Raw genomic sequence first — 61,029 nt, 5'->3', positions numbered from 1 at the left:
GGACCCGTGCTGTTCAATATCTTCATCAATGATGTAGATATTGGGATAGAGAGTACGCTTATTTAGTTTGCAGATGACACCAAACTGGGTGGGGTTGCGACTTCTTTGGAGGATAGGGACATAATTCAAAATGACCTTAGCAAGTTAGAGAAATGGTCAGAGGTAAACAGGATGAGGTTTAATCAAGAGAAATGCAAAGTGCTCCACTTAGGAAGGAACAATCAGTTCCATACATACAAGATGGGAAGCGACTGTCTAGGAAGGAGCATGGCGGAAAGGGATCTAGGGGTCATAGTGGAACACAAGTTGAATATGAGTCAACAGTGTGATGCTGTTGCAAAAAAAGCAAATATGATTCTAGGTTGTATCAACAGGTGTGTTGTAAGCAAAACTCGTGAAGTCATTCTGCCGCTCTACTCTGCACTAGTTAGGCCTCAGCTGGAGTACTGTGTCCAGTTCTGGGTGCCACATTTCAAGAAAGATGTGGAGAAATTGGAAAGGGTACAGAGAAGAGCGACAAGAATGATTAAAGGTCTAGAGAACATGACCTATGAAGCCAGGCTTCATGAACTGGGCTTGTTTAGTTTGGAAAAAAGAAGATTAAGGGGGGACATGATAGAGGTTTTCAAATATCTAAAAGGGTGTCACAAGGAGGAAGGAGAAAATTTGTTCCTCTTGGTTTCTGAGGACAGGACAAGGAGTAATGGGCTTAAAGTGCAGCAGGGGAGGTTTAGATTAGACATTAGGAAAAAATTCCTAACTGTCAGGGTGGTCAAATATTGGAATCAATTGCCAAGGGAGGTGGTGGAATCTCCCTCTCTGGAGATATTTAAGAACAGGTTAGATAGACATCTGTCAGGGATGGTGTAGACGGAGCTTGGTCCTGCCTTGAGGGCGGGGGGCTGGACTCGATGACCTCTTAAGGTCCCTTCCAGTCCTATTATTCTATGATTCTATGATCACACACGTACCTGAGTAGCACACATAGAATCAGTAGAGCATAAGCTTTCATTTGACACCTCACATGGCCCCCTTTGTACAGACTTCGGGGCAAACACTCCCCATGGGTGCAACAGTGATCTGTCTGCTCACTTTAAAATCCAATTAAATGACACCCCCCCATCCAGTTCTCATTGGCCCCTGATTCCCCCTGTTGCTTAGTTCCCCCTGCCCCTCGATTCCCCCTGCTCCAGGTTTTCCCTGCTGCCCAGTTCCCCTTGTTCCCCAATTCTCCCTGTTCCCCTTTCCCCCATCCCATAATCCCCCCTGCTGCCCAGTTCCTCCTGTCCCCTGATTCTTCCAGTCTCTCATTTCCCACCATCCCCTGGTTCCCCCCGACACCCAGTTTCCCCCGACACCCGGGTCCCCCCATCTGCTGGTTGTATCTGCAAGCCAAGGTGCTCTCTTTAACCTGAGGTTAACCAGTTACCCATTCACATCCCTGTTGCGATCAAACCCATAATGTGACACTGAACAATGAATGAAACCGACGCCATCTCTTCTCTGTGTAAATCTCCCCGGGAACTGCTGAGGAGAAAGAGCTCTCATCCCTCACACAGCTACATTTGCATAGGGAACTTACCCACAATTCCTCTCGTGCCTCGTAGAGGTCACCCTAAGTACCAAGGACTTGGATTTTGGAGGGCAGTGAGCTCCTCCGAGAGGCTTCTCAGGAGGAAAGAGGTTCCTTGTGTAACCCTTCTGCCAGGTAGCACCAGGAGCAACCAGGGCCCGGTTTGATATCTAGGGGTGGGTCTCCATCCATCACAGAACTGGCTAGAGCCCCCACCCAGTAACCTGGGAAATTCACAGAGCACCTCTGGGAGGCAACGCTTCCCCGCTCGCAAGCACAGTCTGGCTCTGTCTACACTGGTGGGTTCTTGCGCGAGAACCTGCAGAGCGTCCACATGGCCCGCCTGCTCTTGCGCAAGAAGATTTACAGTACGGTGTCGGAAGACAGGGCTTGTTGCGCAAGAGCTACGCTCTTTTCTAACAAGTGTAAGCCCTCTCGCACAAGAGGGCAGTATGGACACGTGGCAGGGGTTCCTTGTGCAAGAACCCCTATGGCTAAAATGGCCATCAGAGCTTTCTTGCGCAAGAGAGCGTCCACACTGCCATGGATGCTCTTGTGCAAAAGCACATGGCCGTGTGGACGTGTTCTTGCACAAGCGTTCTTGCACAAAAGCCCCTCCAGTGTAGACACAGCCTCAGAGACCTATAGATTAAGCTGGGGTGGGAGGTGAGTCAGCAGGCTGCATGTACTCCAGGTATGAGTTATAAGACTGGTCCAACCCATTTCTCCCCACTGTTGCAATGATAGAGTTAAGGAAAGGCTCCATAAGGCGTCTCTTCTGTATGTAAATGTATTCCAGAGGATGCTGGAATGTCTTGTGCCTGGTCTGTGCTCTGGCCAAGAGCTGAGATCACAGAAATCGTTAGGTGTGGCCCAATGTCAAATACACTATGGCTACGTCTACCCTGCAGGCTTCTTGCACAAGAACGGCCGTTCGTCTGCAAAAACTTGCAGGGCATCCACACTGCACGTGTGTTCTTGCACAAGTAAATTTACAGTAAAGTGTAGGAAAACAGGGTTTCTTGTGCAAGAGTTATTCCTCTCCCCATGAGGACTAAGCCCTCTTGTGCAAGAGCTCTTCCACAAGAAGGCAGTGCGGACAGGCAATGGGTTTCTTGCACAAGGAAGACCTATGGCTAAAATGTCCATCAGAGCTTTCTTGTGCAAGAGAGTGTCCACACTGCCATGGACACTCTTCCACAAAAGCACATGGCAGTGTGGACACGCTCTTGCACAAGAATTTTTGCACAAGAACTCTTGCACGAAGCAGTTCTTGTGCAAGAAGCCTGCCGTGTAGACATAGCCTGAAGGAACAGCTTCTGTCCATCCAAGTGTATTGGGTCTCTCCTTTTAACTGAATTAAAAACAGTCTGACTTTTCTGCATTGTGCATTCTCACAATAACTGTAAGCAATGGTGGTCATATCTGCATTTACTGTTAACACAGTTTGCGACCCCCACAATATGGAGGAGTAACGGTAGTTTGAATTAGGATCTTTAATTCGAACTACCTACTCCGTGCCACGTATAGCCGTGGGCACGGAGTTCGGACTAAGGGGAATTTTAAAATGGCGGCGCCCAGGAACATGCAAATGAAGCCCAGGATATTTAACTCCGCTTGCAACTCCACTTGCCCTAATTACCCTACCTAGCTCGAACTAACGTGCTAGTGTAGACGTACTCTGAGGCTCCGGTTAACTCAGCCTAAGGCTTTGGGAACTCGGAGTTTCTCTTGTCTGTATTTCTGTAGCAGCCACAGAACTGTGGTATTTGAGTGGCATTGTCATGTGGAGTTTTAATCATTCGTTTTAGCTTTGTATGATGTAATATGCCTTGGTGGACCCTGCCGGCCACCTAGCACAAAAATCCATTGGTAGAGACGCATCAGATGCGTTATCTGTGTCTGTCACTGACGTTAAGGCAGGAACAGACCAGAAGAGCCCGTGGTAGGCACTGTGCTCATCCTTTTGTCCTTAGAACATAAGATTTAATTATGTTTGGATTAGCTTTTTAGGGTGGAAAACTTCTATAATAATTAGCTCCTAATCCTAGAATGTTCTGTGCGGACTTTATGAAAGAAACGATGTAATCCTCGTTTGTGCGAGCGAGGAATGCACGCATGGGGAAAGATAAGAGCAGAGGCCATTACAGCGTCCAGATGGCAAAGGAGGGGCCGGAAACTCAGGGTCAACAAGAGACTATCAAATGCACCCGTTGTACCTAATGAGTAACAAGGGGCAGATTGATGACCCTGAAGCGCCCCCGGAGTTTTAAAATAACAAAATCGCTTAGAGACCCGAATGTGCCAACACCCAGAAAAGGTCATCAAAATGCTAATGCAGCCATGATTCTGGGATGCATGAGCAGGAGTGTTGTAAACAAGAGCCGAGACGTCGTTCTTCCGCTCTACTCTGCGCTGATTACGCCTCAGTCAGGAGTAGTGTGTCGAGTTCTGGGCCCCACATTTCAGGAACGCTGTGGAGAAATTGGAGAAGATCCAGAGCAGAGCAACAAAAACAATGAAAGGTCTAGAAAACAGGAGCTAAAGGAATTGGGCTGGTTTAATTTTGAAAAGAGACAACTGAGAGGGGACATGAGAGCAGTTTTCAAGTATCTAAAAGGGTGTTTCAAGGAGGAGGAGGGAAAATTGTTCTCCTTGGCCTCTGAGGACAGGACAAGAAGCAATGGGCTTAAACTGCAGCAGGAGAGGTTTAGGTTGGACATTAGGAAAAACTTCCTACCTGTCAGGGTGGTGAAACACTGGAATACACAGCAGGTTAGACAGGCATCTATCAGGGATGATCTAGACAGTGCTGGGTCCTGCCATGAGGGCAGGGGACTGGGCTCGATGACCTCTCGAGGTCCTGTCCAGTTCTAGGATTCCATGACAATGAAGGGACTCTTGAAATAACCCTTTGTTGCAAGGAAATTAATTACAATAGAGTTCAGCAAAACGTAGAGACCAGCATAAGAAAAGTCAGTACGGGACTTGGCCGACAGAACCTGGCTCCTCTGCTTGGGCCCAATCTACGCAGCTATTAGTATCATCCGAGTAGCACCCTGGTAACTATAACGGTGGCTGCAGGACATTCACATGGCTGTGTGGATACATTCAGATGCTGCTTTTTATGTTGTATTCTCAAACGGGGGTATTGTCTTTCTTACCCGAAAAAACCTCCCATGTGTCTCTTCTCACTCTGACACTGTGGGGACTGACCGGTTTCGATTGATTTCATTCTCTCTTTTGTGTCCCTGTAGAAGTGTGCAGATAATGGATGTGGACCCTAAGGTAGCCAAGTGACGTTGCAGAGAGTAAGTTGGACTTGTTACGGTTATTTCTGATGTTTCTTTCTCGTAAGATCTGTGTAAAGTTGGTACTTAAGTAAGTTGGTTGCGTTTGTTCTGTCTGGGACTAATATCTGTGGGGGATCGACCCTGTGCAATACTTGGGGGAGCAGCTGGGAGCAAAGCTCCGGCCAGCAGCAGGACCCACCAGTACTGACTGGAGGGGAGAGACAAAGACATCTGACAACTGGCCCGTTTTTTAGCGCAGGGACACAGCCGGGAAGGCTGAAAGGCAGGACAGTCCCTTTAAAAGTGGGACATCGAGTCACTGTTGGCAAACTTGACTTCGTTAGTCACATCCTCATTGGTCCGTGTCCGTCGGCTTGCAAAGCAGTAACCAGTCACCGTGCCACCCACTGGGAACTGGATAAAAGCGGCTGGACACCCACAGACCGGCCCAAGACGGGATAACAAGGCTGTAGCGGTTGAAGCTCCTGGAAGAGAACTGGAGTTTCTACCTGTCTCCCAAAGCCGGTGACGGCAGGTGCCCAGGTGAGCTGGTGAGTCCCTCTTCCCTTCTGCCCCAGCTGATCAGTGGACTTTTATACCTGCCTTTGCCTCCTGCCAGGCGAGGCCATGGCCCCTCTGACTTAAAGCCCTTCCAGAGACACTCCCTCGATACAGCGAGGGTGCGATTCACCCCAGTGCCATTGGCAAAAGAGCCAGGCTCCGGCGGAGTCCTCAGACGAGGGTGGGAGTGGGGCTGGAAGGGTGATCGGGCATCCGCCCCAGGGAATTTCCCTGGAAATGAGCTTTGCTGGGCGGCTCCCCCTGTTGTCTAGGAAGGGTTGTGAATCCAGCGCTGCTGACTCTCCGGTCTTTGGCCCGGCAGAAGCCAAGGGAGAAGTTGGCCGCGTGAGCACTTCTCTCCAGCTGGGTGTTCACCGAGTGGACCCTGTCAGGGTCTGGCTGAAACCCCATTTCATCAAGCCTCAGGCAGTGCCGCTTAACCCTGCCGCTTAGGCCCGTGGAAACGGGGAATGTGAGCGTGTAGTCAAGTAGATGAACCGATCAGACTGGGTTTATTGGTTAATCCTATTGGCTACTCACGTTCCGCTGTCCCTGTTTCAGAGGGCAAAGGGGGGTGACGGGAGCCGGTGTCCATGGGGAACTGGCTTTTAAGCTGCCTCCCCATGAGCATTGGATCTCCTGGAGTTCTCTGAGCCCCCTCCCGCTGTCCCTGCACTGGTCCCTCTGGTAGACAGGGTGCAGCGTGGAGGGTGAGGGGAGTCGGTGGGAGCCAATACACCGGGGGAGCTGGCTTTTAAGCAGACTTTCTGGGCAGACCTGCTCCGCAGAGCCGTCTACACCCCCCTCTTCCCTCTGCCTCCCACAAAAGCAGAGGGGGGCAGGCAGGAGCCAGTGCTCGGGGGGAGCCAGCTCCCCACAGGTGGCGGGGGCTCCCCGGGAGTGGGGCCAGAAACACACTGCCTGCAGCCATCGAATCATCGTGGAATCACTACGTTTTGATACAGTCACACAATGATTAAATTAATCTACGTCAAACCTCCCTGGTGGAAACTCATCAGCAGACATGGTCACACACAGTGAGATGGAGCAGTGGGCAGAGGAGGGGGATAGATTGTCAGGCACCCTGGTTCCAGCCACAGGTTTGCCCCACACCCGCTTCAGGATCTTAGACAACTGGCTGCTCCCTGTGTCTCAGTTTCCTTCTTGGAAAAATCAGGCCCAGCCGTGGGTGGGAGGTGCCATCTGAACCGTGCCATGACCGTAGCTGATTCTGCTCTCCTGTGTTGGCAGTGCGAGGATGGCGCTTCTCTGGTGCCTGTGGATGGCGATTGGGATCCTCGCAGAGCCTGGGGTCTCTCAGGACTGCACCCCAACGCCAGGGGGTAAGGAGCTGGCACAGTGACGTGCCCTGTTACGTTACACCCCAGTCCCTGCTGCCCGCAAGGCCCTGAGACCCAGTGTGAACCTGGCTCTCACGCGGTGCCTAGTTCTAATGCCATTTAGGACGAAAACCATCCTGAGGCCCTGGCGATGGGCTCATCCCACCTCCCCTCTTCTCGCCCTCTGATTCCAGCTCAGAACCTGGCGATGGAAAGTCCGGCCACTCAGTCGTCCACGTACTGGGACGACGCTGGGGAAGCCGTGCCTGCAAGGGCCGTGGACGGAAAACGTAATGGGTATCATGATCAGGGCTCCTGCAGCCACACCGGGCTTGAAAGAGATCCGTGGTGGACTGTGGACTTGGGCAGCCGGCATTTTGTCTCCATGGTGATTGTGAAGAACAGGGAAGAGGAGTGTTGTTGGAGGAGACTGAAGGGGGCCCAGATCTACGTGGGAGACTCCCAGAATTACCATGAACTCAACAACGCCATGTGAGTTACTTCTCCATTGTCTGCAGTGAGCTGAGTCCTCCAAGCTCAGGCACGGGGGGTCGGGTCTCTTAGGCAGCCAGGCGGCCTGATACCTCTAAGCTGCCTGAGGCGGAGAGTGCTTTGCAGGTGGGGCAGAGGCCTAGCCACAGCTGGGCCAGGGTGGGTGCAGCCCCACCCGCTTGGCTTCCCAGCCCAGGCAACTCTCAGCTGTAGGGTAAACAGAGTGGCACTGTCTTTCCCGAGTTGCTGGAGGTGCAGGACTCCCGTTCTGTCCCAGGGCTCATCCCCTCTTTGCCCCACCTCCACGGCCACTTTCCATTCCTGGCCCCCTGCTTCCTGCCCAGTTTTGCCTCTTTCGCTAGATGTGCCCTTCCCCCCACCTCTTTCTGCCCCCGCTGCTCCTCATAGGGAGCAGGTGACTGGCTATAGGGGAGGTTAGCCACTGGTTCCTCCACTTCTGTCCCAGGACCTAGCCCTCCTCTTCCATTCCCTCCTAGGGTATGTCTGCACTAGCCCCCTAGTTCGAACGAGGGTGGCTAATGTAGGCATTTGAACTTGAAAAAGAAGCCCGGGATTGAAATATCCCAGGCTTTATTTGCATGTTCCCAGGTGCCGCCATTTTTAAATGCCCCATTGTTCGAACTCCCTGCCCGTGGCTACACGCGGCACAGCCTAGGTAGTTCAAATGAAAGCTCCTAATTCGAACTGCCATTATTCCTCCTGCAATGAGGAGACTGGCGCACCCCCACTGCGTCTGCTGGTCCCAGCGGCCTGAGCGCCCCCGCTCCGAGAGCCCTGGACAGGCATCTCCTCCAGCCTCGCCAAGTCCCATATGGCAGGTCATCTGGGGGCACCAGCCCCAGCCTGAGCCATGAAGGGCGGGAAGGGTTGGGAGCTCAGGCCCTCCTGGGGACAGAGCACGGACAGGGCAACGCCAGGCTGACTCAGTCCCCCCCCCCCGATAATACTCACTCCCCACCATCTTCCCGCTGCCCTCCAGCACCCCCTGCATGCTGCAGAAGAGCTGAGAGTGGAGGGCGAGGTGGGTGGGTGGGATACAGCTGGCTGGGGAGGCGGCTGGGGGTGCTGAGCACCCACTGTATTTTCATCCTCTTGTGCCTGCTGAGCGACAAGGGGCAGGTGGAGGTGGGTAGGGCAGCTGGGCCCCTCCCTCCTGTCTCCTTCCCGTGCCTCCCAGCAGTTCCTGCCTACCTAAAGGTCAGGCTTCACCCATATTTCCCTTCCTAACTACACCATGGCAGTGGTGGCCTGGGCCAGAAGGGAATTGCATGGCAGTGAGCACAGCAACTTCTGCCAGGCCATGCACGCTGGAGCCGTTGCTCTCCAGCCCCTGGTGTGAGCATGGGAACCTCGCGCAGTGATTCTGTGCTGAGCCCGCAATCTCTGCAAGCTCCAGCGTGTCTGTTCGACAGGTGTCTGGCCTTGACCCAAGGGCTCCAGGGGCTGGAAAATCCATCATCTCCCCCGGTAATTAGTGTTGGGGGAAACAGCCTGATAGCAATGTGAGCCTGGGTAGTTCTTGGAGTGCCTGCTCATGCGTGTTCCAGTTGAGTTCTGTACGCACCGTACACACGGCTGCCGGAAGTTTTCATAGAATCATAGAATCATAGGACTGGAAGGGACCTTGAGAGGTCATCGAGTCCAGCCCCCCGCCCTCAAGGCAGGACCAAGCTCCGTCTACACCATCCCTGACAGATGTCTATCTAACCTGTTCTTAAATATCTCCAGAGAGGGAGATTCCACCACCTCCCTTGGCAATTGATTCCAATATTTGACCACCCTGACAGTTAGGAATTTTTTCCCAATGTCCAATCTAAACCTCCCCTGCTGCACTTTAAGCCCATTACTCCTTGTCCTGTCCTCAGAAACCAAGAGGAACAAATTTTCGCCTTCCTCCTTGTGACACCCTTTTAGATATTTGAAAACCGCTATCATGTCCCCCCTTAATCTTCTTTTTTCCAAACTAAACAAGCCCAGTTCATGAAGCCTGGCTTCATAGGTCATGTTCTCTAAACCTTTAATCATTCTTGTCGCTCTTCTCTGTACCCTTTCCAATTTCTCCACATCTTTCTTGAAATGTGGCGCCCAGAACTGGACACAGTACTCCAGCTGAGGCCTAACTAGTGCAGAGTAGAGCGGCAGAATGACTTCACGAGTTTTGCTTACAACACACCTGTTGATACAACCTAGAATCATATTTGCTTTTTTTGCAACAGCATCACACTGTTGACTCATATTCAACTTGTGGTCCACTATGACCCCTAGATCCCTTTCCGCCATGCTCCTTCCTAGACAGTCGCTTCCCATCTTGTATGTATGGAACTGATTGTTCCTTCCTAAGTGGAGCACTTTGCATTTCTCTTGATTAAACCTCATCCTGTTTACCTCTGACCATTTCTCTAACTTGCTAAGGTCATTTTGAATTATGTCCCTATCCTCCAAAGAAGTCGCAACCCCACCCAGTTTGGTATCATCTGCAAACTTAATAAGCGTACTCTCTATCCCAATATCTACATCATTGATGAAGATATTGAACAGTACGGGTCCCAAAACAGACCCTTGCGGAACTCCACTTGTTATCCCTTTCCAGCAGGATTTAGAACCGTTAACAACAACTCTCTGACTACGGTTATCCAGCCAATTATGCACCCACCTTATCGTGGCCCTATCTAAGTTATATTTGCCTAGTTTATCAATAAGAATATCATGCGAGACCGTATCAAATGCCTTACTAAAGTCTAGGTATATGACATCCACCGCTTCTCCCTTATCCACAAGGCTCGTTATCCTATCAAAGAAAGCTATCAGATTAGTTTCGCATGTCTTGTTCTTCACAAACCCATGCTGGCTATTCCCTATCACTTTATTACCTTCCAAGTGTTTGCATATGATTTCCTTAATTACCTGCTCCTTTATCTTCCCTGGGACAGACGTTAAACTGACCGGTCTGTAGTTTCCTGGGTTGTTCTTATTCCCCTTTTTATAGATGGGCACAATATTTGCCCTTTTCCAGTCTTCTGGAATCTCCCCTGTCTGCCATGATTTTTCAAAGATCATAGCTAAAGGCTCAGATACCTCCTCTATCAGCTCCTTAAGTATCCTGGGATGCATTTCATCAGGACCTGGTGACTTGCTGACATTTAACTTTCCTAAGTGATTTTTAACTTGTTCTTTTTGTATCCTATCTTCTAAACGTACCCTCTCTCTGCTTGTATTCACTACGTTAGGCACACCTCCAGACTTCTCGGTGAAGACCGAAACAAAGAAGTCATTGAGCATCTCCGCCATTTCCAAGTTTCCTGTTACTGCTTCTCCCTCCTCACTAAGCGGTGGGCCTACCCTGTCCTTGGTCTTCCTCTTGCTTTTAATGTATTTATAAAAGGTCTTCTTGTTTCCCTTTATGCCTGTAGCTAGTTTGATCTCATTTTGTGCCTTTGCCTTTCTAATCTTGCCCCTGCATTCCCGTGTTGCTTGCCTATATTCATCCTTTGTTAGTTGTCCTAGTTTCCATTTTTTATGAGACTCCTTTTTTATTTTGAGATCATGCAAGATCTCCTTGTTAAGCCAAGCTGGTCTTTTGCCATATTTTCTATCTTTCCTACACAGCGGAATTGTTTGCTTTTGGGCCCTTAACAACGTCCCTTTGAAATACTTCCAACTCTCCTCAGTTGTTTTTCCCTTCAGTCTTGCTTCCCATGGGACCTTACCTACAAGTTCTCTGAGCTTATCAAAATCTGCCTTCCTGAAATCCATTACCTCAATTGTGCTGGTCTCCCTTCTACCTTTCCTTAAGATCATGAACTCTATTATTTCATGATCACTGTCCCCTATACTGTCTTCCACTTTCAAGTTCTCAACTAGTTCCTCCCTATTTGTTAAAACCAAATCCAGAACAGCTTCTCCTTTGGTAGCTTTTTCAACCTTCTGAAACAGAAAGTTGTCTCCAATGCAGTCCAGAAACTTATTGGATAGCCTGTGCCCCGCTGTGTTAGTTTCCCAACATATGTCTGGATAGTTGAAGTCCCCCATCACCACCAAATCTTGGGCTTTGGATAGTTTTGTTAATTGTTTAAAAAAGGCCTCATCCACCTCTTCCACTGGCTAAGTGGCCTGTAGTAGACTCCTAGCATGATATCACCCTCATTTTTACCCCTTTTAGCTTAACCCAGAGACTCTCTACACAGCTATCTCCTACGTTCATCTCCACTTCAGTCAAAGTGTGTACATTTTTAATATACAAGGCAACCCCTCCTCCCTTTTTTCCCTGTCTCTCCTTCCTGAGCAAGCCGTACCCTTCCATACCAACATTCCAATCGTGCGTCCCATCCCACCAGGTTTCTGTAATACCAATGATATCATAGTTGTATTTATTGGTTAGCAATTCCAGTTCTTCCTGCTTATTACCCATACTTCTTGTATTTGTATATACCCATACTTCTTGCATTTGTGACCCCTTGGGCTGGCTGTGGAGCTCCTGGGAACGGTGCCGGTGCTGCACACTGTGTGTGACCCGGCCGACCCAAGCACCCCTCAGTTCCTTCCTACCGCCATCGATGGCTGTTGGAGCTCGTGGCTCTCTTGCTTTGCAAGTCCCTCGTATCCCTCATGCAACCAGCTCTGTGCTGGCTGTCCGGTTAGATTAATAGTTGTTCACTTAGGGGGGGGTTAGCAGCTGGAGGTGAAGGGGATTTCCCCTTCCAGCCCATGTTCTCTTCGGGGCCCAGGACAGGTCAAGGTTCCAGGACTTCAAGGTCCCAGGGTGCGGAGGGAGTTGTCAGATGTCAGTGCAGAGCTGTTGGTTCTGTTCAATGTCTCCATCAATAATTTAGATATTGGCACAGAGAGGACGCTTATTAAGTTTGCAAATGATCCCAAGCTGGGAGGGGTGGCAGGTGCTTTGGGGGCGAGGGTCAGAATTCAAAATGTTCTGGACAAACTAGAGCAATAGCTGGAGGGAAACAGGATAAAGTTTAATAAGGACCAATGCAAAGTGCTCCACTTAGGAAGGACCAATCCGTGTCACACATACAGAACGGGAAGCGACTGTCTAGGAAGGAGTCCGGCAGAAAGGGACCTAGGGGTCAGAGTGGACCACAAATTGATGAGTCAACAGTGTGACACTTGCAAAAAAAAGCAAACCTGATTCTGGGAGGCATTAACAGGAGCATTGTGAGCAAGACCCGAGGAGTCATTCTTCCGCTCTACTCTGTGCTGATTAGGCCTCAAGTGGAGTAGTGGGTCCAGTTCTGGGCATCACATTTCAAGAAAGAAATGGAGAAATTGGAGAGGGTCCAGAGAAGAGCTATGAGAATGATGAAGGGTCTAGAGAACATGAGCTATGAGGGAAGACTGAAAGAACTGGGCTTGTTTAGTCTGGACAGGAGAAGACTGAAAGGAGACGTAGAATTCCAGGGCGGGCAGAGCCCTCAGGAGGCATCGAGTCCAGCCCCCTGCCCAGAGCAGGACCAACCCCAAGTAAATCAGCCCAGCCAGGGCTTTGTCAAGCCGAGACTTAAACACCTTGGCTACGTCTACACTGGCCCCTTTTCCGGAAGGGGCATGTTAATTTCACCTATCGTAGTAGGGAAATCCGCGGGGGATTTAAATATCCCCCGCGGCATTTAAATAAAAATGTCCGCCGCTTTTTTCCGGCTTTTAAAAAAGCCGGAAAAGAGCGTCTACACTGGCCCCGATCCTCCGGAAAAAGCGCCCTTTTCCGGAGGCTCTTATTCCTACTTCGAAGTAGGAATAAGAGCCTCCGGAAAAGGGCGCTTTTTCCGGAGGATCGGGGCCAGTGTAGACGCTCTTTTCCGGCTTTTTTAAAAGCCGGAAAAAAGCGGCGGACATTTTTATTTAAATGCCGCGGGGGATATTTAAATCCCCCGCGGATTTCCCTACTACGATAGGTGAAATTAACATGCCCCTTCCGGAAAAGGGGCCAGTGTAGACGAGCCCCTTGGCTGTGTCTACATTGGGCTACTTATTCCGGAAAATCATGCGCTTTTCCGGAATAAGCTGCGAGCTGTCTACACTGGCCCTTGAATTTCCGGAAAAGCAACGACGCTCTACTGTACAAAATCAGCCGCTATTCTGGAAAAACTATTCTGCTCCCACTCGGGCATAAGTCTTTATTCTGGAACACTGTTCCGGAAAAGGGCCAGTGTAGACAGCCCAGTAGTCTTTTCCAGAAAAAAGCCCCAATCGTGAAAATGGCGATCTGGGCTCTTTTCCGGAAAAGCGTGTCTACATTGGCCACAGACGCTTTTCCGGAAAAAGGGCTTTTCCGGAAAAGCAGCCTGCCAATGTAGACGCTCCTTTCCCGGAAAAACTGAAAACGGAATAGTATTCCGTTTTAAGCATTTCCGGAAATTCATGCCAGTGTAGACACAGCCCTCTAGTGATGGAGACTCCACCCCCTCCCTAGGGACCCATCCCAGGGCTTCACCACCCGCCTAGGGAAAGAGTTTGTCCTAATCTCCAACCTAGACCTCCCCCACTGCACCTTGAGCCCATTGCTCCTTGTTCTGCCATCGGCCCCCACTGAGAACAGCCTCTCTCCAGCCTCTCTGGAACCCCCCTGCAGGGAGTTGCAGGCTGCTCTCAAATCCCCCCTCACTCTTCCCTTCTGCAGACTCAACAAACCCAACTCCCTCAGCCTCTCCTCGTAGGCCATGTGCCCCAGCCCTCTAACCCAGTGGTCCCCAACCTTTTTAACCACAAGACCACTTTTTCAATTTAAGTGCAATGTAAGATCTATCTCCAACCCAGATAACCTGGCCCCACTTCCTTCCCTTCTCCCTCCTCCTCACTCGCTTTCCCCAGGCGGAGGTAGGGGGTTGGGGTGGCATCTCTCGTTTGGGGCAAAGGGATTTGGAGTGTGAGTGGTGCTCTGGGCTGAGCCCGGGGGCAGGATTGGGGTCCAGGAGGCATTTCATGGGGCAACGTCTGGGAAGGAGTTTGGGCGCAGGGGGAGTCACTTCTGGGGCCGGAAGTTGGGTGCAGGAAGAGGTTTTCATCATCCTTCTCCTCCTGACTACACCCGCCCAGGTCCTTCCGCCTGTGCCTGAGGCAGCTTGTCGTTTCGGCTGCTGCCCATTAGAGCCTATTCCATTTTCCACATTTAAAGTGCGGGGTGGGAAGCAGGACACGGTGCTCCAGCTGAGCCCTCTAGTGGGTCAGTCACTGCCCACGTCTTACACACAATCCCGTCCTGACGACATCCCCGAGTGACACTCGCCCCGACCTGCTGATGGGCGGGGCCCAGGAAGGCAACTGCCCCAGGGCCTAGCGATAGAAAAGGGTTGGTCCATCGCTGTCACTGCTGTGGTACCATGAGACTGGGCCAGATACTCCCTTAAGTGCCGCAGGGTCATTTAACCAGGCGTTGTGGGTTTGGATGTTTCCATCTTGTTTTGGCTTCTTGGCGTCTGCACTTTCCTTTAGCTGCGGGACCATCACCGACCCCACTGCCGGATCCCTCAGCACCATCTGCTGCAACAGGCTGGAGGGCCGCTACGTCACCATCGTCATCCCGGGCAGGCGGGAGTTTCTCTCCCTGTGTGAGGTCGAGGTTCTCTCTCAGGGCTGTACCCCACCACTAGGGGGTAAGGAGCTGGCACAATGTGACTGGAGACCTGTTCCCTTTCATGTCCCCTGTGCGTCAGCCTCTGCCTAGCGAGACAGCAGAAACCCTGGGAACATCGCCCCTTCCCACTGCTCCCCTGGGCGTGGGCTGCAGCTGGCAGGGGTAGGTGGGAGGGGCCCCAAGTGAACATCATGCCCCATGCCAGTGAGCTATGGGACAGGTGGGCTGATCGCCCAGCACCACCCTGCTGTCGTTCCTGCCCAAGTTCCTATTGTGAACCTGGCTCGCATGTGGTGGCTGGTTTGTGTGTCACCATCAGGAAATGGCTTTGGTCTATGTGGGAGAAAGGGCTTCTAGAGGCCCCGCCCCCGGCAACGGGCACGTCCCACCTCCCCTCCTCTCACCCTCTGATTCCAGCTCAGAACTTGGCGCTGGGACGTCCGGCCACGCAGTCGTCCACGTTGCACGACAGCCTTGGAGAAGCCCTGGCTAGCAAGGCCGTGGATGGAAACCATGAAGCGGTGTGGGAGCGAGGCTCCTGCAGCCACACTCAGCTCGACACAGATCCCTGGTGGACCGTGGACTTGGGCAGCCGGCATTCCGTCTCCGTGGTGATCGTGAAGAACAGGGAAGAGTGCTGTTGGGAGAGGCTGAAGGGGGCCCAGATCCACGTGGGAGACTCCCTGGCCAACAACGGCAAGGACAACCCCATGTGAGTCGCTTCCCCCTTGTCTGCGGTGAGATGAGACCTCCCAGGCCAGACACGGGCTGGGGCCTCATTGCCAGCCAGGGCCACGGTGCAGCCTCTTCCCCTCTGAGCTGCCTGGGGCTAGGAGTGCTTTGCAGGGGTGCAGGGGCATGGCCATGGGTGAGCTGGGTGGGGTGCAGCCCCCCCTTGGCCTCCAGACAAACCCCAACTCAGCTGTAGCGCCAGTGGAGGGGGGACACCGTCTTCCTGAGTTGCCCGGGGTGCATGACGCCTCTTTCATCCACGGCTCATCCCCTCTTGGACTTCGCCCCACCTGCTGCCTGCCCTTCCTGCCACTCCGCTTCCCGCCCCGTGTGCTCCTTTCCCTGGACAGGTAAACCCCCCCGACTCTTTGCGCCCCTCCTCATGGGCAGCAGGTGAATTCGCTGTTGTGCCCCAAGCGTCTTCCTTCCCCCTGTGGTCCCCCTTCTCTCCGTCCCTTCCCCAGATGCCCAGGGCACCCCAACCTCATCTGCCAGCCTCAGTGCCTCCAATTCCAGGTCCTGGGCAGCCAGCAGCCCCAGCCTCCCCAGGTCACATGTGACAGGTCATCTGATGGCACCAGCCCCAGCCTGGGCCACAAACAGTGGGAAGGGACGGGGAGCTCAGGAGCCCAGCATGGGCAGGGCCATGCCAGGCTGCTTGGCGAGGCTCAGCCCCTCCCCCCCACTATGATACTTGCTCTGCACCCTTCTCCTCCCCTCCAGCTCCCTGCATGATGCAGAACAGCTGAGAGCTCTCCAGCCCCGCCTGTTCTGTCTCTGCCCTCACAGCTGTTCCTCCTGCAGAATCATCACACCTGAGCCAACAGGAACTGGGGTTCCTGGCTCCAGAGACTCCTGAGGCCTGGAGGGACCTTTCCCATCCCCAGGTCTCCAGGGGAAGGAGAATCCACTGTGTCCGTCAGTAATTAGCTTCAGGGGAAACAGCCCTTAGGGGCTTGGCACACATAGCTCTCCCCTTTGGAGCTTCTTCCCTCCTGGGCACCTCTCCTAGGTTGCCTTCCTGGGATCTCCCTAAGTAAAGGGAACAAAAGACTCAAAGTATTTCTTCACTGTCAACCTGTGGAACTCCTTGCCAGAGGATGCTGTGAAGGCCAAAACTATAATAGGGTTCTGAAAAGAACAAGAACAGTTCATGGAGAATAGGTCCCTCAGTGGCTATTAGCCCCTGTAGCCGGAGATCCAGCACCATGTTTTGCCAGGGGCTCGAAAAGGGTGGCGGGATGAATTAGGCAATGATTGCCTGTTGTGTGCATTCCCTATGGGGCACCTGGCATTGGCCACTGGGGTACATAGACCTTTGGTCTGACCTAGTCTGGCCAATGTTCTTACATAGAACCCAGATGTATCTGCCCGTGCGGTAATCTACGAGAGTCCACTGCCCTCCGTGAGCTCCAGTGGGGTCTCTCCCCTCCACGGCGTTAGTAGAACAGGAAGTGGGTATATTACAATTCAATTCAAAACCTGGAAACAATTTAAAAACAACGAATAGTCTAGTAGCACCTGAAAGACGAACAAAACATGTAGCTGCGATCATGAGATTTCTGGGCACAGCCCACTTCTTCACAGTATCCCAGAAATGGCTCGCCACAAGCCCTCAGAACATGTGCCAGAGCTGAGTGGGTCTAATGTGTCTTTCCCTTATATGGGAGTTAGACATTTTCCTTCCGCGGAACAGCACTTCCCTTTATTGAATTGCTCCTGCTAGTTTTCACGCCAGTTCCCCACATTATCAAGATGATTTTGCATTTTCTTCCTTACCCCCAATGTTCTTACAACCCCTCCCGGCTTGGTTTCACCTGCACATTTTATAACCCTACTCGGTGCGCCAATGTCAACGTCATTAATGAACATAGAGACCAGTGCCCAACGCAGGGCACATCCCTAGACCGTCTTTCCCTCGTTTGCATATGACAAGAGTGTTGCATTGGATTCTCTCAAAAGCTTTCCTAAAATATAGAGCTGGACTACTCAACTTTGGAAGACCTGGGGGCCACCGCTTATGTGTGGTTGCATATACATGTGAATATATATGCAAATATATGCAAATAGCTTCTTTCACACTGATGGTCATAAATACAAATATTAAGGCAAGACTATACTACACGCAGGCCCCATTTAAGCCAGTTCTGCTCATTGCAATAAAATGCAACATTTCCCCTGATTGCCACCTATATGACAGTACTTTCAATGAGCAATTAAAGCCCTAGAATTTAACTAATAAAACGCATATCAACAGAAGACCATTATATTGACTAATTTTGTTTTGGCTCCCACCCCCAAGCCATGTGTTGATCTCTGCCCATGGGCAGTGTGTTGAGTAGCCCTGATCTTGACCAGGGGTAGCCAACCCATTCTGGATGAAGAGCTAAGATCCAGCGTGAAAAGCCGTGGCAAAAAAAATGGTAGAGAAAAAAAAAGAGTCCCCCCAAAAATGGGAGGAAGGAAGGAAGGAAGGAAGGGAAGGAGGGAGGGAGGAAGGAAAGAAGGAAGAAAGGGAGAGAGGGAGGGAAGGGAAGGGAAGGGAAGGGAAGGGAAGGGAAGGGAAGGGAAGGGAAGGGAAGGAAGGAAGGAAGGAAGGAAGGAAGGAAGGAAGGAAGGAAGGAAGAAAGAAAGAAAGAAAGAAAGAAAGAAAGAAAGAAAGAAAGAAAGAAAGAAAGAAAGAAAGAAAGAAATACTGGCCCTTTAAGAAGGCTTTTTGGCCTCAGTAGGCTCCCATCTGCAGCCACCCTTTTGGATCCAGACGGTTCCCCTACCCCGGTGAGCACAGAGGAGCTGGGAAACGGGGGCGGCTTTGCGAGCCTTGGGGGCAAGTTCACGAGTCGCACTGACAGGGGGAAGAGCTGCGTGCAGCTCGCGAGCTGCGGGATGGCCACACCTGACCTGGACAAATCACATCTAATACTCTCCTCCCTCATCCATTAGGCTGGCTAGCGTGTTAAAGAGCATGCGAGAGGCACGGCATGGGCTGTTCTTTGCAAATCCACGTCCGTTGTGGCATTTCACTGTATTCTTCCCCCGCTGCTTTCAGACTGTCCGATCATTTATTTCAGTGTCTGGTGAGGTATTGAAGTTGGGCTCATTGCTACAGAATTTGCCACTTCCTCTTTGTTCTCTGTTTTCAAAGATAGGTGCAAGGTTTGCCCTTCTCTAGTCCCCGGGACCTCACCCATCCTTTGTGACTTCTCAATAAAAGCCTGACTAGTTCTGAGATTGACTCCGTTATTTCCCTACGTGCTGTGGGGTGAATTTCAGCAGGTGTTGGCATTTGAACACATCTAACTTGTTTTGTCTTCTTGGCCTCTGCTTTTTCCTCTAGCTGCGGGACCATCACTGACCACAGACCTGGATCCCTCAGCACCATCTGCTGCAGTGGGCTGGAGGGTCGTTATGTCACCATCGTCATCCCGGGCAGGTCGGAGTATCTGACCCTTTGTGAGGTCGAGGTTCTATCTCAGGGGTGTGCCCCACCGCCGGAAGGTAAGGAGCTGGCACAATGTGACTGGAAACCGGTTCCCTTTCATGATCTACCCCAGTCCCTTCTGAGTCCTAGTGAGGCAGCAGAAACCGTGGGAGACTCTCCCCTTCCCACTGCTCCCCTGGGCGTGGGCTGCAGCCGGCAGAGGCAGTCAGGGGTGCAGGCTCCACGTGTGAACATTGTGCCCCATCCCTGCCTGGGGAGCAGTTTCAGCCGGGTATAGAACATGGTGGCTGAGGGAGGCTCTTTGTGGGCTGGGACCCCAGCACCAGCCTTTTCTCACTCCCATTCCCTAGGTCTCTAGCTCCCACTGAGAATCTGGCTCTGTCATGGTGCCTGGTTTGTGTGTCCCTGCCAGGAGGCGGCTCTGGCTCCGTGTTGGACAAAGATCTTGTAGAGCCCCACCCTTTCCGGCAACGGGCACGTCCCACCTCCCCTCTTCTCGCCCTCTGATTCCAGCTCAGAACCTGGCGCTGGGACGTCCAGCCACTCAGTCGTTCACGGTCGAGGATGCTAATTTAGTGAACAAGCCTGGCAGGGCTGTGGATGGTAGCCGTGATGGGAATTATGAACACGGCTCCTGCAGCCATACCTCTTTCGATTTGGGGCCCTGGTGGACCGTGGACTTGGGCAGACGGCATTCCGTCTCCATGGTGATTGTGAAGAACAGGGAAGACTGTTGTGCGAAGAGACTGCAAGGAGCCCAGATCCACGTGGGAGACTCCCTAGCGAACAATGGCAAGGACAACCCCATGTGAGTTGCTTCCCCCTTGCCTGCAGCAAGATGACTTCTCCCAGCTCAGACACAGGGGTTGGGTCTCACTGGCAGCTGGGGCTAGCACATGGCCTTTTCGCCTCCGAGCATCGCGAGGCTTTGACTCTTTTGTCAATGGTGCAGGGACACGGGTGGGCCTGGGTAAGACACAGACCATCCACTTGGCCTCCTGGGCCACCCAGCTCTGAGTTGTAGGACTGTGGAGAGTTACAAAGCTAAGGAAAGATGAAGTAAACCTTGGGAGATGGACATGGAATGTCCAGCCATTTTCATGTCTACAAAGGACAGAACCTGAGAACAAGAAATGTGAGTAGATAGGGAATGTGCAGTTAGATGCAATCAGGTTCTCTTTTTTTGTTGCTGGTTTCCACCTTAGGTCTCTGAAACAGCCATGGGGGTGAGTCTCATCCTAATTCTGTCCTAATATTTCCCACCTGAACCCAGCTCCCCACCCGGAGTCCGGGTTCACTCTCCTTTATAATTGTGAATCGGATGTCCACTCCAACCCGGGGGCCCACGGCGTCTGTTGGTCCCCAGGGAACTCGCTCCGCACAGGGTTCCGTGCTGCCTCCTCCGCACCTGGGGTGAAGGCCCTGGTCCGCGCCGGTGTTGCTCTGGTCCGTCCATCCGGCCAGCTGCAAGAGCAAGCCCAGCCCTCTCCCACAAGTCTCCCCCAATTTCTGGCCTCCTTCTCCCCTCCTTATGCACCGGGGCCTCCAGCATCCCGGGTGCCCCGCCGCTGACGCATCGCCATGCTAAGGCTATGGCGCGAGCCTCCCCAGTCCTAGCGGCCGTCAGTGCGGGTGAGCGACACCCCATCACACACACACCCTTCTAGAACCTGTCCTCATTCTGAGTTCCTCCCTGTGGACAAACACCTGGAGAAGAAATCAGCATTACTGAATCCTCCAGCTGTGATCTGTACCCCATGCTACAGAGGAAGGCGAAAAACCTCCAGGGCCTCTGCCAATCTACCCTGGAGGAAAATTCCTTCCCGATCAGCTAAACGCTGAGCATGTGGGCAAGACTCACCAGCCAGACACCCAGAAATTCTCTATAGTAACTCCTATCATCCCTCCCTTGACCTATTTCCCACTGATAATGAATGGTCAATTAGTTACCAAGATCATGTTATCTCATCAAACCATCCCCTTCATAAACCCATCTAGTTTAATCTTGAAGCCAGATAGATCTTTTGCCCCCACTGCTTCCCTTGGAAGGCCGTTCCAGAACCTCACTCCTCTAATGGTTAGAAAGCTTCGTCTAATCACCTGGCCCGCTTCGTCACATCATGAATAGTTCTGAGCTTGGCTCACCAGTTCCTTAGGTTCTGTCGGGTGAATTTCACCAGGCGCTGTGGGTCTAACGCATCTACCTCATTGTGTCTCCTTGGCTTCTGCTCTTTCCTTTAGCTGCGGGACCATTGATGACACCAGACCCGGATCCCTCAGCACCATCTGCTGCAGTGGGCTGGAGGGCCGCTATGTGACCATCACCATCCCGGGCAGGGAGGAGTATCTGACCCTGTGTGAGGTCGAGGTTCTATCTCAGAGCTGTATCACACCACTATGGGGTAAGGAGCTGGCACAATGGGAATAGAAACTTGTTCCCTTTCATGTCACTTCAACTATCCAGACATATGTTGGGAAACTAACACAGCGGGGCACAGGCTATCCAATAAGTTTCTGGACTGCATTGGAGACAACTTTCTGTTTCAGAAAGTTGAAAAAGCTACCAGAGGAGAAGCTGTTCTTGATTTGGTTTTAACAAATAGGGAGGAACTAGTTGAGAACTTGAAAGTGGAAGACAGTATAGGGGACAGTGATCATGAAATAATAGTGTTCATGATCTTAAGGAAAAGTAGAAGGGAGACCAGCACAATTGAGGTTATGGATTTCAGGAAGGCAGATTTTGATAAGCTCAGAGAACTTGTAGGTAAGGTCCCATGGGAAGCAAGACTGAAGGGAAAAACAACTGAGGAGAGTTGGAAGTATTTCAAAGGGACGTTGTTAAGGGCCCAAAAGCAAACAATTCCGCTGTGTAGAAAAGATAGAAAGTATGGCAAAAGACCAGCTTGGCTTAACAAGGAGATCTTGCATGATCTCAAAATAAAAAAGGAGTCATATAAAAAATGGAAACTAGGACAACTAACAAAGGATGAATATAGGCAAGCAACACGGGAATGCAGGGGCAAGATTAGAAAGGCAAAGGCACAAAATGAGATCAAACTAGCTACAGGCATAAAGGGAAACAAGAAGACCTTTTATAAATACATTAAAAGCAAGAGGAAGACCAAGGACAGGGTAGGCCCACCGCTTAGTGAGGAGGGAGAAGCAGTAACAGGGAACTTGGAAATGGCGGAGATGCTCAATGACTTCTTTGTTTCGGTCTTCACCGAGAAGTCTGGAGGTGTGCCTAACGTAGTGAATACAAGCAGAGAGAGGGTAAGTTTAGAAGATAGGATACAAAAAGAACAAGTTAAAAATCACTTAGGAAAGTTAGATGTCAGCAAGTCACCAGGTCCTGATGAAATGCATCCCAGGATACTCAAGGAGCTGATAGAGGAGGTATCTGAGCCTTTAGCTATGATCTTTGAAAAATCATGGCAGACAGGGGAGATTCCAGAAGACTGGAAAAGGGCAAATATTGTGCCCATCTATAAAAAGGGGAATAAGAACAACCCAGGAAACTACAGACCGGTCAGTTTAACGTCTGTCCCAGGGAAGATAATGGAGCAGGTAATTAAGGAAATCATATGCAAACACTTGGAAGGTAATAAAGTGATAGGGAATAGCCAGCATGGGTTTGTGAAGAACAAGTCATGCCAAACTAATCTGATAGCTTTCTTTGATAGGATAACGAGCCTTGTGGATAAGGGAGAAGCGGTGGATGTCATATACCTAGACTTTAGTAAGGCATTTGATACGGTCTCACATGATATTCTTATTGATAAACTAGGCAAATATAACTTAGATAGGGCCACGATAAGGTGGGTGCATAATTGGCTGGATAACCGTAGTCAGAGAGTTGTTGTTAACGGTTCTAAATCCTGCTGGAAAGGGATAACAAGTGGAGTTCCGCAAGGGTCTGTTTTGGGACCCGTACTGTTCAATATCTTCATCAATGATGTAGATATTGGGATAGAGAGTACGCTTATTAAGTTTGCAGATGATACCAAACTGGGTGGGGTTGCAACTTCTTTGGAGGATAGGGACATAATTCAAAATGACCTTAGCAAGTTAGAGAAATGGTCAGAGGTAAACAGGATGAGGTTTAATCAAGAGAATTGCAAAGTGCTCCACTTAGGAAGGAACAATCAGTTCCATACATACAAGATGGGAAGCGACTGTCTAGGAAGGAGAATGGTGGAAAGGGATCTAGGGGTCATAGTGGACCACAGGTTAAATATGAGTCAACAGTGTGATGCTGTTGCAAAATAAGGAAATATGATTCAAGGTTGTATCAACAGGTGTGTTGTAAGCAAAACTCGTGAAGTCATTCTGCCGCTCTACTCTGCACTAGTTAGGCCTCAGCTGGAGTACTGTGTCCAGTTCTGGGCGCCACATTTCAAGAAAGATGTGGAGAAATTGGAAAGAGAGGAGCGAGAAGAATGATTAAAGGTCTAGAGAACATGACCTATGAAGCCAGGCTTTATGAACTGGGCTTGTTTAGTTTGGAAAAAAGAAGATTAAGGGGGGACATGATAGCGGTTTTCAAATATCTAAAAGGGTGTCACAAGGAGGAAGGAGAAAATTTGTTCCTCTTGGTTTCTGAGGACAGGACAAGGAGTAATGGGCTTAAAGTGCAGCAGGGGAGGTTTAGATTGGACATTAGGAAAAAATTCCTAACTGTCAGGGTGGTCAAATATTGGAATAAATTGCCAAGGGAGGTGGTGGAATCTCCCTCTCTGGAGATATTTAAGAACAGGTTAGATAGACATCTGTCAGGGATGGTGTAGATGGAGCTTGGTCCTGCCTTGAGGGCGGGGGGCTGGACTCGATGACCTCTCGAGGTCCCTTCCAGTCCTATTATTCTATGATTCTATGTCACACCCCAGTCTCCTCTGCGCCAGCCTCTGCCTAGTGAGGCAGCAGAAGCCCTGGGAGACTCTTCGCTTCCCGCTGCTCCTGGGCGTGGGCTGCAGCTGGCAGGACAGCCTCATCCCTGCCTTGGGGAGTGTCTCCTGTGAGGGAGGGGATGTGGTGGGCTGACAGAGACTCTCTGGGCTGAGAAACAGGCACCAACCCGCTGCCAGCATTATCCTGCTCCCCTCACTCCTATTCCCAGGGTCCCAGCTACCTCTGGGACTTCACCCCACCTGCTCCACGCCTCTCACATGGTGCCCGGTTTGTGTGTCACTGCCGGGAAGCAGCTCTGGCTCCGTTGCAGGAGAGGGCTTTGGGACCCCCGCCCCCTTATGCCCCCAGTGACGGGCATCTCTCTGCTCTCCTCTTCTCGTCCTCTGATTCCAGCTCAGAACTTGGCGCTGCGACGTCCGGTCACTCAGTCGTCCACGTTCGATTCCATGAATGAATTCTCTGGGCCTAGCAAGGCCGTGGATGGAAACCGTAACGGGACGTACAATCACGGCTCCTGCAGCCACACCATGTTCGACACAGAGCCCTGGTGGAGCGTGGACTTGGGCAGCCGGCATTCCGTCTCCGTGGTGATTGTCAAGAACAGGGAAGACTGCTGTTGGGAGAGGCTGCAGGGGACCCGGATCCACGTGGGAGACTCCCTGGCCAACAATGGCAAGGACAACCCCATGTGAGTTGCTTCTCCATTGTCTAGAGCCAGCTGAGGCACAGGGGTGGGGTCTCATTGCCAGTCGGGGCCTTGGTGCGGCCTCTACTGAGCTGCAGAAGCAAAAGCAAAGAGGGAGGGGGATTTAATAGCGGCCTTCAGCTTCCTGAAGGGGGTTCCAAAGAGGATGGAGAGAGGATGTTCTCAGTAGTGACAGGCGGCAGAACAAGGAGCAATGGGCTCAAGTTGTGGTGGGGGAGGTCCAGGTTGGATATTAGGAAAAACGATTTCCCTGGGAGAGTGGTGAAGCACGGGGCTGGGTTCCCTAGGGAAGTAGTGGAGTCTCCATCCCTAGAGGTGTTTAAGGGTGTGTCTAAACTACATGGCTCCGTGAATGGAGCCATGTAGATTAGACAGATCAGCAAAGGGAAATGAAACGGCGATTTAAATAATCGCGGCTTCATTTAAATTTAAATGGCTGCCGCGCTGAGCTGACAAACTGCTGATCAGCTGTTTGTCGGCTCAGCGCTAGTCTGGAAGCTCCCGTGCCGGCCTGAAAGCCCTTTATCGACCTCCCCGTTATGCCTCGTAGGATGAGGTTTACCGGGGAGGTCGATAAAGGGCTTTCACGTCGACGGGAGCGTCCAGACTGCCCCGATCGGCCGACAAACAGCTGATCGGCAGAGCGGGGCAGCCATTTAAATTTAAATGAAGCCACGATTATTTAAATCGCGGCTTCATTTCCCTTTGCCGAACAAACAAATCTACATGGCTCGTACCCTAAGTCTCGGCTTGACAAAGCCCTGGCCGGGTTGATCTAGTTGGGATTGGTCCTGCCTAGAGCAGGGGCTGGACTCGATGACCTTCTGAGGTCTCTTCCAGCTCTGTGGTTCTTTGGAGCTGCCTGGGGCTAGGAGTGCTTTGCGGGGGTGCAGGGGCCTGGCCATGGGTGAGCTGGGTGGGGTGCAGCCCCCCCTTGGCCTCCAGACAAACCCCAACTCAGCTGTAGCGCCAGTGGAGGGGGGACACCGTCTTCCTGAGTTGCCCGGGGTGCATGACGCCTCTTTCATCCACGGCTCATCCCCTCTTGGACTTCGCCCCACCTGCTGCCTGCCCTTCCTGCCACTCCGCTTCCCGCCCCGTGTGCTCCTTTCCCTGGACAGGTAAACCCCTCCCTCCAGCCCCGACTCTTTCTGCCCCCGCGCCTCATGGGCAGCAGGTGATCTGGCTGTTGGGGGAGGCTACCCCCAGGCTCCTCCCCTTCCCACTACAGTCCCCCCCATCTCCTCTCTTGCCACAGCCCAGAGCATCCCATCCTTGTATGCCCGCCCCAGCGGCCTCAGCGCCTCCAGTCCAGGAATCCTGAGCAGGCCCCAGCCCCAGCCTGCCCAAGTCCCATGTGGCAGGTCGTCTGGTCGCACCAGCCCAAGCCTGGGCCACAAACAGTGGGAAGGGACGGGGAGCTGAGGCCCACATGGGGTCATGCTGGGCCATGCAGGGTGGAGCCGTCGCTCTCCAGCCCCTGTGTGTTCTGTCTCTGCCCTCACTGCCGTTCTCCTGAATCCTCGCACCCGGGTCCCCGGGAACTGATGTTCCTGGCTCCAGAGACGCCTGAGGCCTGGAGGGACCTTCCCCAGCCCCTGGTGTGAGCTGCCGTGTGACACGGGCCAGGGACCCTCACGCAGTGATTCTGTGCTGAGCCCGCAATCTCTGTGAGCTCCAGCGTGTCTGTTCAACAGGTGTCCGGCCTTGACCGAAGGGCTCCAGGGGAGGAGAATCCACCATGTCCCCCAGCAATTAGTGTTAGGGGAACAGCCCTTGCTGATAGCAATGTGAGCCCAGGTAGTTCCTGTCTGAACGGGGCTGTAGGGGGGGACTGCTGGGCCGTCTGTGACCATTCTCCCCTCGCAAATAAACAGAAGGGCGGGGCAGGAATCCACCCCCAGGGGCCATCCCTTTCTTCCCCCCATGCTGAGACAGAACCAAGGAACCCTAGACCAGAGCACAAACCATGGCAGCTGCTCTCCAGAGCCGCATGGCGTTACTGTGTGATAGGGAGCACCTGCCACTGTCTGGGGAGGGATTTCTGCTGGGAGCAGCTCCCCCTTAGGGGCTTGGCACTCGTAGCTCCCCCTTTGGAGCCTCTTCCCTCCCGGACCCCTCTCCTGGGTTGACTTTCCTGAGCTGCCCCTGAAAGAAACGAAGCAAAAGAAAGTATATTTCTTCCAAGAAAACCTGTGGAACTCCTTGCCAGAGGATGCTGTGAAGGCCAAAACTATACAGGATTCTGAAAAGAACTAGATAAGGAGAATACGTCTCTCAGTGGCTATTAGCCCATGTGTGGCCAGAGATCCAGCACTATGTTCTGTATGTCCCTCACCTGGCATTGGCCACTGTTGGCAGACAGGACACTGAGCTGGACACTTTGGTTGGACCTAGGCTGAGGTTCTTACATAAAATCCAGATGTATCTGCCCCTAGAGTGCAGTGTCCCAACCTATGGCTTGGGACCCAAATATGGGTCGCCGTTACATTTCAAAAGGGTCACCAAGTGTCTCCCCGGGTGACTCTGTCCTCCCTGCTCCCCCCGATTTTGAATTGCCTTGCGTCAACCAAGTCTTCCTGAGTTGTCAAAATGGGTCCCCATCTGGAAAAGGTTGGGAACCGCTGCCCTAGAGAAACCCACTAGACCCCACTGCCCTCTCTGAGCTCTCACGGGGCCTCTTCCCTCCACAGAGGTAGTAAAAAAAAGAAGGGTCTGTAGTAAAATTTGAAACTCGACAGTATCCCGTAAATGACCAATGTCAACGTCATTAATGAACACAGAGACCAGTGCCCAACGCAGGGCACATCCCTGAAACTTCCTTCTACATAAAGGCCCTCAATGTGACATTCACTATTGTTAACTCCTCCTGAGGTGCGTTTCAAACACCTGTGCACCCACCTGATGGTGATTTTACCTAGATCGTCTTTCCCTCGTTTGCAGACAGGAGTGTGACATGGGGTTCTCTCAAAAGCCTTCCTAAACTCTAGTGAGATCACATCTAGGGTGCGTCTAGACTACACGGCTCCATCGATGGAGCCATGTAGATGAGGCAGGACGACAAATGGAAATGAAGTGGCTATTTAAATAATCGCCGCTTCATTTAAATCAAAATGGCCTCCACGCTGTGCCGATCAGCTGTTTGTTGGCACAGCACGGCAGTCTAGACGGGTCTCTGCCGACCCCAGAACCCTTTGTCGGCAGATCCTTTATGCCTCGTGTGACGGACCGGGCCGTGTTTGGGCACCGCTGAGGGCGAATTGCTCAAATCCGGGCTCCTTACAGCCCCCAGACTGGAGACCTCTCCAAACAGGCCACAAACCAGTCCCACAGAGCACTTCAGCTGCCTGCCTGAAGCCTCCCGAGCAAAACCCCTCCAATACCCCAGCAATATCCGTGCCCCAGATGGCCCTGGGCCTCATACACAGGTGGGGGGTCCTAGCACCCAACCCCACCTACCCCGAACAAGTCCTGTCTGGTTCCAAGAAACCAGCCACAGATCCCTGGTCAATTTACCCTCTGGACCTTACCCACAAATCACGCTGGGCCAATCCTTTAGAATCTATATCTAAAGGTTTATTATTACAGTAAAGAAAAGCATGAGAGTGAGGTTGCTAAAGTACAGTACGTTACATGCACCGAATCGCCCAGTCCTCGATGCAGGCTCTAGCAAAGATGTTACAGCTGCTGGTTTAAAAGTCCTTGTTGCGCATCCTAGGATCAGGATGGGTTCACAGGTCTTCCTGGCTCTTCAATCCCTGCACTGCTGCCTCTGGGATGAAGTGCTGAGCTGAGAACAAAATGGCATCGACCACATGGCCTATTTATACCTCCTTCCTGGCCTCTTCTTGGCTGCAGGAGATCACCTGGTCCTCAGCCTCTCTCTGCTGGCAGCTCTTAGGTCTCCACCCTCCTGCTTTAGGTGTGTCCTTGGCCCATTGAGTGCCATTGTCCCACAGGGCCTCGCTAATTAGCATGTCCACAGGCCGGGCTCTGCCCAATGCTCAACCACATGCAGAGAAATATTCAGTATCCACACAGATTAGAGATTCCTAACTATACACGCAGACATTATACACTCACATAAATAGAGTACATAGGATTAGCAGACAGTGAGCTTCTATTCAACACCTCACATGGCCCCCTTCTATACCATTTTCTGGGGCCAACACCCCCACCTATGGGTGCAGCAGCGATCTGGCTGCTCCCTTCCATATCCAGTAATGTGACACCTCGTGAAGCAGGATCTGCCGACAAAGAGTTTTGGGGTCGGCAGATCCCTGTCTAGACTGCCGCGCTGTGCCGACAAATCACTGATCGGCACAGCATGGCGGCCATTTTGATTTAAATGACGTGGCGATTATTTAAATCGCTGCTTCGTTTCCCTTTGTTCAGTAAACATTGATGGAGCCATGCAGTCTAGACGTACCCCTAATGCTCCCCTCCCTCACCCATAAGGCCGATTAGTCTGATCAAGAAGAGCATGCGAGAGACATGGCATGAGCTGTTCTTTGCAAATCCACATCAGTTGTGGCATATCACCGTATGATTCGGGGGCTGGAGCACACGACCTACGAGGAGAGGCTGAGGGACTTGGGTCTGTTTAGTCTGCAGAAGAGAAGAGTGATGGGGGATTTGAGAGCAGCCTTCAACTCCCTGAAGGGGGGTTCCAAAGAGGCTGGCGAGAGGCTGTTCTCAGTGGGGGCAGGTGCTAGAACAAGGAGCAATGGGCTCAAGTTGCAATGGGGGAGGTCTAGGTTGAATATTGGGAAAAACTCTTTCCCTAGGCGGGTGGGGAAGCGCTGGGCTGGGTTCCCTAGGGAGCGGGTGGAGTCTCCATCCCTAGAGATGTTTAAGTCCTGGCTTGACCAAGCCCTGGCTGGGTTGATTCAGTTCAGATTGATCCTGCCTTAGGCAGGGGGCTGGACTTGATGACTCCTGAGATCTCTTCCAGCTCTATGATTCAATGATTCTCCTCCCGCTGCTTTCAGACTGTTCAATCGTTTGTTTCCGTGTCTCATGGGGCACTGAAGTTGGGCTCATTGGTCCACAATCTGGAAACAGGGAAGAAAGAGGAACAGCAAAGACAGGGCCCAGGTTTGCCCTTGTCCCATGCTCTGGGACTGCACCCTCCTTCGTGAGTCTCTGCACAAGCATGAATAGTCCTGAGACTGGCTCAGCTAGTTCATGAAGCGCTGTGCGGTGAATTTCAGCAGGTGCTGTCACTTGAACACCCTCATCTTCTTTTGTTCCCTTGGCTCCTGCTCTTTCCTTTAGCTGCGGGACCATTAACGACACCAGACCCGGATCTCTCAGCACCGTCTGCTGCAGTGGGCTGGAGGGCCGCTACGTCACCATCGTCATCCCGGACAGGGCGGAGTATCTGTCCCTGTGTGAGGTCGAGGTTCTATCTCAGGGCTGTGTCCCACCCCCAGGGGGTAAGGAGCTGGCACAGTGTGTCTGGAAACCTGTTCCCTTTCATGTTACCCCCAGTCCCTTGTGTGCCGAGCTCTGCCTAGCGAGACTCTTCCCTTCCCACTGCTCCCCTGGGCGTGGTCTGCAGCTGGCAGGACAGGTGGGGGAGGTTTCATGTGTGAACATCGTGGCCCATTCCTGCCTGAGGAGCAGTTCCTGCGGGGTATGGGACATGGTGGCTGAGAGACGCTCTCTGGGCTGAGACCCCAGCACCAGCCTTTTCTCACTCCCGTTCCCTGGGTCTCTGGCTCCCACTGAGAATCTGACTCCCTCGTGGTCCCTGGTTTGTGTGTCCCTGGCTCTGGCTCCAGGTTGGACAAAGGTCTTGTAGAGCCCCACCCTTTCCAGCAACGGGCACGTCCCACCTCCCCTCTTCTCACCCTCTGATTCCAGCTCAGAACCTGGCGCTGGGACGTCCGGCCACTCAGTCGTCCACATTCGTGGATAAGCTTGGAAGAGCCGTGGCTGGAAGAGCCGTGGATGGGAAACGCAATGGGAAGTGGGAAGAAGGCTCCTGCAGCCACACCCATTTCGAAATGGAGCCCTGGTGGAATGTGGACTTGGGCAGCCGGCAGTCCATCTCCGTGGTGATCGTGAAGCACAGGGAAGACGAGTGCTGCGGGGGGAATCTGAAAGGGGCCCAGATCCGCGTGGGAGACACCCTGGCCAACAACGGCAAGGACAACCCCCTGTGAGTTGCTTCCCCCTTGTCTGCGGTGAGCTGAGACTCCCAGCGTGGGCACAGGCCTGGGGTCTCATTGCCAGCCGGGGTCTCATAGACTCATAGACTCATAGACTTTAAGGTCAGAAGGGACCATTATGATCATCTAGTCTGACCCCCTGCACAGTGCAGGCCACAGAATCTCGCCCACCCCTCTTAGAATAATCCTCTCACCTATGTCTCAGATATTGAAGCCTTCAAATACTTTGAAGGCCCCAACATGCAGAGAGTCCTTCAGCTGTGATCTGTGCCCAATGCTACAGAGGAAGGCGAAAAACCTCCAGGGCCTCTGCCAATCTACCCTGGAGGAAAATTCCTTCCTGACCCCAAATATGGCGATCAGCTAAACCCTGAGCATGTGGGCAAGACTCACCAGCCAGACACCCAGAAAGTTTCCTATAGCAACTCCTATCATCCCTCCATTGACCTATTTCCAACTGATAATGAATGGTCAATTAGTTACCAAGATCATGTTATTTCATCCAACCATCCCCTTATCATAGAATCATAGAACTGGGAGAGATCTCAGAAGGTCGTCAAGTCCAGCCCTCCGCTCTAGGCAGGACCAATCCCATCTAAATCAACCCGGCCAGGGCTTTGTCAAGCCGAGACTTAAACACCTCTAGGGATGGAGACTCCACTACTTCCCTAGGTAACCCATTCCAATGCTTCACTACCCTCCTAGTAAAATAGTTTTTCCTAATATCCAATCTGGACCTCTCCTACCACAACTTGAGCCCATTGCTCCTTGTTCTGCCATCTGTCACTACTGAGAACAGCCTCTCTCCATCCTCTTTGGAACCTCCCTTCAGGAAGTTGAAGGCTGCTATCAAGTCCCCCCTCACTCTTCGCTTCTGCAGACTAAACAGACCCAAGTCCCTCAGCCTCTCCTCGTAGGTCATATGCTCCAGACCCCTAATCATTTTGGTTGCCCTCCGCTGGACCCTCTCCAATGCGTCCGCATCCTTTTTGTAGTGGGGGGCCCAGAACTGGACACAGTACTCCAGATGTGGCCTCACCAAAGCCGAATAAAGGGGAATAATGACATCTCTGGATCTGCTGGCAATGCTCCTCTTAATGCATCCTAATATGCCATTAGCCTTGGCTACAAGGGCACACTGTTGACTCATATCTAGCTTCTCATCCACTGTAACCCCCAGGTCCTTTTCTGCAGAACTACTACTTAACTGGTTGGTCCCCAGCCTGTAACTATGCTTGGGATTCTTCCGTCCCAAGTGCAGGACTCTACACTTGTCTTTGTTGAATCTCATGAGATTTCTAGTGGCCCAATCCTCCAATTTGTCTAAGTCACTCTGGACCCTATCTCTGCCCTTAAGCGTATCTACCTCTCCCCCTAGCTTAGTGTCATCTGAAAACTTGCTGAGGGTGCAATCTATCCCCTCATCCAGGTCATTAATAAAGATATTGAACAAAACCGGTCCTAGAACCGAACCTTGGGGCACTCCACTAGAAACCGACCGCCATCCTGACATCGAACCGTTGATCACTACCCGCTGGGCCCGGCCTTCTAGCCATCTTTCTATCCATCTTACCGTCCATTTATCCAATCCGCATTCCCTTAACTTGCTGGCAAGAATATTGTGGGAGACCGTATCAAAAGCCTTGCTAAAGTCAAGGTATATAACATCCACTGACTTTCCCATGTCCACTGAGCCAGTTACCTCATCATAGAAGCTAATCAGATTGGTCAAGCACGACTTGCCCTTTGTGAATCCATGCTGACTATTCCTGATCACTTTCCTCTCATTCAAGTGTCTCAAAATGGATTCCTTTAGGATCCCTTCCATGATTTTTCCAGGAACCGAGGTAAGACTGACCGGCCTATAGTTCCCTGGATCGTCCTTCTTCCCTTTTTTGAAGATGGGCACTACATTTGCCTTTTTCCAATCATCCGGGATTTCGCCCGATCTCCACGACTTTTCAAAGATAATGGCCAAAGGCTCCTCAATGACATTTGCCAACTCCTTCAGTACCCTTGGGTGCATTAAGTCTGGACCCATGGATTTGTGTACGTTTAGTTTTTCTAAATAGTTCCTAACCTGTTCTTTACCCACCAAGGGCTGTCCATCTTCTTCCCATCTTGCGTCGCTTAGCACAGAAGTCCAGGAGCCGACCTTGTCCGTGAATACAGAGGCAAAGAAAGCATTGAGTACTTCAGCTTTCCCCACATCCTCTGTCACTAGGTTACCTCCTTCATCCATTAGGGACTGCACACCCTCTCTGATCACCTTCTTCTTGTTGACATGCCTGTAGAAACCTTTCTTGTTATCCTTCACATCCTTAGCCAGTTGCAACTCCATTTGCGCTTTCGCCTTCCTGATAACCCCCCGGCATTCTCGAACTATACCTTTAAGCTCCTCCCTAGTCATTTGTCCAAGTTTCCACTTTCTGTAAGCTTCCTTTTTGTGCTTAAGTACACCAAGGATTTCCCCTGTAAGCCAATCCGGTCTCCTACCAGGTTTGCCTCTCTTGCTACGTGTCGGGATGGTTTCTTTCTGTGCCTTCAATAAGGCTTCTTTAAAATACTGCCAGCTGTCCTGGACTCCTTTCCCCTTCATGTTAACATCCCAGGGGATTCTTTCCATCAGATCTCTGAGGGAGTCAAAATCTGCTTTTTTGAAGTCCAAGGTGTATATTTTACTACTCTCTTTCCTTCCTTTGGTCAGGATCCTGAAATCTACCATCTCATGATCACTGCTTCCCAGGTTGTCACCCACCTCTACGTCCCCTATTAGTTCCTACCTGTTTGTGAGGAGAAGGTCAAGCTGTGCACGGCCCCTGGTCGGATCCTTCAGCACTTGTACCAAGAAGTTATCCCCAACATTCTCCAAAAACTTCCTGGATTGCCTGTGTACTGCCGTATTGGTTTCCCAACAGATGTCAGGGTGATTAAAGTCCCCCATGAGAACCAGGGCCTGCGATCTGGAAGCTTCGCTCAGTTGTTCGAAGAAAGCCTCATCTACCTCATCCACCTGGTTCGGTGGCCTGTAGCAGACACCAACCACAACATCACTGCTGTTTGCTCCTTTAAACCTGACCCATAGACTTTCAACAAGTTTTTCTCCCTGTTTATACTGGAGTTCAGAGCAATCATAGTGCTCTCTTACATATAGTGCAACTCCTCCTCCTTTTCTCCCCTGCCTATTCTTCCTGAACAATCTATACCCTTCCATGACAGTGCTCCAGTCATGCGAGTCATCCCACCAAGTCTCTGTTATCCCAATTAAATCATATTTCTTGGCCTGGGCCAGGGCCTCCAGTTCTTCCTGTTTGTTGCCCAGGCTTCTCGCATTAGTGTACAAACACTTCAGGTAACCAGTTGATTACCTGGGGTTTCCATTCGAAACTGGGGTCCTCCTTTCTCGCTCCTTGCTCTATGCATTTCTTCCCGGTATCTGACTTTCCCACTCCCCTCAGGGTTTTGGTCACCGTCCCCCGACGAACCTAGTTTAAAGGTCAGGGCACGGCCTTTTCACCTCTGAACGTCCTGTGGCTGTGAGTGCTTTACGGGTGGTGCAGGGGCATAAACACAGGTAGGCCCAGCTGGGCATGGCCCTCCCACTTGGCCCACTCAAGTCTGACCTGGAGGGCTCTGTCAGCCCGTACAGCTAACCAGAAAGGGAAAGCCACCCCAAAAGGCCATGTTTTCCACCCCACCCCATGCTGGGGCAGGACTAACTAACCCGAGATCAGAGAGGTTCCCAGTGGTGCAAGGGCATAGCCATGGCTGGAGTGCGGCCCATCCACTTACCATCCCGCCCCATCCAAATCTGAGCTGTAGGGCTACGTTTCCCCATACAGAGACACAGAAAGGCGGGGCGGGAATCCACCCCCAGGGGCCATCCCTTCCTTCCCCCCATGCTGAGGCAGGACCAAGTCACCCTAGACCAGAGCGCAAAGCACGGGAGCTGCTCTCCAGAGCCCCACGTCGTTACTGTGTGATCGGGAGCACCTGCCATTGCCTGGCGAGGGATTCCTGCAGGGAGCAGCTCCCCCTTAGGGGCTTGGCATTCGTAGCTCCCCCTTTTGGAACCTCTTCCCTCCCAGGCACCTCTCCTAGGTTGCCTTTCCTGAGTCGCTCCCTGAGCCAAAGAAATAAAAGGAACTATTTCTTCACTGTCAACCTTTGGAACTCCTTGCCAGAGGATTCTGTGAAGGCCAAAACTATAACAGGGTTCAAAAAAGAACTACGTCAGTTCACAGAAAATAAGTCCCTCAGTGGCTATTAGCCCATGTGGCCAGAGATGCAGCATCCTTTTCTGAATGTCAGGGATCAGTTTTGGGGCCAATTTTATTTAATCTTTTTATTGCTGACCTTGGCACCAAAAGTGGAAGTGCCCTGATAAAATTTGCGGATGACACAAAGTTGGGAGGTATTGCCAATTCAGAAAAGGATCAGGATATCATACAGGAAGATCTAGATGACCTTGTAAATTGGAGTGATAGCAATAGGATGAAATTTCATAGTGAGAAGTGTAAGGTTATGCATTTAGGGATTAATAACAAGAATTTTAGTTATAAGCTGGGGACACATCAGTTGGAAGTAACTGAGGAGGAGAAGGACCTCGGAGTCCTGGTTGATTATAGGACGACTATGAGCCGTCATTGTGACATGGCCGTGAAAAAGGCTAATACGATCTTGGGATGTATTAGGCGAGGTATTTCCAGTAGGGATAAGGAGGTGTTAGTGCCATTATACAAGGCATTGGTGAGACCCCAGTTGGAATACTGTGTGCAGTTCTGGTCTCCCATGTTTAAGAAGGAGGAATTCAAACTGGAACAGGTACAAAGAAGGGCCACTAGGATGATCCGAGGAATGGAAAACCTGTCTTATGAAAGGAGACTCAGGGAGCTTGGCTTGTTTACTTTAACCAAAAGAAGGCTGAGGGGGGACATGATTGCACTTTTCAAATATATATATGGGATAAATACCAGGGAGGGAGAGGAATTATTTAAGCTTAATACCAATGTGGACACAAGAACAAATGGATATAATCTGGCTAGTAGGAAGTTTAGACTTGAGATTAGACGAAGGTTTCTAACCATTAGAGGAGTGAAGTCCTGGAACGGCCTTCCAAGGGAAGTAGTGGGGGCAAAAGATCTATCTGGCTTCAAGATTAAACTAGATGGGTTTATGAAGGGGATGGTTTGATGAGATAACATGATCTTGGTAACTAATTGACCCTTCATTATCAGTGGGAAATAGGTCAATGGAGGGATGATAGGAGTTACTAGAGAGAACTTTCTGGGTGTCTGGCTGGTGAGTCTTGCCCACATGCTCAGGGTTCAGCTGATCGCCATATCTGGGATCGGGAAGGAATTTTCCTCCAGGGAGAATTGGCAGGGGCCCTGGAGGTTTTTCGCCTTCCTCTGTAGCATGGGGTACAGGTCACAGCTGGAGGATTCTCTGCACCTTGGGGTCTTCAAAGTATTTGAAGGCTTCAATATCTGAGATCTAGGTGAGAGGATTATTCTAGGAGGGGTAGATGAGATTTTGTGGCCTGCACTGTGCAGGGGGTCAGACTAGATGATCATAATGGTCCCTCCTGACGTTAAAGTCTATGAGTCTATGTCCCTCACCTGTGTTTGCCAGAGCCTGGGAAAGAGTCATGGGGTGAATCACGCAATGATTGCCTGTTGGGTGCATTCCCTCTGGGGCACCCGGTATTGGCCACTGGGCTAGATGGACCTTTGGTCTGTCCGTTTTGAGGTTCTTACCTAGAACCCAAATGCATCTGCCCCTGGTGCAGCCCACTAGACCTCACTGCCCTTCCTGAACTGAGATAGAGCCCAGGACTTCTAATGGGGTCCCTCTCCCTCTAAAGAGTTAGTAAAAAAAAAAAAGGAAGTGTCTATCTGAACATTTGAAACCCGACAGTATCCCATAAGTGACTTTCCACAAGCCCTCAGAACATATGCCAGAGCTGAGTGGGTCTAATGTGTCTTTCCCTTATATGGGAGTTAGACATTTTCCTTCCGCGGAACAGCACTTCCCTTTATTGAATTGCTCCTGCTAGTTTTCACGCCAGTTCCCCACATTATCAAGATGATTTTGCATTTTCTTCCTTACCCCCAATGCTCTTACAACCCCTCCCGGCTTGGTTTCACCTGCACATTTTATAACCCTACTCGGTGCGCCAATGTCAACGTCATTAATGAACATAGAGACCAGTGCCCAACGCAGGGCACATCCCTGAAACTTCCTTCTAGAGACAGCATCAGCTGTTGTTAACTACTCTCAGCATGTGTGTTTTCAAACACCTGTGCACCCACCTGATAGTGGTTTTATCTAGACCGTCTTTCCCTCATTTGCTATGACAGGAGTGTCTCTCGAAAGCCTTCCTAAAATCAAGACGTAGCACATCTACCACTCTCCTCTCCCCCCATTAGGTCAGTAAGGATGTCAAGAAGAAAATTAGAGAGGTGTGGCAAAATTTGTGCATTAGCTGCTTTCCCATTGTCTGATAGTTTATTTCAGTGTCTTATGAGTTATGGAAGTTACACTGTTTATTCTAGAAACAGCTTTTAAAACCAATGGTGCCTTAGAGTCTAATATATGTATGTATGTTATCATGAACTTTCGTGAGCAACACCCATTTCCTCCCATGAAAAGATCTTTGCCACTTCCTCTTTGTTCCCGATTTTCAAAGCAAGGAGTTGTATTCACCCTTCTCTCGTGCTCTGGGACCTCACCCGTGCTCCGTGAATTCTCTGTGAAAGCATTAATAGTTCTGAGATTGGCTCTGCTACTTCCCTAGGTTCTGTCGGGTGAATTTCACCAGGCACTGCGCATTTGAAAGCATCTAACTTGATTTGTCTCCTTGGCTTCTGCTCTTTCCGTTAGCTGCGGAACCATCGATGACACCAGACCCGGATCTCTCAGCACCATCTGCTGCAGAGGCTTGGAGGGTCGCTACGTCACCATCATCATCCCAGACACGCCGAGGACATTCATGCTGTGTGAGGTCGAGGTTTTCTCTCAGAGCTGTGCCCCACCACCAGGGGGTAAGGAGCTGGTACAATGTGACTGGAAACCTGTTCCCTTTCATGTTACACCCCAGTCCCTTCTGCACCAACCTCGGCCTAGTGAGGCAACAGAAGCCCTGGGAGACTTCCCTTCCCACTGCTCACCTGGGCATTGGCTGCTCCTGGCAGCAGGGGCAGCTGGGGGAGGCTCCATGTCATCATTGAGCCTTGGCCAGCAGCTCCAGCTGGATGTGAGATACGGTGGCCTGAGAGAGGCTCTCTAGACTGAGACTCCAGCACCAAGCTGCTGTCACTCCCGTTCCTCAAGTCACTGGCTCCCACGGTGAACCTGGCCCTCACAGAGTCCCTGGTTCGTGTGTCACCACCGGGAAGTGGCTCTGGCTCTGATGCAGAAAGGTTTTGTCGAGCCCCACCCTTTCTGGCAACGGGCACGTCCCACCTCCCCTCTTCTCGCCTTCTGATTCCAGCTCGGAACTTGGCGCTGCGACGTCCGGTCGCTCAGTCGTCCAGGTTTTTGGGGACTCAACTAGACGCGATTGGAAATGTCGTGGATGGAAATCGTGATGGGGATTTTAATCACGGCTCCTGCAGCCACACCCTGTACGACACAGATCCCTGGTGGACCGTGGACTTGGGCCGCCGGCATTCTGTCTCCATGGTGATCGTGAAGAACAGGGAAGACGAGTGCTGTTGGAAGAGGCTGCAGGGGGCCCAGATCCGCGTGGGAGACTCCCTGGCCAACCACGGCAAGGACAACCCCCTGTGAGTTGCTTCCCCCTTGTCTGCGGTGAGATGGGTCCTTCCAGCTCAGCACTGGGCTTGGGTCTCATTTGCTGGGGGGAGCCTCAGCCTGGTGCCTTCCGCTCTGAGCAGCTGGATGCTGGGAGTGTTTCCATCCACTTACCATCCAGCCCCATCCAAATCTGAGCTGTAGGGCTATGTTCCCCCATGCAGATACACAGAAATGCGGGGCAGGAATTCACCCCCAGGGGCCATCCCTTCCTTCCCCCCATGCCGAGGCAGGACCAAGTCACCCTAGACCAGAGCACAAAGCACGGCAGCTGCTCTCCAGAGCCGCATGGCGTTACCGTGTGATCGGGAGCACCTGCCGCTGTCTGGGGAGGGATTTCTGCTGGGAGCAGCTCCCCCTTAGTGGCTTGGCACTCGTAGCTCCCCCTTTGGAGCCTCTTCCCTCCCGGATCCCTCTCCTAGGTTGAATTTCCTGGGGCGCTCCCTGAGCAGCTGCCCTGAGCCCTGCAGTGCTAGGAGCTTCCTCTGTGATCGGTGCGTGCGACTGAGCCCCACAGCCCTGCCCTAGTGCCAGGAGCCACCACACAGCCCTAGAGCACCACTGAGTGGGCCTTGGGGGGAGCTGCAGTACCTCCCCCCTTCCCGAATTCTGAAGCAGTTTTCTGCTCTCCCTTGGCCCAGACAGAGCCCTTAACAGCCACAAGCCAGAGTGTGACTGCGATGAAGTTGGGGCTGGGAGCAGCAGAGCCCTTGGGGCCGGGGTGGGGGGTTTGTATCCAAACAGAGGCAGGGTGATTAAGGTCACAAAAGGCTTGTCAGGAAGGTGAACTAAGGCTCATGAGCTGATCCCTAAAGCATTGCCAGGCACAACCGTTCCAAGATGGGAAACAAAGGGTGGGCAAACGGGAGTTTTGCGAGGGAATTTAGAGGCAAAGTGTGTGGGGGGGAGGGGGCTAGATATGCTTAATATTCTGCAAACTAACAGCAAAACCACCTGCTTAAAACACAATCAAGAGCAGAGGGTATGTCTACACTAGCCCCCTAGTTCGAGGAGTAACGGTAGTTCAAATTAGAGATCCTAATTCGAACTACGTACTCCGTGCCGCGTGTAGCCGCGGGCATGGAGTTCGGACTAAGGGACTTCTAAAAATGGCGGCACCCGGGAAGATGCAAATGAAGCCCGGGATATTTAAATATCGAATGCCTACATTAGCCTCCCTAGTTCGAACTAGGGGGCTAGTGTAGACATACCCAGAGTTAGCTCTGGGAGTGAAAAGAGGATGCAGGTAGAAGCCCGTCACCGAGTGCGGACTATCACAGCTATTGCACACAATGTAGCATTTATGATTACCTAGGGACTGAGTCCGCACTAGCGGACATTTAAAAATGGCGGCGCCCGGCTTTATTCAAATGAAGCCCGGGAAATTCAAATCCCGGGCTTCATTTGCAACTCCGGTTGCCTACATTACCACCCTAGTTCGAACTAGGGTGGTAGTGTAGACATACCCTTGATGACATTGTCATCACACGGACCCACAGAAAGGAGACCCTGGAAGAGTTCCACAGGGATTTCAACAACTTCCACCTTGCCATCAACCTCAGCTTGAACCAGTCCACACAAGAGATCCACATCTTGACACTACAGTACAACTGCAGTAATTACTCGTTTAACATGTGCCCACTTAACACGTTTTCGCAATAGCACTTTTTTTTAGGGAATGTTTTTCAAATAACACAATGGTCCCCGAAACAACACGAAAATAATCACGTGGCGGACTACTTTGCGCGGCAGTATAAGTTGGTGAAAACAGCAGTAATATGCACGAGCGGATGAATACACGTGGTCACCGTGCTTCTCTGCTCACTCACATGTTTATCTTTGTGTTTTAAAAAACCGCGGAGACTTGTGTTACTAGATATCTAATGTTGATGTTGACAACCCAGCACCAATAAAAAATGGACTTTGCCACCACCACCACCTGAAACACAGCCCCCAACTTTTCTATTATTTTAATAGGAAAATTGATACACACCCCATAGCACATTTTCGCTTAGCACAAATATTTTCAGAAATGCGTCTATAGTGTTAAATGAGGAATTACTGTATACGACAGCCACATTTGCACAACCTTATACCGGAAACCTACCGACCATCATACTTACCTACATGCCTCTAGCTTCCATCCTGGGCATATTATCCGATCGATTGTTTCCAGCCAGGCCCTAAGATACAACCGGATTTGCTCCAATCCCACAGACAGAGACAAACACCTACAGGGTCTCTATCAGGCATTCTTAAAACTGAAATACCCACCCAGAGAAGTGAAAAGAACAGATTGACAGAGCCAGACATCAGCTTCTTGAAAATCGGCCTAACAAACAAAGAAAACAGAACACCACTACTCATCACCTGCAGCCTAGTCATCACCTACAGCCCCAACTTAACCACCCTCCAGGGCATCATTAACAATCTACAACCTATTCTGGAAAACAACCCCTCACTCTCACAGGCCTTGGGGGACAGGCCAATCCTCGCCTACAGACAACCTCCCCCTACCAACCTGAAACAAATTATTTGCAGCAACCACATAGCACACCTCAAACATACTCACACAAGAGCCAGCTGGTGCCAACTGTCCACACATCTATACAAGCGACATCATCACAAGACTCAACCACATAAGCCACCACATCAGGGGCTTGTACAAGTGCACATCTGCTAATGTGATCTATGCCATCAAGTACCAGCAACGCCCCCCTGCCATGGATGTTGGCCAAACTGGACGGGGGCTTAATGCACACAACTCAGATATTCGAAATGGTAACTCACAGAAACCTGTAAGAGAACATTGTAGCTTGCCCCACGCTCATTAATGGATTTAAAGGTGGCCATTCTCTTACAAAGTAATTTCAGAAATCAACCAGACAGTCTGCGGAACAGGCCTTCATATGTAAATGTGCCACTGTCTCTTATGGCTTGAAAAAAAAGACATAATGGCCCATCCAGTTCATATTCGACACCCAACTGATATCCAAAGCTAAATATCAGACACCTACAGCCCACTCTATTAGCCTCATTTAGAACAGACACTTTACTTGACATGGGGTTTTTTCCTCCTCCTCTCCCCTCTTTTTCTGCTCTTTATTTGAAGCTCTGTGCTTCTTGTTCCATATCTGTCATCTGAAGAACTGGGTTGTGCCCACGAAAGCTCATGATCAGGGCTCGCCAAACCGCGGCAACCCCCGCTCACCAGCCGCGCTGTCCGGTGATCTGCACATGCGCAGATCGTTCTGCGCATGCGCAGATGGCCAGAACCCGGCTCTTACAGGTTACAATCTACTCGCCATGGACAAATAGATTGTATAATTTGTCGAGCCCTGCTCATGATAGTATCTATATATTTTTGGTTAGTCTCTAAGATGCTACAGGACCATTCTTGGCATTTAAGTTTTTTTAGTTACCGACTAACACGGCTACCCCGCTGAGACTTTTGAACACATGAGAACTAGGAGTCATTCAATGAAATTAATAGGCAGCAAATTTAAAACAAACAAAAGAAAGTATTTCTTCACGGTCAACTAGTGGAACTCTGGGCCAGAGGCTATTGTAAAGGCCAAAACTAGAAGTGTTTAAAAAAGAACTAGATCAGTTCATGGAGAAGAGGTCCCTCAGTCGCTATTAGTCACTGTGGCCAGATATCCAAAACCGTGTTCTGCACGTCCTTCGCCTCTGTTTGCCAGAGCCTGGGAAAGGGTGATGGGGTGAATCACGCAATGATTGCTGTTGTGTGCATTTCCTCTGGGACACCTGGTACTGGCCACTGTCAGAAGACAGGAGTTTGGGCTAAATGGATCTTTGGTCTAACCCAATCTGGCTGTTCTGAGGTTCTTAAACTAATGGGTTGCAATGGTAGAAAAAAAATGGTGTGTCTGGAAACTGTAGGTACTGGGGGTACTTAGAAATGTGTTTTGTGTGTGTGTGTTTTTAAAAAAGGGTACTTTATAAAAAAAGTTTGAGAAACACTGGCCTAGATGGACATTTGATCTGACCCAGTCTGGCTGTTCTGAGGCTCCCACAATATAAGAACTAGGGGTCACTAAATGAAATGAATAGGTAGCAGATGTAAAACAAACAAAAGGAAGTTTGCTTCACGCAGTGCACAGTCAATCTGTGGAACTCCTTGCCAGAGGATGATGAAAAGACTAGGGTTCAAAAAAGACCTAGATACATTCATGGAGGTTAAGTCCATCAATGGCTGTTAGTCAGGATGGGTAGGAATGGTGCCCCCAGCCTCTGTTTGTCTGGAAATGGACGACAGGGGGGATCATGTAGTGATCCCCTGTTGTGTTCCCTCTCTCTGGAGCACCTAGCATTGGCCACTGCTGGCAGACAGGACACTAGGTTGGATGGACCTTTGGTCTGACCCAGTCTGGCCGTTCTTATGTTCTTCACAAATCCACATTAGCTATGACATCACTTTATCATCCTCCTGCTGCTTTCAGACTCTTCCACAAATGGTTCCAGTGTCTTCAGAGGCATCTAATACGGGCTGGCTGTTCCTGTCTTTGAACATGGGGAATATGGGAAATTCTAGACCAAAGTTTGCCCTTCTCGAGTCCCCGGGGACCTCCCCCGTCCTTTGTGAGCTCTTTGAAAGCATGAGTAGTTCTGAGATTGGCTTGGCTACTTCCCTAAGATCTGGGGGTGGATTTCACCAGGCTCTGTGCATTTGAACTCATCTAACTTGTTCGGTCTCCTTGGCTTCTGCCCTTTCCTTTAGCTGCGGGACCATCACCGAACCCAGACCCGGATCCCTCAGCACCATCTGCTGCAGTGGCTGGCAGGGCCGCTACGTCACCATCGTCATCCCGGGCAGGGCGGAGTATCTCAACCTGTGTGAGGTCGAGGTTCTATCTCAGGGCTGTGTCCCACCACTAGAAGGTAAGGAGCCGGCACAATGTGAACGGGACCCTGTTCCCTTTCCCGGTATATACCCCAGTCTCTTGAGGCAGCAGAAGCCCTGGGAGACGCTTCCCTTCGCACTGCTCACCTGGGCGTGGGCTGCAGCTGGCAGCGGCAGGTGGGAGTGGGGGATCCATGTGAACATCGTGCCCCATCCCTGCTAGAGGAGCAGCTCCAGCTGGGTATGAGACATGGTGGCCTGAGAGAGGCACCAAGCCCCAAGAGACCCCAGCGCCAAGCGTTGTCACTCCCCTCCCCTGGGTCCCTGGCTCCCCCGGTGAACCTGGCTCTCAGGCCGCGCCTGGTTTGCGTGTCACCTCTGGGAAGCAGCTCTGGCTCCGTGTGGGCGACAGGGCTTCTAGAACCCCTGTCCAGTGGCACTGGGCAGGTCCCACCTCCCCTCTTCTCTCCCTCGGAGTCCAGCTTTTAACTTGGCGCTGGGACGTCCGGCCACGCAGTCGTCCACGTTGGCGAACACAACTGGACAGGGCGTGGCTGGTAGGGCCGTGGATGGAAAACGTGATGGGCTGTGGGAACAAGACTCCTGCAGCCAAACTCATCGCGACATGGAGCCCTGGTGGAACGTGGACTTGGCCGGCCGGCATTACGTCTCCGTGGTGATCGTGAAGCACTTGGAAGACGAGTGCTGCGGGGAGAGACTGAAGGGGGCCGAGATCCACGTGGGAGACTCCCTGGTGAACCACGGCAAGAACAACCCCCTGTGAGTTGCTTCTCCCTTGTCTGCAACGAGATTAGTCCTCCCGGCACGGGCACAGGGGCTGGGTCTCATAGCCAGCCAGGGCTTCCCCTCCGAGCTGCCTGGGGCCGCGAGTGCTTTGCCGGTGGTGCAGAGGCCTCTCCACAAGTGAGCCTGGGTGGGTGTGGCCCATCCATTTGGCCTGCAAGCCCTCCCAAACCTGCGCTGCAACAAGTCACTGGGGGTACATGACACCCGATCTGCCCCAAGGTTCATCCCCACTCTACCCCCACCCCCTCTGCCCTCTTCCTACTCCTGCCCTGCTGCTTCCTGCCCCGTTCCACCCCGTTCCCTGGATGTGTCCTCCCCCCTCCACCTCTTTCTGCCCCCGCTCCCACTCATGGGCAGCAGGTGAACTGGCTGTAGGGGGAGAGGGTCCAGAAATTGGGGAGGGTCCAGAGAAGAGAAACAAGAATGATGAAAGGTCTAGAGAACATGACCTATGAGGGAAGGCTGAAAGAATTGGGCTTGTTTAGTTTGGAAAAGAGAAGATTGAGGGGGGACATGAGAGCGGCTTTCAGGTATTTAAAAGGGTGTCACAAGGAGGAGGGAGAAAAATTGTTCATCTTGGCCTCTGGGGATAGAACAAGGGTGTGTCTAGACTACAGGGTTTTGTCGACAAGGGTACGTCTAAACTAGATGGCTCCATCGACTGAGCCATGTAGATTTGTTTGTTTGGCAAAGTCAAATGAAGCCGCGATTTAAATGATCGCGGCTTCATTTACATTTACATGGCTGCTGAGCCGACAAACAGCTGATCAGCTGTTTGTCCGCTCAGCGCGCTAGTCTGGACGTTCCCCTGCCAACATCAAAGCCCTTTGTCGGCAGCCCTGGTAAACCTCATCCCACAAGGAATAACAGGGCTGCCGACAAAGGGCTTTGATGTCGGCAGGGGAGCGTCCACACTAGCGCGCTGAGCGGACAAACAGCTGATCAGCTGTTTGTCGGCTCAGCGCGGCAGCCATGTAAATGTAAATGAAGCCGCGATCATTTAAATCGCGGTTTCATTTGACTTTGCCTACGTGTCTAATCTACATGCCTCTGCCGACAGAGGCATGTAGTCTAGACACAGCCCGAAAGTGGACTTTTGTTGACAAAGTTATACCTGTGTCTACACTACTGCCGAGTTCTGTCGACAAGAAGTCGACAGAACATGGCAGTTTTGTCGACGGTGGTAAACCCCATTCTACGAGGAATAACGCCTTTTGTCGACAGAGTTTTGTTGACAAAAGGCGCTTTTGCATCCACACTGCGCTTTTTCAAAAGAAAGCATCTAGACTCTCTGTCGAAAAGGCGGCTTTCTTTTTGTCGACAGAACTGGCTGTAGTCTAGATGCTCTTTGTCGACAGAAGCTTTGTTAACAGTATCTGTCGACAAAGCCTGTCGATAAAAGCCTGTAGTCTAGACGTACCCCAAGCAGCAATGGGCTTAAACTGCAGCAAAGGAGGTTTAGGTTGGACATTAGGAAAAACTTCCTGCCTGTCAGGGTGGTGAAACACTGGAATAAATTACTCAGGGAGGTTGTGGAATCCCCATCTCTGGAGATATTTAAGAGCAGGTTAGATAAATGTCTATCAGGGATGGTCTAGACAGTATTTGGTCCTGCCATGAGGGCAGGGGACTGGACTCGATGACCTCTCGAGGTCCCTTCCAGTCCTAGTATTCTATGATCTTCCACGTCTATTTCCCTCCTGCTCCCTCGTTATCTTTTCTTCATCCCAACCTTGGTGCCCATGTCTGGAGATGAATACATTTGCTCACCTTCAGTGTTAGTTTGATGCTATGAGCTGCCTCCCTCTTAAAATAAGGGATAAGGGATCTTTCGGAAAAGGCTTTATTTTCCAAAAGATCCGCGTCTAGACTGGCGCTTTTATCTGACAAAGCTCCGTGCTGAAAAAAAGCGGCAGCCATTTTTATGCTAATGAAGGGGGGGAGATTTAAATCCCCACTTCATTAGCAATTGCGATACGTCTAATTTGCATCTCTTTTACAAAAAAGGGATGCCATCTAGACGTAGCCACAGTGTTTGGCAAGTCAAAGATAACTGAGGAAGGAACCTTTTTTGCATTGCTTGTTCTTTTATCTGCTCCGCTTTCCTTTTCCAACACTGAGCTCCAGACCGCATCTTTTTATCTGCTGTGGTGGTAATTTTCTGAAAAATTAACTGTTTCACCTAAATGATCAAAATACACAGGGCTCGACAAACCACTATTTCTACTCGCTCATGGCAAGTAGATTTCAGCTGGTCGCTCCATGTGCCCCGTTCACCGGTGCTGCGCACATGAGCAGTGCCGGTCTGGCGCATGCGCGATGCTGGGCTGGCGAGTTTGTCAAGCCCTGAAAATAGAGAACAATGGTAGTAATGTAGAAAGGTGAGAAAGGGACGGGTGCCTACTCTTTATTTCCGAGATATACTCTGTGGCTATGTCTACACTACAGAGCTTTTGCAGAAAAACTTGTGGAGCAGCTACACCTCAAGCGTGTTTTTGCGCAAAAAAATCAAAAGAAGAGAGGGAGTTTTGCTCAAGAGTTATTCTCATAGACTCATAGACTCATAGACTTTAAGGTCAGAAGGGACCATTATGATCATCTAGTCTGACCCCCTGCACAGTGCAGGCCACAGAATCTAACCCACCCCTCTTAGAATAATCCTCTCACCTATATCTCAGATATTGAAGCCTTCAAATACTTTGAAGGCCCCAACATGCAGAGAGTCCTCTAGCTGTGATCTGTGCCCAATGCTACAGAGGAAGGCAAAAAACCTCCAGGGTCTCTGCTAATCTACCCTGGAGGAAAATTCCTTCCCCACCCCAAATATGGCGATCAGCTAAACCCTGAGCATGTGGGCAAGACTCACCAGACAGACACCCAGAAAGTTTCCTATAGCAACTCCTATCATCCCTCCATTGACCTATTTCCAACTGATAATGAATGGTCAATTAGTTACCAAGATCATGTTATTTCATCCAACCATCCCCTTATCATAGAATCCTAGAACTGGAAGAGACCCTAGAAGGTCATCAAGTCCAGCCCCCCGCTCTAGGCAGGACCAATCCCATCTAAATCAACCCAGCCAGGGCTTTGTCAAGCCGAGACTTAAATACCTCTAGGGATGGAGACTCCACTACTTCCGTAGGTAACCCATTCCAATGCTTCACTACCCTCCTAGTAAAATAGTTTTTCCTAATATCCAATCTGGACCTTTCGCACCACAACTTGAGACCATTGCTCCTTGTTCTGCCATCTGTCACTACTGAGAACAGCCTCTCTCCAGCCTCTTTGGAACCTCCCTTCAGGAAGTTGAAGGCTGCTATCAAATCCCCCCTCACTCTTCGCTTCTGCAGACTAAACAGACCCAAGTCTCTCAGCCTCTCCTCGTAGGTCATATGCTCCAGCCCAGCCCCCTAATCATTTTGGTTGCCCTCCGCTGGACCCTCTCCAATGCGTCCACATCCTTTTTGTAGTGGGGGGACCAGAACTGGACACAATAGTCCAGATGTGGCCTCACCAAAGCCGAATAAAGGGGAATAATGACATCTCTGGATCTGCTGGCAATGCTCCTCTTAATGCATCCTAATATGCCATTAACCTTCTTGGCTACAAGGGCACACTGTTGGCTCATATCCAGCTTCTCATCCACTGTAACCCCCAGGTCCTTTTCTGCAGAACTACTACCTAACTGGTTGGTCCCCAGCCTGTAACTATGCTTGGGATTCTTCCATCCCAAGTGCAGGACTCTACACTTGTCTTTGTTGAATCTCATGAGATTTCTAGTGGCCCAATCCTCCAATTTGTCTAAGTCACTCTGGACCCTATCTCTGCCCTTAAGCGGATCTACCTCTCCCCCCAGCTTAGTGTCATCTGCAAACTTGCTGAGGGTGCAATCTATCCCCTCATCCAGGTCATTAATAAAGATATTGAACAAAACCGGCCCTAGAACCGAACCTTGGGGCACTCCACTAGAAACCGACTGCCATCCTGACATCGAACCGTTGATCACTACCTGCTGGGCCCGGCCTTCTAGCCATCTTTCTATCCATCTTACCGTCCATTTATCCAATCCACATTCCCTTAACTTGCTGGCAAGAATATTGTGGGAGACGGTATCAAAAGCCTTGCTAAAGTCAAGGTATATAACATCCACTGACTTCCCCATGTCCACTGAGCCAGTTACCTCATCATAGAAACTAATCAGATTGGTCAAGCATGACTTGCCCTTTGTGAATCCATCCTGACTATTCCTGATCACTTTCCTCTCATCCAAGTGTCTCAAAATGGATTCCTTTAGGATCCCTTCCATGATTTTTCCAGGAACTGAGGTAAGACTGACCGGCCTATAGTTCCCTGGATCGTCCTTCTTCCCTTTTTTGAAGATGGGCAGTACATTTGCCTTTTTCCAGTCATCCGGGATTTCTCCCAATCTCCACGACTTTTCAAAGATAATGGCCAAAGGCTCCTTAATGGCATTTGCCAACTCCCTCAGTACCCTCGGGTGCATTAAGTCCGGACCGATGGATTTGTGTACATTTAGCTTTTCTAAATATTTCCTAACCTGTTCTTTACCCACCACGGGCTGTCCATCTTCTTCCCATCTTGCGTCACTTAGCACAGAAGTCCACGAGCCGACCTTGTCCGTGAATACAGAGGCAAAGAAAGCATTGAGTACTTCAGCTTTCCCCACATCATCTGTCGCTAGGGCTGTGTCCAGACTCAGGGGTTTTTTCGGGAAAAGTAGCCTTTTCCCGAAAAAACTTCCCCTGCATCCAGACTCAAGCCACGTTCTTTCGAAATTATTTCGAAAGAACGCGGCTTTTCTTTCGATGGCGGTAAACCTCGTTTCACGAGGAAGAACGCCTTCTTTCGAAAGTTCCTCTTTCGAAAGAAGGCGTTCTTCAATGTAAATAGGGCTTCCTCGAAAGAGAGCCTCTTTCGAAAGAAGCCTGCAGTCTAGACATAGCCTAGGTTACCTCCTTCATCCATTAGGGGCTGCACACCCTCTCTGATCACCTTCTTCTTGTTGACATGCCTGTAGAAACCTTTCTTGTATCCTTCACATCCTTAGCCAGTCGCAACTCCATTTGCACTTTCGCCTTCCTGATAACCCCCCGGCATTCTCGAGCTATACATTTAAACTCCTCCCTAGTCATTTGTCCAAGTTTCCACTTTCTGTAAGCTTCCTTTTTGTGCTTAAGTTCACCAAGGATTTCCCCTGTAAGTCAATCTGGTCTCCTACCAGGTTTGCCTCTCTTGTTACGCGTCGGGATGGTTTCTTTCTGTGCCTTCAATAAGGCTTCTTTAAAATACTGCCAGCTGTCCTGGACTCCTTTCCCCTTCATGTTAACATCCCAGGGGATTCTGCCCATCAGATCTCGGAGGTAGTCAAAATCTGCTTTTTTAAAGTCCAAGGTGTGTATTTTACTACTCTCTTTCCTTCCTTTGGTCAGGATCCTGAACTCTACCATCTCATGATCACTGCTTCCCAGGTTGTCACCCACCTCTATGTCCCGTATTAGTTCCTCCCTGTTTGTGAGGAGAAGGTCAAGCTGTGCACAGCCCCTGGTTAGATCCTTCAGCACTTGTACCAAGAAGTTATCCCCAACATTCTCCAAAAACTTCCTGGATTGCCTGTGTACTGCCGTATTGGTTTCCCAGCAGATATCAGGGTGATTAAAGTCCCCCACGAGAACCAGGGCCTGCGATCTGGAAGCTTCGCTCAGTTGTCCGAAGAAAGCCTCATCTACCTCATCCACCTGGTTCGGTGGCCTGTAGCAGACACCAACCACAACATCACTGCTGTTTGCTCCTTTAAACCTGACCCATAGACTTTCAACAAGTTTTTCTCCCTGTTTATACTGGAGTTCAGAGCAATCGTAGTGCTCTCTTACATATAGTGCAACTCCTCCTCCTTTTCTCCCCTGCCTGTTCTTCCTGAACAATCTATACCCTTCCATGACAGTGCTCCAGTCATGCGAGTCATCCCACCAAGTCTCTGTTTTCCCAATTAAATCATATTTCTTGGTCTGGGCCAGGGCCTCCAGTTCTTCCTGCTTGTTGCCCAGGCTTCTCGCATTAGTGTACAAACACTTCAGGTAACCAGTTGATCGCCCTATCTTCTCCATTCGAAACTGGGGTCCTCCTTTCTTGCTCCTTGCTCTATGCATTTCTTCCCGGTATCCGACTTTCCCACTCCCCTCAGGGTTTTGGTCACCGTCCCCCGACAAACCTAGTTTAAAGCCCTCCTCACTAGGTTTGCAAGCCTGCCCGCGAAGATGCTCCTTCCTCTCTTCGTTAGGTGGATCCCATCTCTTCCTAACAATCCTTGCGCCCGGAACAGAGTCCCATGGTCGAAGAAACCAAAGCCCTCTCTGCGACACCACCTGCGCAACCACGCATTTACGTCCTCAATTCGACGATCCCTGCCCAGTCCTTTCCCTTCAACAGGGAGGATGGACGAGAACACCACTTGTGCTCTGAATTCTTGGATCCTTCATCCCAGCGCTACATAATCCGGAGTAACCTGCTCAAGGTCATTCTTGGCCATATCATTAGTTCCTACATGAAGAAGCAGGAAGGGGTAGCGATCTGAAGGTTTAATAAGCTTGCTAAGCCTCTTAGTGACATCCCGAATGCGAGCTCCTGGTAAGCTCTTTCTATGAAGCATAACTCCGTTTGGCTAAAGCGCTCTTCCACAAAAGGTATGTGTGGATGGAGAGCTGCCTCTTTTTGTGCAAAAAAACCCTATTGAAAGAAGCACAGGTGCCCTGGTGGCCATTCTGTGGATAGCGGTCAGCGCTTTCTTTCGAGAGAGCGTCCCTGCAGTCTGGATGTTCTCTTGTGCAAAAGAGCATCGCTTTTTCGATGTGCTTTTGCAGTGTGGACATGCTCCTGCACAAGAAGATTTTGTGGAAGATCTCTTCCACAAAAAGCTTCTTGCGCAAGAAGCCTGCAGTGTAGACATAGCCTGTTTGTATGCCTGTTTGTCTGTGTCTCTGTCCCCCAGCTGGGGGACATGCACCCCTCCCCTGGTTGTGCCCACTGGAGCTACAGCAGCCATGGACACTTCTCTCCTGACCCAAGCTGCAGCAGTGAGAGAGAGCTGGGGTTGGCCTTTCTCCCCAGGGTAGCCTGAATACTGAATCCCTCATCCCCAGCTCAGAGCAACGATTTAAATGAAGAAAAAAAAACCTCTTGAGTTAAGAACCCCAGCAACACCGGGTAAATCTTCTAGTTGATATACATTTTCAAACAGAGAAAAAAATTCACATCCATCTAATATAGTGCTACTTGACAACTGTTGCCCTACGTGACTGCCTAGATCGCCTACATAGTCAGGCCGGCCTTGTACCTGATAGTAATTTAATCTAGACAATCTTCCCTTATTTTCTTTATGAGAAGGAAGAGTCACATGCGAGTCTCTCCGAAGCCTTATTAAATAAATTCCTATCACATCTACCACTTCCCTCTGTCCATTAGGCCGGTTAATCTGTTAAAGAAGAACATTAGATTGGAATGGCATGAGCTGTTCTTCGCAAATCCACGTTAGCTATGGCATATCACTTCATCCTCCTCCTGCTGCTTTCACACTGTTCCATAATGTGTTCCAGTGTCTTCTGAGGTATCAAAATTGCACTGATTAGCTTAGAATTCACCACGTCTTTCTTCCCTGTTTTTCAAAGACAGGTACAATGTTTGCTCTTCTCTAGTCTTCTAGGACTGCACCCGTCTTTCTGCATTACTAGTTCTGAGGTTGGTTCAGCAAGTTGCTTAAGTTCTGAAGGGTGAATTTCATCAGGCACTTTAGATTTGAATACATGAGGGCAGGGGAGTGGACTCGATGACCTCTCGAGGTCCCTTTCAGTCCTAAGTATTCTATGATTCTCATGTTTGATTTTCTTGACTTCTGCTTTTTTCTATAGCTGTGGGACCATCACCTACACCAAACCCGGATCCCTCAGCATCATCTGCTGCAACGGGCTGGAGGGCCGCTACGTCACCATCGTCATCCCGGGCAGAGTGGAGTATCTGACCTTGTGTGAGGTCGAGGTTCTATCTCAGGGCTGTGACCCAATACCAGAAGGTAGGGAGCTGGCAGAACACGAATGGGACCCTTTCCAATTATACCCCAGTCCCTCGTGTGCCAAACTCGACCTAGTAAGACAGTAGAAACCCTGGGAGCCTCGTTCCTTCCCACGCTGATGGGGGCTTGGGCTGCAGCTGGCAGGGGCAGGTGAGGGAGGCTCCATGTGAACAACAAAGGAGGATCCCGATTCAGATGGGGAAGGCAGGGCGAACAACTGATTATCTGAGGTGTTTGTACTCTAATGCGAGAAGCCTGGGCAACAAACAGGAAGAATTCGAAGCCTTGGCCCAGTCAAAGAACTATGATTTGATTGGAATAACGGAGACTTGGTGGGATGACTCGCATGACTGGAGCGCTGTCATGGAAGGGTATGAATTGTTCAGGAAGAACAGGCGGGGGAGAAAAGGAGGAGGAGTTGCACTATATGTAAGAGAGCAGTAGGACTGCTCAGAGCTCCGGTATATAGAGGGAGAAAAGTCTGTTGCGAGTCTCTGGGTTAAGTTTAAGCAGTGATCATGAGATGGTAGATTTCAGGATCCTGACCAAAGGAAAAAAGGAACGTAGCAAAATACACACCTTGGACTTCAGAAAAGCAGATTTCGACTCCCTCAAACAACTAATGAGAAGGATTCCCTGGGATGCTAACATGGAGGAGAAAGGAGTCCAGGAGAGCTGGCAGTATTTTAAAGAAGCCTTATTAAAGGCACAGAAAGAAACCATCCCAATGCGCAGTAAGAAAAGCAAATATAGTAGGCGACCAGATTGGCTTACTGGGGACATGCTTGGTGACCTTAAACACAAAAAGGAAGCTTACAAGGAGTGAAAACTTGGACAGATGACTAGGGAGGAGTATAAATATATTGCTCGAGAATGCAGGGGATTTATCAGGAAGGCAAAAGCGCAATTGGAATTACAGCTGGCAAGGAATGGGAAGGGGAACAAGAAAGGTTTCTACAGGCATGTTCGCAAGAAGAGGGTGATCAGAGAGGATGAGGGGCCCTTACTGGATGAGGGAGGTAACCCAGGGTATGTCTACACTACCCTCCTAGTTCGAACTAGCGGGGTAATGTAGGCATACCGCACTTGCAAATGAAGTCTGGGATTTGGATTTCCCGGGCTTCATTTGCATAAGCAGGGCGCCGCCATTTTTAAATCCCCGCTCGTTTGAACCCTGTGCCGCGCGGCTACACGCGGCACAAACTAGGCAGTTCGGACTAGGAAGCCTAGTCCAAACTACCGTTACTCCTCCTTCCACGAGGATTTAAAAATGGCACACGGTTCGAACGAGTGGGGATTTAAAAATGGCGGCGCCCCGCTTATGCAAATGAAGCCCGGGAAATTCAAATCCCGGGCTTCATTTGCAAGTGCGGTATGCCTACATTACCCCCCTAGTTCGAACTAGGAGGGTAGTGTAGACATGCCCCTAGTGACAGATGATGTGGGAACAGTTGAAGTACTCAATGCTTTCTTTCCTTGTGTCTTCACAGACCCGTTCAACTCCCTGACTACTGAACTAGGCAACGCAGTATGGCAAGGAGGTGGACATCCCTTGATGGGAAACCAAGAGGTTAGGAACTATTTGGAAAAGCTAAACATACACAAATCCATGGGTCCAGATTTAATGCATCCGAGGGTACTGAGGGAGTTGGCAAATGTCATTGCAGAGCCTTTGGCCATTATCTTTGAAAATTCATGGAAATCGGGAGAGGTCCCAGATGATTGGAAAAAGGCAAATGTAGGGCCCATCCTTAAAAAAGAGAAGGATGATCCAGGGAACTACAGGCCAGTCAGGCTTACCTCAGTCCCTGGAAAAATCATGGAGGGGATCCTCAAGGAATCCATTTTTAAGCACTTGGAAGAGGGGAAAGTGATCAGGAATAGTCAACATGGATTCACAAAAGGCAAGTCGTACCTGACCAACCTGATTAGCTTCTATGATGAGGTAACTGGCTCCGTGGACATGGGGAAGGCAGTGGACGTGATATACCTTGACTTTAGCAACGCTTTTGATATGATCTTCCACAATATTCTTGCCAGCAAGTTAAGGGAATATGGGTTGGATAAATGGACTGTAAGATGGATAGACAGCTGGCTAGATTGTTGCATCCAGTGGGTAGTGATCAATAGCTCGATGTCAGGATGGCGGTTGGTTTCTAGCGGAGTGCCCCAAGGATTGGTTCTAAGACCGGTTTTTTTCAACATCTTTATGAATGACCTGGATGAGGGGATGGATTTCACCCTCAGCAAGTTCGCAGATGACACTAATCTAGGGGGAGAGGTAGATACGCTGGAGGGTAGGGATAGAGTCCAGAGTGACCTGGACAGATTAGAGGATTGGGCCAAAAGAAATCTGATGAGGTTCAACAAGGACAAGTGCAGAGTCCTGCACTTGGGACGGAAGAATCCCAAGCATCGTTACAGGCTGGGGACCGAATGGCTAAGTAATAGTTCAGCAGAAAAGGACCTGAGGATTAAACTGGATGAGAAGCTGGATAGGAGTCAACAGCGGGCCCTTGTATCCACGAAGGCTAATGGCATATTAGGGTGCATTAGAAGGCGAATTGCCAGCAGATCCAGAGAAGTGATTATTCCCCTTTATTCGGCTCTGGTGAGGCCACATCTGGAGTATTGTGTCTAGGTCTGGGCCATCCACTACAAAAAGGATGTGGATGCATTGGAGAGGGTCCAGCGGAGGGCGACCAAAATGATTAGGGGGCTGGAGTACATGACCTATGAGGAGAGTGATTTGGGTATGTTTAGTCTGCAGAAGCAAAGAGTGAGGGGGGATTTGAGAGAAGCCTTCAACTTCCTGAAGGGGGGTTCCAAAGAGGCTGGCGAGAGGCTGTTCTCAGTGGGGGCAGATGGCAGAACAAGGAGCAATGGTCTCAAGTTGCGGTGGGAGAGGTCCAGGTTGGATATTAGGAACAACTATTTCCCTAGGAGGGTGGTGAAGCACTGGAATGGGTTCCCTAGGGAAGTAGTGGGGTCTCCATCCCTAGAGGTGTTTAAGTCTGGGCTTGACAAAGCCCTGGCTGGGTTGATTTAGTTGGTGTTGGTCCTGCCTAGAGCAGGGGGCTGGACTTGATGACCTTCTGAGGTCTCTTCCAGCTCTATGGTTCTATCATTCTAACGGCCAGCCGGTCGGCTCTGGTATTTTCTTTTGAAAGGACAAAACCGTTCCATAGGTCACCACAGCAATAGAGGAGAGATTGAAAGGGCTTCCTGTCCCTGCTCAAAGGATCTCATTCTGGATCACTTCTTGCATACGATCATGCCACAACCTTCTCCAAAACGTACTGTCCACTCCACAAGGGCCCAATCCTCCTTGGCGGCCTTCTTAGCTCAGATTACAATCCAGGAGATGCAGTCACTTGGTCACGTGGCCCACCTTCTCCTAGACTCCTAGAACGCTCGAACTGCAAGGGACTCAAGAGATTCTTGAGTCCAGCTTCCTGCTCTCATGGCAGGACCAACCACCGTCTAGATCAGAGTTTCTCAACCAGTGGTGTGAGTACCCTTAGGGGTACACAAGAGGGCTGTGTCTAGACTGCATCCCTTTTCCGTAAAAGGGATGCAAATTAGACACATCGCAATTGCAAATGAAGCGGGGATTTAAATCCCCCCTGCTTCATTTGCATAAACATGGCTGCCGCTTTTTTCCGGCTCGGAGCTTTGCCGGAAAAAAGCGCTAGTCTAGACGCGGATCTTTCGGAAAATAAAGCCTTTTCCGAAAGATCCCTTATTCCTTATTTTAAGAGGAATAAGGGATCTGTCGGAAAAGGCTTTATTTTCCGAAAGATCCGCGTCTAGACCGGCGTTTTTTTCCGGCAAAGCTCCGAGCCGGAAAAAAGTGGCAGCCATGTTTATGCAAATGAAGCGGGGGGGATTTAAATCCCCACTTCATTTGCAATTGCAATGTGTCTAATTTGCATCCCTTTTATGGAAAAAGGATGCAGTCTAGACACAGCCGAGAAGTCTGGGAGGCACGTCAACACAACTGAAATTTGGAGAAAACTAAATTTTTGTTTTAAATTTACAGCGTTTTATTATTTTTGTACTTTTTACATACAAAAAATTCATTGCCTGCCCAGTTAAGATTTTTATCTAACCTGCTCTTAAAAAAGCTAGCTAATTTATTCCAGCTAATCTATTCCAGTGTTTAACCACCCTGACAACGAGGAAGACTTTCCTAATGTCCAACCTTAAACCTCCCTTGCTGCAATTTAAGCCCATTGCTGCTTCTTCTCTCATCAGAGGTTAAGGAGGGAAAAAATTCTCCCTCTTTCTTGTGACACCCTGTTAGATACTTGAAAACCGCTCTCATGTCTCGTGTCAGTTGTCTCTTTTTCTGAACTAAACAAGCCCAGTTCCTTCAGCCTTCCCTCATAAGTCATGTTCACTAGACCTTCAATCATTTTTGTTGCTCTTCTCTGGACCGTCTCCATTGTCACCGAATCTTTCTCGAAATGCGGTGCCCAGAACTAGACACAATGCTCCAACTGAGACCTAATCAGCGCAGAGCGGAAGAATGACTTCTCCTGTCTTGCTCACGACACTCCTGTTCATGCATCCCAGAATCATGGTTTTTTGCAGCAATGTCACACTGTTGACTCATATTGAACTTGTCGTCCAATAGGACCCCTAGATCCCTTTCTGCTGGACTCCTTCCAGGACAGTCCCTTCCCATTTTTTGTGTGTGCAACTGATTGTTCCTTCCTCAGCAGTTTCCTTATTTAATTTCATCCTATTTACCTCACACCATTGTTCCAGGTTGTCCAGACCGTTTTGAATAGTAATCCTCCAGAGCACTTGTAACCCCTCCCGCTTTGGGCTCATCCACAAACTGTATAAGTGTCCTCTCTATGCCGTTATCTAAAGTGTTGATGAAGATATTGAACAGAATCGGTGCCAAAACTGATCCCTGCACAACCCCACCGCTTATGCCCTTCCAGCATGACTGTGAACCATTGATAACGCCACTCAGAATAGTTCTCCAACCAGCTATGCACCCAGTTTATAGTGGAACCCTCCCAGGTTGTCTCAAATGGTTTGCTACAGACGAGGTATACCATGTCTACTGCTTCCCCCTTACCCACAAGGCTTGTTACCATGTCAAAGAAAGCTAGCAGGCTGGTTGGACATGATCTGTTCTTTACAAATCCATTTTGATTGTTACTTATTGCCTTGTTATCTTCCAGATGTTTGCTGACGAATACCTTAATTATTTGCTCCATTGTCTTTTCTGGCACAGAAGTTAAGCAGGCTGGTCTGTCGTTTCCTGGTGTGTTCTTATTTCTCTTTTTATAGCTGGGCACTAGATTTGCCCTTTTCCAGTCTTCTGGAGTCTCTCCTGTCTTCCATGACTTTTTGAAGATGATCGCTAAAGGCTCAGATACGCCCTCAATCAGCTCAACTATTCTAGGATGCATTTCAACAGCCCCTAATAATTTCTAAACATCCAACTTTCCTAAGTAATTTTAACTTCTTCTTTTCCTATTTTAACTTTGGAATCTACCTCCTTTTCTCCAGCGTACACTATTGTAGGCATCCAGTCACTGCCAACCTTCTTCATGAAAACTGACACAAAGAAATCATTCAGCACCTCTGCCATTTCCACACTTTCTGTTCTTGTTTTTCCCTCGTCAGTGAGCAATGGGCCTACCCTGTCCTTGGTCTGCCTCTTGCTTCTAGTATATTGTAGAATGTTCTCTTGTTACCCTCTATGTCTCTAAGTAGACTGAGCTCGTTTTGTGCCTTCACCTTTCTAACTTTGCCCCTTCACACTTGTGTTACTTGTTTCTATCCATCCTTTGTACTTTCACCTAGATACTAGACACACTAGGCTGTCATGCAGCAGGCCAGAGATGACACCCACTTTGGAGGAGCAATTCCACACTCTGATCTCACTGCTTGCAAGTCACCCAGGCGGGAATGGACACATGCAAGCACTTGAAGAATTAAAAACTCTTACCCACCTCTCGTTAGTGCTGCTCTTCGAGATGTGTCACACACATCCATTCCAGAACCCCCACCAGCCCCGCTCTCACGGAGCATAGGAGTTGAACCAAGGGATACCCCCAGGGGAAAATCCCCAGTACTTGGATTGGAGCACTTGCACACCTACATTGCCGCAGACATGTGTAACACATCTCGAAGAACAGGCATTGTGAGAGGTAGGTAATTGGTTTTTTCTACCCTGAGCCCATAATTTCCATGTGGGCTGCAGTGTCTCCGTTAGGTGGATGTCCAGCCTTGATCTAAAGCCTGCAAAGGAAAGAGAATCCACCGTGGCCCTCAGTGATCTGCTCCAGCAGTTAATGACCCGATAAAATGCACGTCTTATTCCTCGTCTGCATTGGGTGGTGACGGGAATAGGGACACGCCGTCTGGGTCCGTTATCACTCCGTGCTTTGCCCTCTGCAGGCTCAGAGTTAAAGGGCCGTCAGTCCTGCTGCCAACTCGCCTGGGCTCCCTAATCTCAGCCTCTCCCTCTTGTCTTTGCAGCTGCGGGACTGACACCGTTCCTGGGTTCTTCACTGTATGGCCATTACATCAGCATCACCTGCCCTGTGGCACCAGCTGGAGGTGAGCGCTCGGAAGTGGGTGACAGTCTGTGAAGCACCTCTCCTTGCGCTGGGGGCAGGGGCAGTGGGATGCAGAATGAGCCTCTGTCCCCTAATAAACTTCTCTGGTCCCTTTCTGCATCTCTCCGGTCCATTGTCTCTGTCCCCCAGGTTACCCCTCCCCCCGCCTTCCTTCCTGCCCCCATGGGTAACACGGTTCTGATCCCACAGAGCCAGAGAGGCCGCGGCTCCAAACCCCAGATGGCTTTGAGTTAATCCAACTCTTCTGCTTCCAGCCCTTCCCACGCCCACTGCCCCGGCCCCAGCCTGCTCCCCTGCCTGAGTACAACCCATCCCTGCATCCCCTGCCCCTCCTCCCAACCTGGGCAACTCTCCCATTCTCTATTCCCCCTTAGCGCAAGGATCACTGACAGCGTGGAGCCATCCTGGCAGCTGTTGTTTTGAAATAACTTTCCTAGCATCTACACCGGCCATCTGCTATTTCGAAATCGGTAAACCTCATTCCACGAGGAATAGCGCCTATTTCGAAATTGCTATTTCGACATAGGCGCTGGGTAGACTTGGAATGGGGGCTATTTCGAAAGTGGGGGGCCTCCAGCCCTTCCCAGGGTGCCCTGCTGGCCACTCTGGCCTCAACCAAGAAAACGCCTCTCCCTCTTCCCCTCCCCTCCCCCCCGGAACCTTTAAAGGGGTAGAGTCTGGCCACAGTATCTGTGCCAGCTCCAGGCCTGGCAGCCCAGAACCAGCATTTGCTGCCCCTGACTCAGTGGCCCCAGCATGAATCAGGCAGCCAGTGACAGCCAGCCCTCTACCACTCCCCAGGACCAGTCCCCCAGCTCCCAGGAGCCTGCCAGGGGCGGGTGGAGATCATGGACCTGATTGAGGTTTGGGGGGATGCCCCCAATGTCCTTGATCTCGGCACTAGATGGAGGAATGAGGCTGTCTGTGGCAGGATGGCTGCCAGCATGGTCAGCAAAGGCCACATCTGCACCCAGGAGCAGGTGCAGGTGAAAATAAGAGAGCTTCAGCAGGCATATGCCAGGGCCACAGGGGGCAGCTCCCACCAAGCTGCCCCTATTTCGATGCCCTGGACTGCATCCTGGGGGCGGGATGGTCCATGCCCCCCAGGTGGTCATCGGCCCTGGGGCAAAGGGCCCTGACCAGGGCATCGAGGAGGAGGAGCGCCAGGAGCTGCAGCAGACCAGACTGAGCGTGCTGAGCAGCCAGGACCCCCGAGCCGCCCCAGCAGACCTGTCACCGGTGTCATCCGAGGCCGGGGAGGCAACAACAGGTGAGTACCATCACTGTCCCCTTATGTGGGGGGTGGACAGAAACCAGGGACTGCGCCTGTGAGCCTTGCTATCCATGGATCATGCAGCAACCTGCACATGCGTGGGGCTGGCTGCCACCCTGTTAACCACACGTGTGGGTGATGAGGCATGACATTCGCCTGACTCTGGGGTGGGACACAGCAGGACGCCCTCCCTCCACAAGGCCATTCTACACAGAGGCAGGGGAGATCTCCCGCCCGCCCCCAAACACCCACACCCACACTATACACAGCACAGGGGCAGGGGTGCGGTCTCGGGGCAGCTCCCACTCCCGGGGATAGCTGGACATTCCGAACATGGCCTGGGTGCAAGCACATCAGCTCTGACGGTGCAGGGAACGGTCATCCTCACCTTGCAGAGGGGGGCTGGGCGTCACCCACTGTGTCCCCAGGGAGAACTGACCACTTCTCTTGTTTCCCCAGCCACACCAGCTGTGCGTGAGGGCACATCACACCACCCGGGACATGCGCCCGCACCCAAGGACTCCGCAGGCCCATCCGTGCAGTGGGGGGGTACCCGCAGCAGCACCTGGGGGCAATGTGAGCCCTGCACCGCACCCTCCAGCACTGGGTGCAAGAAGCCCTGCAGCTCCTGTGGGAGCAGCTTGCCCAGGGTTGTGCCATCTGCCAAAACCTGCAGACCCTGGTGCACAGCTTGCTGCCTCCCCAGCTACCGCTCCTCCTCCCACTCCTTCTCCCCCTCCCACT

At 50.9% G+C, this 61,029-nt stretch overlaps 1 protein-coding gene across 1 annotated transcript; it reads left to right on the top strand.

Moving 5' to 3' along the window:
* Nucleotides 1-14,369: 14,369 nt before the first annotated feature.
* LOC112547122 (uncharacterized) lies at nucleotides 14,370-59,111 on the top strand. Its single transcript, XM_089776126.1, has 15 exons — nucleotides 14,370-14,884; nucleotides 15,283-15,577; nucleotides 18,935-19,095; nucleotides 19,553-19,847; nucleotides 21,281-21,441; nucleotides 24,341-24,635; nucleotides 29,931-30,091; nucleotides 30,522-30,819; nucleotides 37,715-37,875; nucleotides 38,325-38,619; nucleotides 43,389-43,549; nucleotides 43,994-44,291; nucleotides 52,244-52,404; nucleotides 53,895-53,974; nucleotides 58,912-59,111. Exons 1-15 carry the CDS (start codon nucleotides 14,677-14,679, stop codon nucleotides 58,921-58,923), a joined length of 3,042 nt encoding a protein of 1,013 aa, XP_089632252.1. The 5' UTR covers nucleotides 14,370-14,676; the 3' UTR covers nucleotides 58,924-59,111.
* The last annotated feature ends 1,918 nt before the right edge of the window (nucleotides 59,112-61,029 follow it).

The sequence above is a fragment of the Pelodiscus sinensis genome, chromosome 2 (genome assembly GCF_052426305.1).
Source record: "Pelodiscus sinensis isolate ZL-2025 chromosome 2, ASM5242630v1, whole genome shotgun sequence".
Taxonomy (NCBI): domain Eukaryota; kingdom Metazoa; phylum Chordata; order Testudines; family Trionychidae; genus Pelodiscus; species Pelodiscus sinensis.
The sequence above is the reverse complement of the archived record's forward strand: the minus strand, read 5'-3'. Positions and strand labels throughout refer to the sequence as shown.

Excerpts from the sequence above, each read along its gene's own strand:
- LOC112547122 (XM_089776126.1), top strand. The coding sequence starts at position 14,677 with ATGTTTCCATCTTGTTTTGGCTTCTTGGCGTCTGCACTTTCCTTTAGC. Across the intron at positions 37,876-38,324 it reads CTGTGCCCCACCACCAGGGG|CTCGGAACTTGGCGCTGCGA; the intron begins GTAAGGAGCTGG and ends TTCTGATTCCAG. Across the intron at positions 43,550-43,993 it reads CTGTGTCCCACCACTAGAAG|CTTTTAACTTGGCGCTGGGA; the intron begins GTAAGGAGCCGG and ends CTCGGAGTCCAG.